Below are 64137 nucleotides of genomic sequence, written 5' to 3'. Positions count from 1 at the left end.
AGATAAGATGAAAGGCATCTCTAAGGCATATCAAAAAGTGTAGGAGGCGAAAAGGAACGCCCGAGCTTCTCAGTTGCAGGAAGGTGGGACATCGGCCACTCCCTCTCCACAGAAGTCGGATGCGGGGGCGACTTCTTCTGGTCTTGCCAAGTCGGTAACCCTTCCTACCTCCTCCTCCTCCTCCTCCTCCTCCTCCTTTTGTCCCTACCCCTCCAGTCCTTTCCTCCTCGTAGCCTATTTCAAAAAAGTGCAAGACCTCAGAGGCTAGTGTTTTTAATGTTGGTGATACTGGCTTCGACGGGGTGAAGTTTAGTGAGAGGCACATTCTTCCCCATAGCTATATTTTTATGGATGATGCCTCCATCCAAACTCACCTTCAGGTTTTGATCCGGGAAAAAATTTGTACTGCTGGGGTTTGTACCTTTCTCCTCAAGGAACTAGAGAAGACTCCTTTGGGTACTACTCAGCACTCTTTGGAGGCTCTTCAAGGCCAGTTGGCTATGTTTCGAGAGGATGATAAAAGGTTGACAGAGGAAAGAGACCGGCTGAAAGATGAGCTCTCCAAATCCCATGAGAGGGAGATGCAGCTGATAGCCTCTTGTGCTATGGTTGAGGTCTTGAAGGAGAAGGCCGAGCAGAATTACGTCCATTTATTTTCAGATAAAATAGAGCTGAGGGAGGAACTAGAGCAGCTCAGGGAGGGGTACTAGGACTTGGAGGAGTCCATTGCTGAGGGGACCGAGTAGGGATGGCAGTGGGGCGGGTAGGGGCGGGTTTTTGCTCTACCCGACCCCGCCCCGCCCTCTTTGTACCCCACTACTACCCGCCCCACGGGTACCCTTTCCGCCCATACCCGCCCCTATAAAAAGTAAATGACATTTTAAATTTTACACATTCATATATAAATCAAGATACAAACTTAAAATTCATAACTGAATTAAAATACAAACATAAGATTCATACAATGTCAAATAACTTAAAATTAAAAAAGAGTTCATAGAATGTCAAATAACTAAATTAAAATACAAACATAAAAAAATTACATCATTAAAATATAAAAAAGTCTTCAATCCTTATTCTTGATCACTTTTCACATCTTCATCACCATTAAAGTTTTGAAGATCAAGATTCAAACCTAAAAATTAAAGAGATAGTAATTAATATATTAATTACTATGATGTAAAAAATTAACATAAATGAATATTAATGAAATATGGATCCTCCTGAAAAAAAAATAATTAAAAAAACACAAAACAAAATTTAAGAATTGGCAAACTGAATCATGTTCACATCACCTAGTACAACACAAGTCTCTCTTTTTCAACAATTCTAACAAGATCTTTTAGTCTTTTGAGATCCATTTGACCATTGTTGAACACATACTATAAAGAGAGAAATCAATTAAACACAACATGGCTAAATTATTTCCATTGAAAAATAACACATAAGTGGCATTCTTGAATAACATAATTGGTTGAGAGAGCTAATACAAATGCTTTCTCAATGGATGAAAGTTAATGGCAATTAAAAGGTGGAAAAATTCAAAGAAGAACTTACGGATGTGACAATGACATGGCTTGCTCCTTCCTCGATGTAACTCAAACAATTGTCCGAATTTATTCCCCCTCCAACTTGCAAACCGCCTAAATTTTACCAGTCCTCCACATTTAAGTTCAGCAGAGGAAAAATCTGTGTAAGTTTTAAACATTTCATCAACCATAAAGGACAATAAAAATACTAACATAACTTGTTTATTGCTAAGACTCATGTTTCAACTTTCAACAACATCATTCTCAATAACAATTAAGAACACAACATTTTAGTAAATATGTTCCTTTAGACAACACAAATGCCACTAATCAGTGGCAGCATTTAGAAAATCATACCGGGATAAGCATGCAATGCTTCAAGTGCAGCAGCTTTGCTCAAAGGATCCGCACCAAGCATGATCGCATGGTCACCGGTAAGCCCATCTTGTTTGTAAAGAATAGCATACTCAGCTAAAACATTAAAAATCAAGGATGAATATGTTTGTTATCAAATTGAAAGTTCAATTAATATCAATAATACAAGAAGAATATATGACTTCAAAGTATTCTGCACAGGTTGAATATATGACTTCAAAGGAATGAAAAAGAAGAATAATACTCTAATTCACTCAATAAAACCACACACTAACCCATCATGAATTAATGGTTATAATGCAGTGTGAATCAAGGATGAATTCATCAAGGCTGTGTTTGGTAACTAAAATAGGAACAAATATAAAGATTCAGAGATAGAAAAAATGTCTTCCCTTCGTATTCAATTTTTAGTACAGAAAATAAAGGAAGTTTAAGATCTCAATTTTCTCCAAACAGTGTTTATTCTTTTGAACAGTTAATCCTGTGACAAAATCGGCCCCATAAACTAAAATTGTTCCTGCAAATGAACATACATGTGATGCTAGACCTGAACAGAAACATAGTTATATAACCTCACTAAGATATGACAATATTAATGCACTCAAGCTTTAGATATGACAGCATAGAGAGCATGAGATAGAGAAAGGGGCAACTTACCAGTTACTAGAGGAGGAAGACGGCGACAAAGAGGGCAGCGCAGAGGTTCGGTAGCGCAGGACGGCAGCGCAGTGACACAGCGAGGGGTTCACTGTTCAGCAGATGAAGACTCGGCGAGGGGCTCGGAGGATGGTAGCGTCGTGGCGGTGAGAGGCTCGGCGGGAGAGGAAGAGGGTTGCGGCTGAAGAGGAAGAGGAAGTGGGCGAGGGGCTCGGAGGAAGGTGTCGTCGCGGCGGTGATTGGCTCGGCGGGAGAGGAAGAGGGTTGCGGCTGAAGAGGAAGAGGAAGTGGGCGAGGGGCTCGGAGGAAGGTAGCGTCGCGGCGGTGATTGGCTCGGCGGGAGAGGAAGAGGGTTGCGACTGAAGAGGAAGAGGTGACGGGTGACCTTTCTCTGTTAGGGTTGGGGGAATGGGGGCACAAAGCCTCAAACCTGAAGGAGACAAGGAGTGAAACTGTTAGGGTTTCGGCTGTGAGAACTGAGAAAGAGAAACCCTAAAATTGAAATTGTGTATATATACTATGCACTCCGGGGCGGGTATGGGCGGGTTTACCCTGACCCCGACCCCGCCCCGCCCCGCTTAACCACCTGCCCCGACCAAAATCCGCCCCGCTCCGGGTCGGGTTTTAACCCGCCCCAACCGGGTTGGGGCGGGTCGGGTACCGCGGGTTCGGGTACTCCTGCCACCCCTAGGACCGAGCCAGTGCTTGAGGTTTTGAAGGAACAAGTCCGAGTTTTGGCCACCGACTTGGATTTGTCACCCCTTCACCCGAACAAGGTGGTTATTGATGGGGAGATTGTTTTTCCACCTCACCCCTTACTGATTCCGAGTTGAAAACTGCGGGGCAGCGCATCATTGAGTCTCCTCCTCGTGAGGTTATTGCATCCGAAGAGTTATGGCCGAGCTCTTCTGTCCAAGCTGATGTTGTTCCGACCTCTGCTGCCGAAGAGGTTCCTCCGACTCCTCCGACTCCCGTGGTTGACCTGACCCCTTCTCCTGTTGATGATCCCAACCCTCTCTCAGGCCCCAAGTAATATTTATGTTAAGGCCCGATCTGTGGGACCTTCTTTTATGAACAATTTTTATGTATGTTCTGGATATTTTTTGCTTTCGCTTTCTAAGTTTGGATCCTTTAAAAGGGTCTTTAACAACCGCTTTTTCTGGATGTTTAGTCCCTTTCGTGGGATACTTAACAAAGTAGTTGTTTCTTATATTCGTAAATGCTGGTATGATAGATATTTTATTGTTTTACAAGGTTTTTTTGGTGGGGACAATATTTCTGTTTGATGTCCCTTAGCTTTGTAAAATTTTATGAAGGCCTCTTGCAATGCTTTTTATGGGGACCTCTAGCCAAATGGTTTCTAAAGGCCTTTTATTTCCCAAAGTTTTTTATAAAAACTTTTATGTAGCAACCTTCCAAAGACTTTTCCATTTTCTATTAATTGGGCGTAAATGTTCAATTTGTTTCTACCCTTTTGAATCGTTTTCATGACTTAGGTTTGCTATGCATTTTGTTCTACTCGGGCGCTTTTCAACATGTAAGTCGTTTGCCTTTTCATCACCGAGTTATTATGATTGTCGTTTTATAACCTCTTTACACCGACTTGTACCTCGTCGCTTTATCTTGCCGACCACTTAGGTCGGGCAACAGATTTTTGCGCTTTTTAGAGCTTAAATCGGTGAGTATCGTAGTAATAATAATGAAAAGTTTAAAAAAGGAGTATATCATTAATAAAGTCTGACTTTACAAAGGTGCTTTGGCTACTAAGGGAATAATTTTCATGCCCCTAACCCCCGCTTTGATGCCTCGTTAAAACCCCCTTCAGAAAAACCCTCTTCGGGAAAAAAACCATGAAGTCGGGAAAAAGAGTACATCAGGAAACGGGGTACGCTTCTAGCTATAATATATTTTCAAGTTGCAAGCATGACATGACCTCGGGAACTCGGTTCTGTTTAAGTCGGACACTTTGTAGTAACCCTTTCCCAAGACTTCAGTTATCTTGAATGGTCCTTTCCAGTTTGCAGTGAGCTTCCCTTCTCCCGACTTGTTTACTCCGATGTCATTTCGAATGAGGACTAAGTCGTTAGTAGCGAAACTTCTTCGAATGACTTTTAGGTAATACCTTATTTCCATCCTTTTCTTTAGCGCTACTTGTCTTATTTGTGCTTGTTCTTGGACTTCGGGGAGTAGCTCGAGCTCTTCTTTTTGGGCTTGGATATTGTCAACCTCATCATAGAATCTCACCGTTGGACTTTGCTCATTGATCTCTACTGGGATCATGGCTTTTATCCCATAGGCAAGTCTGAATGGCGTTTCCCCAGTTGTGGAGTGAGGTGTTGTTCTATAAGCCCATAACACTTGAGGGAACTCTTCAGCCCATGCTTTCTTTGCATCCTGCAGCCTCTTTTTTAATCCGGCCAAGATAACTTTATTGGCAGCTTCAGCTTGTCCGTTGGCCTGAGGATGCTCCACCAAGGTGAACTGATACTTAATCTTCATGCTAGATACCAGGCTTTTAAATATAGAATATGTGAATTGGGTGCCATTATTTGTGGTGATAGAGTGAGGAATCCCGAACTGGGTGATTATGTTCCTGTAGAGGAATTTTTGACTTCTTTGTGTCGTGATAGTGGCCAGTAGTTCTACTTCTATCCACTTGGTGAAGTAATCCACTCCCACAATCAAGTACTTAACCTGTCCTAGAGCTTGGGAAAAAGGTCCAAGTAGGTCTAGACCCCATTTCGCAAAGGGCCAGGAAGATGTTATGCTGATGAGCTCTTCGAGAGGAGTGACGTGAAAATTAGCGTGCATCTGACAAGGTTGGCACTTTTTAACAAAGTCGGTAGCATCCTTTTGCAAAGTCGGCCAAAAAAACCCAGCTCGTATCACCTTTTTGGCTAGAGATCTTGCTCGAAGGTGATTCCTGCAAATGCCATGGTGTACTTCTTCCAGGATTTCTTTTGTCTTGGAGGTCGGGACGCACTTCAGCAATGGTGTAGATATTCCCCTTCTATAAATGACATTTCACACCAAAGTATAGTTCTGTACTTCCCTTCTGAGTTTCTGAGCCTCCTTTTGCTCCTCGGGAAGGATGCCGAATTTCAGATATTCGACTAAAGGAGTCATCCATTCCAAGTTTAAGCCTGAGACAGGTAGGATGTCCACTTTGCTGTCTATCCTTATGGATGTGGGCTCCTGGAGGATTTTTTGTATCAAGCTTCTATTATTTCCTCCTGGCTTGGTACTTGCTTGCTTGGAGAGGGCATCAACTCAGCTATTGAATTCCCGAGTTATGTGCCTAACCTCAATTTTTGAGAATTTTCTGAGATGCTCAAGCATTTTTTCTAAGTACTTTTTCATTTTGGGATCTTTTGCTTGGTACTCTCCATTAATTTGAGGAGTTACTACTTGAGAGTCGCTGAAGATTATTACCTTATTAGCACCGACTTCCTTAGCAAGTTTTAGCCCTGCGATCAGAGCTTCGTATTTGGCCTGGTTGTTGGAGGCGTGGAACTCAAATTTCAAGGACACCTTTATTTGAGTATCTTCTTCATTGACCAGTATTATGCCAGCTCCACTTCCGTCCTTATTAGAGAATCCGTCTACATAGACCTCCCAGGTCGTGGAGGTTTCACTCTGATCGCCTGTGTATTCTGCGACAAAGTCGGTGAGACATTGGGCTTTGATTGCTGTCCGAGTTTCGTATTACAGGTTGAACTCGGATAGCTCTATAGTCCATTGAACCATTCTGCCCGCAATATCTATTTTTTGAAAGATTTGCTTCATGGGCTGGTTTATTCGAACTCTGATGGTGTGGGCTTGAAAGTAAGGCCGGAGCCTTCTTGATGTTACGATTAAGGCATATGCAAACTTTTCAGGTTTTTGGTACCTGAATTTGGGGTCTTGTAATACCTTGCTAGTGAAGTAGATAGGGTGCTGTCCGACCTCATCCTCTCGTATTAATACTGATGCCACAGCCTTCTCAGCGACAGCTAAATACAATACGAGTTCTTCTTCTGCTTTTGGCCTAGTAAGGACAGGAGGTTGACTCAAAAACCTTTTGAAATCCTAAAAAGCCTCTTTGCATTCAGGGGTCCATTCAAATTGACATCCTTTTCTAAGTAGCAAGAAAAGCGGTAAGGATCTTAATGTTGATCCCGCCAAAAATCTAGATAAGGCTGCAAGCCAGCCATTCAGTTGCTGGACTTTCTTTAAACAGGTCGGACTTTTCATTTCTAGGATTGCTCAGCACTTATCGGGGTTGGCTTCAATTCCCCTTTGTGTTAGCATGAATCCTAGAAATTTTCTAACTTCCACTGTAAAAGTGCACTTGGTGAGATTTAACCTCATCCCGTGCCCTCATATGGTGTCGAAGACTTGTGAGAGGTCGGTCAGAAGGGCAGCCTCATCCTTGGTCTTTACCAACATGTCATCCACATATACTTCCATTAAGTTTCCAATGTGAGGTGCGAACACCTTGTTCATCAACCTTTGATATGTGGCCCCTGTGTTTTTTAATCCGAAGGGCATGACCACATAGCAATAGTTAGCTCTGGGGGTGATGAAGGATGTCTTCTCCTGATCCGGCTTGTACATCGGAATTTAGTTATATCCTGAGTAGGCATCCATGAATGACAAATATTGATATCCCGAGCTGGAATCTACTAGGGCATCAATATTGGGTAGAGGATATGGGTCTTTTGGATATGCTTTATTGATGTCGGTATAGTCGACGCACATCCTCCACTTCCTATTTTGCTTCTTAACCAGCACCACATTTGCTAACTAGGCCTGGTACTTGACTTCTCGGATAAACCCTGCCTCTGACAAGGCTTGTACTTGTTTTTCGACCACTTGGGCTCGTTCTGGTCCGAGCTTTCGTCTCCTCTGTTGGACAGATTGAGATCCCGGGTAAATAGCTAACCTGTGTGATATAAGCTCGGGGTCTATCCTAGGCATGTCGGAGGCTTTCCAGGCAAAGAGGTCGGAGTTTTCTTGTAAGAGCTTTACGAGTTTCTACTTCAGGTCCTCTGCTAGATTAGCTCCTATATTGGTAGTTTTTCTGACCTCCTGCCCAATCTGGACTTCTTCCGTTTTTCCTTCGGGCTGTGGTCGTAGTTCTTCTCTTACTCGGACTCCGCCGAGTTCAATTGTATTGACTTCCTTGCCTTTACTCCTTAGGTTTAGGCTCTCATTGTAGCACTTTCTCGCCAGCTTCTGGTCTTCCCTGATCGTAGCAATCCCTTCCTGTGTTGGGAACTTCATGCAGAGGTGAGGGGTGGAAACAACCGCTCCCAACTGATTTAGCGTCGTCCGGCCTATCAAGGCATTATAAGCGGAGGCTACATCAACAACAATGAAGTCGATGCTTAAAGTTTTAGACTTCAGCCCCCTTCCAAAAGTTGTGTGTAGGGAGATGAAGCCTAGTGGTGTGATAGGAGCGTCTCCTAACCCGAAGAGTGTATCCGAGTAGGCTTTGAGCTCTTCTTCGTCTAGCCCCAATTTATCAAATGCCGGCTTGAATAATATGTCAGCTGAACTCCCTTGATCTACCAGGATTCTGTGTAGATGAGCATTGGCGAGGATCATTGTAATTACCACCGGGTTGTCATGCCCGGGTATGACTCCCTGTCCATCTTCTTTGGTGAAAGAGATGGTTGGGAGGTCGGGTCCATCACTCCCGACTTGATAGACCTCTTTCAGATGTCTTTTTCAAGACAATTTGGTTAGCCCCCCTCCAGCAAATCCTCCTGATATCATATGAATATGTCGTTCTGGAGTCTGCAGGGGCGGACCTCTCCGATCATGGTCTTCCTCATCTCTCTTCTTTTTCCCATGATTGTCCGACCTTTCCATGAGATATCTATCTAGCCGACCTTCCCTGGCCAGCTTTTCTATCACATTTTTTAGGTTGTAGCAATCATTTGTGGAGTGCTTATATAGTTTGTGATACTCGCAGTATCATTACAGCTTCCACCCTTTTTGTTTTTAATGGGACGTGGGGAGAAAGCTTTTCAGTATAGCAGATTTTCTTGTAGACATCCACTAGAAAAACTCGTAGAGGAGTATAAGTGTGATATCTTCTGGGCTTCTCAGGTCCGACTTCATCCTTTCTCTTGGTCTCCTTCTCCTTTTCCTTTGGCTGGTGGGGGTTCCCAAGTCACCAGTTTGGTTCTCGTAACCTGACATTTTCTTCCATATTGATGTACTTTTTAGCTCGTTCTTGTACATCACTTAAGGAAGTTGGGTGTCTCTTTGATATGGACTGGAAGAAGGGTCCTTCTCGGATACCATTAACAAGTCCCATTATCACCGCCTCAGTGGGCAAGTCTTAAATTTCCAAGCACGCTTTGTTAAATCTTTCCATGTATTTTCTCAGGGTTCTCCAACCTCCTGTTTCACACCGAGTAGACTGGGTGTGTGCTTGATCTTGTCTTTTTGGATGGAAAATCTGGTAAGGAATTTGTGTGAAAGATCATCAAAGTTGGATACCGACCTAGGGGGCAAGCTGTCGAACCACTTCATGGCTACTTTGGTTAACGTTGTCAGAAAGGCCTTGCAGCGAGTAGCGTCTGAAGCGTCTGCTAAATACATCCGACTCTTAAAGTTGCTCAGATGATGTTTTGAGTCAGTTGTTCCATCATATAGGTTTATGTCAGGGCTTTTAAAGTTTCTGGAGATTTTAGCCCGCATGATATCCTCCGTGAATGGATCCTCTCCCCCCAGAGGGCTGTCTTCCCGAGTCATGCGGGAATCCTTGTTCCGGAGATTGGATTCTAGCTTCGAGAGCTTATCCTCTAGCTCCCTTCGCCTCTTGATCTCTCTCTTCAAGCTTCTCTCTGCTTCACGCTGTCGTTCTAACTCCTGTTCCATCTGCTCAAGTCGGTCTTGATGCCCTTTTAACCACCCCATGAGGTCGTTACCGTGAGGCTGTCTCTCTCCTTCGGGGAGGCGAATTTCAGATGGGATTCTCCTTTGATTATCGGAGGGGCCCCTCCCCATGCGGCTCCTCCATTCTTGGCTGGGGTATCATTAAGGCTTGGTCGTTGTTGACTACATCCTGATCTTCTTGATCTGATTCAGACGCAGTATGTCCATCTTCACGTTGGTCGTCCACCATTGAGCGTCGATCTCCAGGTCCCCGGCAACGGCGCCAATGTTCCGTGGATTACCTGAAACCAAATTATGGTTGGGCTTGTGTGTGAGGCCCAGACGTTGGAAGATGGGGGTCTCCAACTTGTTCACGTCTGGGAGCCGCCGTCCGAGTTGTACTAATGCGTTTGAGTAGGGGTGGTACCTGCAAGACACTCCGATGCCTAAGTCAGCAAGGGGTTAAGCAAGTTTATAGTATTGAAACTTAAGTTTACTTGAGTATGTCAGTGTATTTATAAGTGACGAACCAATAACCACCGCTGAAATAGTTCCACTTCTGATGGTGGATAACCATCCATTTATCTTAAGGTTGTTGAGATCTCCCTTTTAGAAGTGGGTGAGAGATTTTAGAAGGCAGTTACTCACTTAGTTACATACGAGCTGCCTGTGTTAATCTATTTCGACCTTTTAGAAGAGGTCGGATATGTAGACGAGACCGTCCTACTGGATTGGGCCTTTTAACCGCATCGGACTTGACTTATATTTTGGGGTTGGGTATGAATAATCTGTATTATAATATTTATCCATGAATCAAAATTAATAACTCTATCTATTTTTATTTGTGAGAATTATAAATTTTAAAATGCTTATGATATGAATATTTGTGCATCATTTTTTGGTGTTGGCCGCACAAATCCGACCCGCACCTTCGTAATTGCCGGCGTTTTTGGTAAATTTAGAATTGACATCAATTCTTTGGAACACCCAACTTTTAGTTAAGGGCTAGGCCCATCCAAATTGGAGAATAAATTAAAATGTATGAGATCAAATGTCTAAAATTGGGACTGTCTAATCCGCTGGACCAAAATAAAAAAAAAAAATGTATGAGATCATGCTCCCGTTCCACTCCCATAGTCCTATACGCTACATTGCTACTATGCTAGAAAGAATACGGCTTCATTCAATAGAAAAATTTATATTTACACAATTATGTATAAAAAAAAAAATTTTAAATTTTATTTTTTATCAATAATTTCTAGTACCAGAAGTAAAAAATATATAACATAAATGAAAAAATCGTGCATATAATATTTTTCTTATTATAATTATTAATTAATTATTATATGTTACAACGTATAAAAATGTTAGAAGTTAATATTTTTAGTATAAACAAATAAATAATTAGTTAAAATTGATTTAAATATACAAAAATAAAAAACATTAGTTAGTTATCATTTTTGTTTAGGTATTTTTTTTTACTAAAGATAGGAGACTCGAACCCGCAACCTCTTAAATGAATATGAAGAGACTATGTCATTTGAACTATAACTCATTGGCTATTTTTGTTTAGGTATTGAATTTATTAAAAGATGTTTGTTTATAAAAAAATAACTAATTTATACATATCAATACGATAAAAAAATAAACAAATAAAATATTACCATGTAGATTGTATTTTTTTAAAGTATTATATCAATAAATATACCAAAATATTCTTATAAATAATCATATGATCAATTTTCTTATAAAATTAAATAACCTTTTTATTATCATGATCAAAATATTTTTTACATTAAACAAAATTAAAATAAAATCTTAACCTACTCAGAAAAAGAAAAAGAAACACGCGACTTTACTCTTTCATGACGGCGACTGGCATGGATGAGTATATCAATGAACAATGATTCATAAATATTAGATAAATTCAAAGAAACTAAGATTGAATTGAATTGCCAATGTCAAGGTACAATCCTCATCGGAGTTCCATGAAGCCAGCACGTAGGAGTTGTTGATGTCATTTTTTATTTGAAGGAGTTTTTTTTTGTCCTGTGGGGTTGCACTGCTTCTTTGCATTGGATGCAGGGAGAGCAGAACAGAGTCAGAAGAAGAAAACACTGTTGGAGGAAAAGGGTGTTCTTTGATGTCATTTTCTTTTGATTTTATTTTGGATGAGGATCATCAAATGCTTATTTGTAGATTACAGTCTTGCCATTTAGATCATGAAAATGAATCTAAAGTTTCATTAAGTTTTGGCTAATTACATTAACGTTGATCTTTTAAGCTGCTTATTTTGACTAACAAAATTATAATATTCACACGCACGCAAGCGACAGATTATAATATTGCTGGAAGTGAGGGATTTTAATCTTAGGTAGTGTTAAGAGATGAAAATTTTTTCAGAAAATTATGATATTCTCAATTGTATTTGTATTGGAATCATGATCTCCTCCTAAAAATAACAGATCAGAAGAGAAGATAAACAAATTTCTAATTTGTATTCTGAAAATTTAATTTTGATTTTTTTATTGAAATTATTAAGTTAAGATTTGATTTTAATTTTATATATTGGAAAAGAGTTATTCTCCACTTACAAGTGTTTTTCGTACAAGTCATTTATATTCATGCGCTTTCACTTTTTTGTCCGTGCCTCTTCTTTTTCCGTGCTTCTTCTTCTTGGTAATTTTTTTCTCTTGTTATCGTCGTCATCAACACCACCTCTTCCTCCTTCTTTTTTCATTGGAATTTCTTTTTTTCTTTTCTTTTTCTCTTTTTCCTCCATCATCAGTTATCTTGTTGTTGAAGATAATAAATAATTGAGGTTCAGATTGTTAATTGAACCAGAACGAAATTGATTATTGTTTTGAATCCAATCAAGTGGCTAAGATGTGGTTCAATTCAGAAGAAAAAATATAGCATTAGAGAAAACATTTTTCTGCAGTAAATTTGGGTGTAGCACAAAGATATTTGGGTGTAATACGAAGATATTTGGGTGTATTTTAAGAATTTTTAGATGTATTTTTATTCTGATAAGTTCTGCATAATTCAATACTCTTCATCTTCCTCTTCCTCATCTTCTACTGGTTTTCTTTTTTTTTTTTTAATCATCATCACCATCTTCTTCTTTTTTTTTTCTTATTCATTTTTTCCTTTTTATTTTACTTTCTCAAGTTTCTTCTTATTTTACTTTTTTAATAAGAATAAAAACAAAAAAATAAACAAAGAAGAAGAAAAAACACATAATGCTGCAAAATTACTTGAAAGAAGATGAACTTACATTCATTTAACTAAAAGAAAGAAAGAAATAAGAAAAAAAAAAGAAGAAAAAAATGCAATACTAGAAAAAATATTTTTCTGTATTTGCAGCAAATTTGGGTGTAACACGAAGATATTTGGATGTAACACGAAGATATTTGAGTGTATTATAAGAATTTTTTGGTGTATTTTTATTCTGATAAGTTCTGCATAATTCAAAACTCTTCATCTTCCTCCTCCTCATCTTTTTCAACTTCATCTTCTTCATCTTCTTATTTCGTTTTCTTATAATTCTTCTTAGGAGAAAAAATAAAATAAAGAAGAAAAAAATATATAATGTTGCAAAATCAATAGAAAGAGAAGAAGACAAAAATGCAGCAGCAACAACAGTAACGATGAAGATGAAACACGCAAAGGAAAAGGAGGAAAAACGCAAAGAAAAAGAAAAAAAAGAAGGAAGAGGAGGAGAAGAATGAGGCACGTGAAGAAGAAAGGTCTTCTATAATGGTGAGTGAGAGCGCGCTTTGGAAATGGTTGAGTGTTATCACGCTCCAGTGGGTGAATGTAGTTTTTGTTAGACTTAGGGCCCGTTTGGAAACTCTAGAAGTAGCTTTTTTTAACTTTTGACTTATGAAAAATAGTAGTATTAATGTCGGGTGCAATTTTCAAAACCAAATTGCAACTTTCTAAGAAGCTATTTTGGAGCTTATAGAGAAGTTAAAAAAAATGACTTCTCTCATAATACTTCTACTTTTCATTACATTTCTTTAAAATAAGCACTTTTAGAGTTAAAAATCCAAACACAAAATAACTTATTTATAAATTACTTTTAACAGAGTCATTTATTGTTTAAGTTATTTTATCAAAAGGAGCTTAATTAAGTTAGTTACCCAAAATTGGCCTTAGTCCAACTTGTAAAACTTGTAAAACAAAATGGCTTGTATTTATAGCATAACTCATTGTAAAAAGATATTTTGATCATAAAAATATATATCTATTTATAATTATTTATAAGGGTATTTTGGTATATATAATATTTTTTAAATAAATAAATAAAAACTAACTGATAAGTAAGAAAATACAATTTATTATATGGCAATTATTTATTCGTTTATTTATTTATGGTAAGTATAAATTAGTTATTATACTAAAGTAAACACCTTATTAAAATGACGTAGATTAAATGATAATTTAAAAATAGTAAAATACAAAATCACGGGGTCACAGTACTCCATCTAATCATATATCATTTAGTTTTGAAGCTAGCTAGGGAGAGTTCAATACCGCGATTAACGGCCAAGAAACCTCCGTCAACGGTCAAATCATGTCCACTAATGTAAGCAGATTCATCAGAAGCAAGAAACAAAGCTGCTTCCGCAACATGTATTGGCTTCAACACAATCCCCCGCAAACTGGTACCAACACCACCAGCACTTTCAACTTCACTTGCCTCCACATTCAGCGCTCTACACACAAGAGGCGTGGCCACAACATATGGTGAAACCGAATTCACTCTGATCCCGTAACGGCCAAGCTCACCACACGCCGAACGCACAAGTCCTATAAGGCCGTGTTTGGATGCAGTATAACTAACACCAGCAGCTGCGCCAATACCAACCGAAGCAACCACACTCCCTGTGCATATTATGGATCCACGTGTCCTTCTTGCCACCATGACACGTGCAGCATGCTTGATGCACGCTGCTGCTCCGCGAAGATTCACAGCCATGGCGTTGTCAAAATCGTTCAGATCTAAATCAAGTATGTTAGAGATAGAGCCTGCAATTCCAGCGTTGCTGAACATGATGTCTAGGCTTCCGTATTTCTCCACCGCGAAAGCCACGGTTTCTTCAACTTGTTTCTCGTCTCTGATGTCGCAGTGGCGGTAACTCACCTTCTCTAACAAGCCAATGGAACTTGCAAGGTGGTGACCGAGCTCGTCTTGAACATCTGCTACAACTACAAACGCACCGTTTTCCACAAATACCCTCACTGCTTCTGCTCCTATTCCACTTGCTCCTCCGGTCACTATTGCCACCTTGCCTTCCAACCTATAAATCATATATATATGAAAAACTTATAGGAGATAGATCAGAAGATATGATAATATATAGAGAGGATATTAAGTAGTAATAGCTACCTTTGTTTAGACATTGTCAGAGAGTGCTCAGCGATGACGAAGGAACTTGATGATCTGGAGAAGTGGAAACAGAGAGAGTGAATAATCACACTTTGAAAAAGAGTGAGGTGGAACCTTATACAAACCTTGTCTAACTAACGTTGGTTAACCCAGCTATTGAGTTAAATTAACCAAACAGATGTTAGGTAACAGAATAATATATTTATATCCAACTTGTGTATATGTCCTTGCTTCAATGAAGAGATGATGTTTCATTAGAGATGAAATTAGAAAGGACTTATTTAGATAAAGATATCTAAAATATTTTTTTTTTAAATATTTTTTAGTAATTAAAATTTAACATATATAATTGATTAAATTATGTTATTTTTGTTAAAATTAGATTAGACAAATTAATTTAATCGAAAAAATAGTGAATTAAATCTTGAACTAGTCTAAATTAATATTATTTTTTTATAAAAAATAATTATAATATTTTTATTATAAAAAATGATTAAAATACTCTTATTATATATATATATATTAATTTTAAAAATTTTAAATCCTAATCATACGATAGAAAAATAAAGGACTAAAATTTAAGATTCTCAAAATTAATATATATAATAGAAGTATTTTAATCATTTTCTATAATAGGGTATTATAGATATTTTTTATAAAAAATAATATTAATTTAGATCAGTTCAAGATTTGATTCGCTATTTTTCGGTCAGATTAATTTGTCTAGCCTAATTTTGATAAAAATAACACGATTTAATCAATTATATATATTAAATTTTAATTATTAAAAAATATCTTTATAAAAAAATATTTTCAGCATCTTTATTTGAGTGACTCCCAATTATAAATTGTTAAATAATTTAGTTCAGTTCAAAATATATCTAACTACCTTTAGGTTCAATAGGAAAGAACAAAAACGATCATCCGACCAAATTAGTTCTTGCATGAGTATGATCATCATATCTTTACATATTTATAATAAAAAGGACAATGATAATTTAAATTGGCAATTAATTATTTAATTTGTACATCTATTCAATCTGAGAATGACAAATAAATAAAGGGCCTTATTAGCGTGTAGAAAGAAAAATCCTTCTACATATATAGAAGATAGGTGTCGTCTTCATATAGCTACAAATTTTATCAATGTAAGTACAATAATCATGCAACAGTCACTTTTAATATTTAGTTTAGAGGATAATTTTTGCAGCAATTCAGTTGTACAGAAATTGACATAAAATAATGTTAAAATAATGATTAATAAATCTCTTATTAGTCTTTAATATAAATAGGGCAAATTTAATATATATATATATATATATATATATACACGGTGAGTTCTACCCAACTTTCTCTAAAACAATATGTAAATTACTCTCTATGACGTGGTATATTTTAATTGGATTTTAGTTTTAATTTGAGTTAATTTAACCTAATAAAAGTTAACATCTTAATTAAAATAAAATTATTTTTTAATTAAGATGTTAACTCTATCCTTTAACCTATATTAATATTCCAATAGATCAAAATTTTAACGAATATTAACTAGCAAAAATTGATAATTATTGAGAGATTAACAGTGACGATAATCAATATGATTGAAACGACATAATGATGGAACAAAGTTAACCAAACTATGTTTATCATTTACTTAGAAACATAGATAATGGTTTTGAGAGAAGGAAAGATTGTGAGTTGCAACCTTAACAATAATTGAATTATATTAAACTATTTTTGGTGTATAATGTAAATTAAAAATTAGTTATTAAATTAATCATTTGTGTAAATATATGTTAATTCTAAAATATGTATTAAAAATATATGAAATAATGTATGTAGTTATATATAAAGATGTGAGTGACTGATATTTTGTGTATGTATAATTTTTTTGTTACAATTTTGACACTAGAAAAGATAATTATAGCAATTATTATATATATAGAAGGGTCATTTTGTAATTAAGATGTTAACTTTATTCTATTTTAGTTAAGATATTAACTTTTATTGAGTTAAATTAACTCAAACTAAAATTAAACATTCAATTAAAATATATCACGATATAGAAGATAATTTACATGTTACTTTAAAAGAAATTGGGTAGAAATTACCTATCTATATATATATATATATAAAAGTCCGGTTTAATACGAGTAGGTAGATCTTGATTTTTGAGCAATTGAGCTTAATATATATAGAAGTGTTACATGTTATATTTTTTTGTCTATGTTGCAGGTTATGATATTTATATTAATATTGGTGTAACTTGTACCAAAAAAATAACATTGGCCTAATAAAAAAATACTATGATGACTTTAGGATATCAAAAAATTCTAAAGGGCATCGACATCAGTTTTGTAATATTGAACTTGCAATAAATTACAAGTATCGAATAAATGAATAATAGTATAAATAGTTACTTTTGACACCTAAATGTAAATAATTAGTTAATACTGTTAATTCTAATTAAATACAACTAAATAACTTACGAAAATAAATTTTACATTAACTTCTAATTTTTTTATTAAATAAATTCTTATATAAAAAATTATATATTTATGTTGGTGTTACATAACACATGGAGTTAAATCTAGTATAGATAATTGTTTTGGATGGTCTATTAAATTTGGCTAAAAAATAAGCAGTTCAAGAGGTACTAGAAACATATGCAACATTTGATTTAAGAGATATTATGATATGGATTTGACTTTTTTAAAATTATTTAGTCATTTTTTAAAAAAAAAAGAGTTAATTTATACTATTAATTACCTTTAGATTAAGATAGTGAGATTCACAAATAGTAAATGTTATAAATTTAAAAATGATTAAAATATCACTTTACCATTTTACTAATATTATTACTTTAGAGTATTTTTTTATAGAAAAAATAATCCTAATAAATCTTGTTATATATTCGTACATTAACAAAATTTACGTTTAAAAAGATAAATCTAAGTTAATATTAATATATAAAAGCCACACATTTAAGAAGTGCTATAGAAAATAAAAAAATAAAAAATTATCTAAATTAAAAAATAAATTAATTTACTTATTCTAAATTATAATATGAAAAGATTTTAAAAGTTAAATTAATATTGTAACTATTATAGTGCTATTCGAGATCGATCACTATAAAAAACTTTTAATATAAAATTTCAATTTAAATGTTGAAAAAATAGTAAAAAAATTAATCTAATAAAAAGTTAAGTTAATAAATAAGATAAAAATAAAAAACAATAAATTTGAGAAAAATTTATATACTAAAAATTTAGTTAAGACAATTGAACAATTATTAGTTAAGTATTTTTAGTTATTTAATAATATTTTTTATTCATGCAATTTTAAACGTTAATAGGATTAATTTTTATTCTAATATTTTATAAAAAAATTATTAAATTATATTATAATTTTGTCTTAAAGTCATCAGAGTATTCTTTTTTTTAAATAAACATTTATATTGGACCTAATGCATAAAAGACCAACACCCGTCTATCATATTAAACCCGGCCCACATATATATTATATAAATATCAAATTTGTATTGATTATATTAAACACTAAAACCAAACATTAATTAACCATAGCTATAGCACTAATTCATACGGCTAACTTCTGCATCACCTGAACCACTGCAGCAAATGTCTCCTTTAGAGGACTTATCTTTTGCAAAAACTTTAACTAACGAAATTGTTACGTAGGTAATCTGAGATATGTGGATTGGACTTGAAGGATTGGCTCAAATATCAATAGAAGGTGGTCTCCGACTTGTACGCGTTCGAGAGTCGCTGTTCGAGTTGTGTATTTGAAAAATAGGGGGTAGTACCTGCAAAGATACTCCAATACCTAAGTTAATAAGGGGGTAAGCAGATTTAGAGTATTGGAACTTAAAGATACCTGAGGGGTGTCAGTATATTTATAGTGGTGATCTAATAACCACTATTGGGGGTAGTTCCACTTTTGAAAGTGGATAACTATCATTTTATCTTAGGATAGTTGAGATATAGCTCTTGGAAGTAGGTTGAGAGATTTCAGGAACAGTTACTTATTTGAATAAGTGTTATTGTCAGTTATCTATCGAATCCGACTTCTTTGAGAAGGAGTTTGTGTCGAATCCGACTTCTTCTAAAGAGGTCGGTGGGTAGCGAAAACCAATATTTAGATTGGGTCTTTTAGTTTATTTGAACATGAACCATAGTATTAAATCAAGATATGAACAGAAGTAATATCTGTCTTCTACACATGTAGAAGATCTTTTCTTTCTACACACTAGCAATACTAGGGGTGCACATGCGCCGGGTGAAGCCGGGTTTGATGTGACCCAGACCCGGCCCGAAATATACACCGGGTTTATTTATTAGACCTGAACCCGACTCTAAACCCGATGAAACCAATACATTTTCGGTGTAACACCCTACCATACTAAGCTTTACGCTTAAGTCGTAAAACAGAGGTGGTGTGGTATTACGACCTCTAAAATAAAATGAGTACATATAATAGCAGAAGAATTATAATATGCTAGGAGTCTTGAAGAATAGAGGAAATAAAAATTGCAAAATAAAAGCGCAACGCTCAAGGATCGAGTTGACTTGCGTGCTAAGAAAACCATATCTACTAAGCATAAGATGACAGAAGTAGGAATAGAGTGCCAAAGATACAAAATAACAAGCTCCTAACTCAGCCTGCGAAGTCAAGACTGGCCGGAGAATATTTACATATATATATATATATACATACATATCCCAAAACCCAAAAGAACATATACACAATCCTGCCTCTCCATAAACCTCTAGGAGGATCAAAAGAACAAGTTATGCGGAGAGAAAACTAAGTACATATATACACATCATAGCATAACAAAATAACCCTGTAACCACTCCGCTTCAAGGGCCCAAACGCCTAACGAGATGCCTCTCGACCTGCATCTAAAAAACAACAACATATTATGGAATGAGAACCGGAGGTTCTTAGTATGGTAAAGGTGTCACACACATAATATATAAGGTCCTGGGAATGCCAGAGGCAATCCTAGAACGCTGACACTCAGATTATAGAGCTTAAAGTATTAAACAGAAGCCATAAAAGGTGGTTTTTCTAAAAATATTTAATCCTAACTTAACTTAACCTTAAATCTAAGTCCCATACTGCCATTCCTCCATACCTCTAACTCCTTCATGCATTTTCACAGACAAATAGACAGATAAGGCAAACACAAGAAGGTTACAGTTATTACAGGTAACAAATACACATTTAGCATAGCAAGTACATATAGGCACACCCAATTAAAGCACAAGCAAGTAATTCAAGTAATATGCATATGATGCATGCCTGTCCTATGGCTGATGAGGCTCATCTGTCGGTTATCCAGCCAACCCGACAAGTCTGAATTGTCCTTAGACTGTCCCCCGACGTGCATCCCCAAGAGTCTATGCATAGCTTTTTCTCATATAGTTAATATTGCTCAATGGGGGTAACATTCTTGGGAATTTATATAGTGCCCTGTCACACTTACGTCGTAGGGTCAACAGAATATCGAGTTCTCAACCTGGTACATGTGGTGGCAAGCCACGACACTTAATCCAGGGAATCTCATATCTCAGATTATTCAAATTCATAAGCCATTTAAATAATTCAATTATAATTCATCAACATCCACATCATTCTCAATTGCATTTCATTCATCATTATACGTCAATCATATTCAATCCTTATCCTTCATTATCACACCTCCCATTCCAGCCATCAATAGTTCTAATTCAAAACATAATTCATTCTTTTCTAAATAAATCAAACTTAAAACATGCTCATTTTCTTAATAACTCTAAATCAAACCATATAACCATTGAATCTAAATCTTTTTAAATAATCATATAAATAAAATCTCTAATTTTTATAAAATTTTGGCTGTATCTCATCTAAAACTCGGGCTTTGCCACCCTTTTCGGGTCCAACTTGCATTCTTTTCAATTCAACACACCCTTCCTCATCATCATAACAATCACCACAATAAATCTACCTCAGATCAACAATTAAACTCATACAATATTCAAATCCAACAACCAAAATTCAACTAAGAATCATAGTTCACAAATCCTAGGCTTTTAACACAAAATACCTCATTATCACAACAACCTCCACTATAGTTATACCTCAAATCAATAATTCACCAAATCATTAATTAATCAACAAGCACCAAATCAACCATGTTCATCAACAGTAACATTCAACCATAATTCTCTCCAAATTAACATAACAACATTCACCATCCAAAATTAATAACTAATTATCCAATAAACTTCAACCAAATATATATTCATCGACAAATTACTAAACATTAAATATACACCTACATTCCAACTTATCCTATGGTCATCTAGCCTAAGTTTTTATAATTTCAAGCTCCAATTATTTATTCACAACCTAATACACATTCATAACACATATATATCCAATTTAATACTCAAAGCTCAAATTCAATAAAAATAAAATAGAATTATCGTATCCTCACCTTACTCAAGCTTCACATAAGCAAGAGTGAACGTTTACCTCAAGCTAATTGGATCCTAAAACATCAGAAATCAAAGAAATTCAACCTTCCCATTGAAAATTTGAAAATTGGGGGAAAAGAGGGCTGAGAGTGATTAAACAAGTTACCAGTAAAATTGTTCTGGTAGAAATGTAGAGCTCGATGCGGTGAACGCGTGGCCGCAAACGGTGCGGCGATTGGAGCTCGGACGGAGAAGTTACGGGGATCGAAAATTGACCGTAAGGTTACGGAAGCTTTCTCCCCTCCCTGGAAGTGTTTCACGCTGCTGCAGCCAAATGAGGGAGAGAAGGGCTTGGGTTCACTTAAAAGGGCTGGTCCGGTTGGACCGATAGCCCGGTTCGGTCCGGTTCAATCGGTTCGGTCTTTTTGGTCCAATTTTGGACCATTTTTTCGAAATTAGTGTCAAAATTCTCGTTTCGATGAGTTCTACCCTAATTTAATATAATATTCACATTTCTAATCCTTCTTATTAAAAACTAATTTATTGACTAATTATCTACTAATTTAACCAGGGTTTACATCCTACCCACCTAATAAAGAATTTTGCCCTTAAAATTCAAATCTAGTTACCTGAAAAGAGATGTGGGTAGTCCTTTCGCATATATGATTCGAGTTTCCAAGTATGTTCCTCGATACCAGTTTGACTCCAAGCTACTTTTACCAATGATACTTCCTTTCCGCATAATCGTTTAATATTAGTATCATCAATTCTCACTGGAATTACTGGAAGTGTTAGATCTTCTCTTACTTGGATTGGTTCTGGTTCCAGAACATGACTTGCGTTAGGAGTATACTTCTGAAGCTGTGACACATGGAACACATCGTGCAAATTCGAAAGATATGGCGGTAAGGCAATTCTATAAACCACTGGTCCAATTCTCTTCAGAATCTCAAACGGTCCAATATAACAGGGATTCAATTTCTTAGTCTTAATAGCTCTTCCCACTCCAGTGGTTGGTGTAACTTTTAGAAAAACATGCTCCCCTTCCTCAAATTCCAAAGGCTTTCGCTTCTGATCAGCATAACTTTTCTGGCGGCTTTGGGCTATAAGCATTCGACTACGAATCTTCTTTATCTGCTCAGTCGTTTCAGCTATCATCTCAGGCCCTAATAAACTCCTTTCTCCAGTTTCATACCAACACAACGGAGATTGACATTTTCTGCCATACAGAGCCTCATATGGAGCCATTCCGATGCTCACATGATAGCTATTATTATAAGCAAACTCTACTAATGGCATATACCGATCCCAACTCGCCGGATGGTCCAAAACACAAGCCCTTAGCATATCCTCCAAGGTCTGAATAGTTCTTTTTGACTGACCATCTGTCTGAGGGTGATACGCAATACTTAAGCTTAACTGAGTCCCAAATGCACGCTGGAAAGCTCCCCAGAATCTTGATGTAAAGCGAGGATCCCTGTCAGATATAATGGTAGAAGGCACGCCATGCAACCTGACAATCTCTTAATATACATTCGAGCTAATTCTTCCATTGTACAACTTATTCGGATAGGAAGAAAGTGAGCTGATTTTGTCAGTCGATCCACAACCACCCAAATAGCGTCATAACCAGATCGGGTTCTAGGCAAACCTATCACAAAATCCATTGCAATACTCTTCCATTTCCATTGTGGAATCTCCAAAGGCTAAAGGGTCCTTGATGGTCTCTGATGCTCAATCTTAACCTTCTGACACGTTAAACATTTAGATATATGCAATGCCACATCATTTTTCATGCATGGCCCCCAGAACATCGCTTTCAGATCCTGATACATTTTAGTACTCCCCGGGTGAATTGAGAATCCACTCTTATGAGCTTCCTTCAAAAAACTCTGTCGTATGTCTCTGATATCTGGCACAATAATCCGGTTCTTGAACCTCCACAACCCATCCTGTCCTTCTGACACTCTCCACTGTTTTCCCTGTTCAACTGCTGGTAATACCTTACGTGACGCTTCACTATCTTGATGAGCCTTCAGAAGTTCTGATTTAAAATCACTTGAAATCTGCAACTGACTCAAACACAAAATTTCAGATTCTTCTCTAACTCCCAAATTCAAACCTTGAAATGCCTTCAGTAACTCTTCCTCCTGTAGCATCATCCAAGCTGCATATAAAGACTTTCGACTCAAGGCATCCGCCACAACGTTCGCTTTTCCTGGATGATAATTCAATTCAAAATCATAATCTTTCAGAAGCTCCATCCACCTCCTCTGACGCATATTCAACTCTTTTTGCTCAAAAAGATACTTCAAACTCTTTTGGTATGAGAAAACATGAAACTTAACGCCATAGAGGTAGTGCCTCCAAATCTTTAAAGCAAATACAACAGCAGCAAGTTCTAAATCATGTGTCGGGTAGTTCATCTCATGCGGTCTTAATTGCCGTGAGGCGTATGCTACAACATTCTGGTGCTGCATCAGAACGCACCCCAACCCTTTCAAAGATGCATCACAGTACACTTCAAACGGTTCACTTGGTTTAGGTAAGACCAATACAGGTGCAGTAGTCAACCTGTGCTTCAATGCTTGGAAACTCTCTTCACATTCCGGAGTCCAGACAAAAGGCGTATCCTTCCTAGTCAATTTAGTTAAAGGTAAGGCGAGCTGTGAAAATCCCTTAATGAATCTGCGATAATACCCTGCCAAACCTAGGAAACTCCCGATCTCTGTCACTGAAGTTGGTCGCTCCCAATTCATCACTGCTTCCACCTTAGCAGGATCCACAGCTATCCCCTGCTTACTCACCACGTGGCCGAGAAACTTTACTTCACTCTTCCAGAACTCACATTTAGATAACTTAGCATATAACTTCCTGTCTCTCAGAATTTGCAGCACAGTTCACAAGTGATCAGCATGCTCCTCTTCAGTCTTAGAATAAACAAGAATGTCATCAATGAAGACAATAACAAACTTGTCCAGATACGGTCGGAAAATCCTGTTCATATAATCCATAAATACTGTCGGGGCATTAGTTAACCCAAAAGACATCACTGTATACTCATAATGACCATAATGCGTCCTGAAAGCAGTTTTTGGAATATCCTCGTCTCTAACCCTTATCTGATGATACCCGAATCGCAAATCAATCTTAGAAAACACACCGGCACCCTGTAACTGATCCATTAGGTCATCAATTCTAGGCAACGGATATTTGTTCTTCACAGTGATCTTGTTCAACTGCCGATAGTCGACACACAACCGCATACTCCCATCCTTCTTCTTTACCAGTAACACTGGCGCTCCCCACGGAGAAACACTTAGTCGGATAAAATGCTTACCCAACAGATCTTCCAACTGAGCTTTCAGTTCAGCCATTTCTAAAGGTGACATCCTGTAAGGAGTAATTGAAATCGGATCGGCTCCAGGTACCAACTCAATTGCAAACTCAACCTCCCGATTAGGTGAAAATTCATTAATATCATCTGAAAACACATCTGAAAATTCACATACAACGGGAATCTGCTCTAAACTCTTATCATCACCTGATACTCTCGCACTTAATAACATAATACCCTGACATTCAGTTCCAGAAGAGTTTACTATCATAGAATTCAAATAGTAACTATTCACCACAACCGGTGCTTCTGACCCTTCCGGCATAAACTGTACTGACTTCTCAGAACAATCAAGCAAAACATGATTCTTAGATAACCAATCCAATCCCAAGATGAGATCAAGACCAGTCATAGGCAAACAAATCAAATCATGCACAAATTCACGCTGTTGTACTCGAAAGGGAACTTGTGGACATCCTATCCTAGTCACTATAGCTTCATGAGTAGCATTGTATACTTTCAAATCATAACCTAAAACCATCATTCTCAATCCTAATTCATGGGCCTTTTCAAATGCAATAAATGAATGACTTGCTCCTGAATCAAATAAAGCATTTAAGATTTTACCAGCCATTTCACAATTATCTCAAATCAGTGTCTCAGATCCCTCAGCACCAATGGTAGAAGTGGTGTATACTCTCCCCGGCTGCTGCACTCTACCAGTCTCATATTTCTTCTTCTTCGGGCAATTACTGGCTATATGCCCGGGCTGTCCACAGGAATAGCACACTCCAAGTCCTAATCTGCACGGAACTCCAGGATGATACTTTTCACACTTCTGACAATTCAGATCCTACTGTGGCTGCTTCCCAAACCTTTTTCCTTGACTAGCATTAGTATTCAGCCTTCTGTAATTACCTTGACCCTGAGTCTGCTGCGGAACAAAGCCTCCACGCTTAAAATTTCTACCTCTCGGAGCAAAGTTTCTCCCTGAAGGCCTCTAAAAAGGCACCATCAAACTTCCTTTCTCTGTTGCTGCCTTCCTCACACAATCCTCAGCCACCCTACTCTTATTCACCAATTCAGAAAATACCCTGATCTCCATTGGGGCAACGAAGCTCAGAATATCGCTCTGAAGACCTCCTTCATACTTAATACATTTCCATTCAGCAAAATCTTCAGGCACACCTTGACAGATGCGAGAAAAACGACTTAACTCCTCAAATTTGCTAGTATACTCAGCAACAGTCATCTGTCCCTGCTTTAACTGCATTAATTCAAGTTCCTTGGCATTTCTAGCCGAATTAGGAAAGATTTCTTATAGAATTCTGTTCGGAAATCCTCCCAAGGAATTGCAGCACCATCAGGCTGTAGGATACGTCGTGTTCCCTGCCACCAATACTGAGCTTCACCTTGCAACTAATAAGTTCCAAATTCAACCCATTGCTCTTCAGGAACCTGCTATGCCTGTAACGCCCTTTCCATAGCCTGAATCCAATTATCTGCATCAGTGGGATTTGAGGTTCCCCTAAAAGTTAGAGGGCGAACTTTCAGAAATGTAGCAAGTGTCATAGGACCGTCCTCATCATTATTGTTCCCATGATTACCCTGATTTATCTAATTACCCAGTGCCTCAGCTGTTGCCTGCATAGCTGCAGGCATATTTCCTAGGGCAACCATAAAGTCTACTGGATCAGCCCCTATGGGAGCAGAAGTAACGGTGCCTATCCTACCTCTACTTCGCCCGCGACCACGTCCGCGAGTCGACATCTGGTCCCTATACATACCAAACAAGTGATATTAAGTTGATCAGTCTCAATATCGCAGGTCTAATGCTTTAAGTTCCAAATGCATGCTCACGAACGTTTATGCCATATATATCAATCAAATATCCTAATAGCACATAAACACATATACAGAGAATGCACAGAAGTACAATCAGTCCGTCTTTCAGGCTCTATAGGAATGAACTGCTCTGATACCATAATGTAACACCCTACCACACTAAGCTTTACGCTTAAGTCATAAAACAGAGGTGGTGTGGTATTACAACCTCTAAAATAAAATGAGTACATATAATAGCAGAAGAATTATAATATGCTAGGAGCCTTGAAGAATAGAGGAAATAAAAATCGCAAAATAAAAGCGCAACGCTCAAGGAACGAGTTGACTTGAGTGCTAAGAAAACCATATCTACTAAACATAAGATGACAGAAGTAGGAATAGAGTGCCAAAGATACAAAATAACAAGCTCCTGACTCAGCCTGCGAAGTCAAGACTGGCCGGAGAATATTTACATATATATATATACATACATATCCCAAAACCCAAAAGAACATATACACAATCCTACCTCTCCATAAACCTCTAGGAGGATCAAAAGAACAAGTTATGCGGAGAGAAAACTAAGTACATATATACACATCATAGCATAACAAAATAACTCTGTAACCACTCCGCTTCAAGGGCCTAGACGCCTAACGAGATGCCTCTCGACCTGCATCTGAAAAACAACAACATAGTATAGAATGAGAATCGGAGGTTCTCAGTATGGTAAAGGTGTCACACACATAATATATAAGGTTCTGGGAATGCCAGAGGCAATCCTAGAATGCCGACACTCAGATTATAGAGCTTAAAGTATTAAACAGAAGCCATAAAAGGTGGTTTTTATAAAAATATTTAATCCTAACTTAACTTAACCTTAAATCTAAGTCCCATACTGTCATTCTTCCATACCTCCAACTCCTTTATGCGTTTTCACAGACAAATAGACAGATAAGGCAAACACAAGAAGGTTACAGTTATTACAGGTAACAAATACACATTTAGCATGGCAAGTACATATAGGCATACCCAATTAAAGCACAAGCAAGTAATTCAAGTAATATGCATATGATGCATGCCTGTCCTATGGCTGATGAGGCTCATCTGTCGGTTATTCAGCCAACCCGACAAGTCTGAATTGTCCTTAGACTGTCCCCCGACGTGCATTCCCAAGAGTCTATGCATAGCTTTTTCTCATATAGTCAATATTGCTCAATGGGGGTAACATTCCCGGGAATTTATATAGTTCCCGGTCACACTTACGTCGTAGGATCAACAGAGTATCGAGTTCTCAACTTGGTACACGTGGTGGCAAGCCACGGCACTTAATCCAGGGAATCTCGTATCTGAGATTATTCAAATTCATAAGCCATTTAAATAATTCAATTATAATTCATCAACATCCACATCATTCTCAATCGTATTTCATTCATCATTATACGTCAATCATATTCAATCCTTATCCTTCATTATCACACCTCCCATTCCAGCCATCAATAGTTCTAATTCAAAACATAATTCATTCTTTTCTAAATAAATCAAACTTAAAACATGCTCATTTTCTTAATAACTCTAAATCAAACCATATAACCTTTGAATCTAAATCTTTTTAAATAATCATATAAATAAAATCTCTAATTTTTATAAAATTTCGGCAGTATCTCCTCTAAAACTCGGACTTTGCCACCCTTTTCGGGTCCAAACCTGCATTCTTTTCAATTCAACACACCCTTCCTCATCATCATAACAATCACCACAATAAATCTACCTCAGATCAACAATTAAACTCATATAATATTCAAATCCAACAACCAAAATTCAACTAAGAATCATAGTTCACAAATCCTAGGCTTTTAACACAAAATACCTCATTATCACAACAACCTCCACAATAGTTATACCTCAAATCAATAATTCACCAAATCATTAATTAATCAACAAGCACCAAATCAACCATGTTCATCAACAGTAACATTCAACCATAATTCTCTCCAAATTAACATAACAACATTCACCATCCAAAATTAATAACTAATTATCCAATAAACTTCAACCAAATATATATTCATCGACAAATTACTAAACATTAAACATACACCTACATTCCAACTTATCATATGGTCATCTAGCCTAAGTTTTCACAATTTCAAGCTCCAATTATTTATTCACAACCTAGTACACATTCATAACACATATATATCCAATTTAATACTCAAAGCTCAAATTCAATAAAAATAAAATAGAATTATCGTATCCTCACCTTACCCAAGCTTCACATAAGCAAGAATGAATGTTTTCCTCAAACTAATTGGATCCTAAAACATCAGAAATCAAAGAAATTCAACCTTCCCATTAAAAATTCGAAAATTGGGTGAAAAGAGGGCTGAGAGTGATTAAACAAGTTACCAGTAAAATTGTTCCGGTAGAAATGCAGAGCTCAAGACGGTGAACGCGTGGCCGCAAATGGTACGGCGATTGGAGCTTGGACGGAGAAGTTACGGGGATCGGAAATTTACCGTAAGGTTACAGAAGCTTTCTCCCCTCCCTGGAAGCGTTTCACGCTGCTGCAGCCAAATGAGGGAGAGAAGGGCTTGGGTTCACTTAAAAGGGCTGGTCCGGTTGGACCGATAGCCCGGTTCGGATCCGATTCAATCAGTTCGGTCTTTTTGGTCCAATTTTAGACCGTTTTTTCGAAATTAGTATCAAAATTCTCGTTTCGATGAGCTCTACCCTAATTTAATATAATATTCACATTTCTAATCCTTCTTATTAAAAACTAATTTATTGACTAATTATCTACTAATTTAACCGGGGTTTACATTCGGGCCACAATTATACCGGGTGAAAACCGGGCCGTTAACATTACATTACGTTGATACCTTCTTGTAAGCTAGCATGTAAAAATATCCAAATTTCCAAGACTCCAACCATTATTTAACATGGTAAAATTCACTTAGAAAAACATAACAAGAACCAACCCTTCTTCAAAATTAAAGCATAACCACAATCAATATTAAAACATAATTACAATCAATACTAATATTGTCTAATAATATCAAATATTTAAATCAATACAAATAACATAATATTATGCATTAGTCTAAAGTCTTATGCATTCTAAACATAAAACATTAACTTATAGTCTTATAATGACTAATAACACAAAATATTAAAGTTTACAATACTTAAATTCCACATAAGAATAGTCATGATACATCACTAATAACACAAAATATTAATTGTGTATGATGACCAGGCCACCGGGCCGACTTTGAGTGACCCGAGCTATGGCCCGGACCCGATCCGAAATAATGACCGGGTCTATTTTTGAGACTCTTATCCAGCCCTAAATCCGATAAAATCATACCAAATTAGCCCCTAAAGTGTTCAGGACCGGGTCGGATCTTCGGAACGAGTTGGGTAATGTGCACCCCTAAGCAATACCCATAAATAAAAGAAATAGAATACGTGGAAGCTTTTTTCTTTTCCGTCTCAATGGTAGTAGGTTGGATATATAAAAGCGAAAAAAAAACACTGATTTGTTATATGTACAAATATCAATTTCTTTCAACAAAATATTGAAGACTATGCTGCCATAGAATAATTGCAATTGAAACAGCGAAAAAAAAAAAAGTTCGGTTTGTTGACTCTAGGCTCTTTTATTTATTTACTAATGAGTATGCAAGATCAGTATCCAAAGCGAGAAATAAATCTTCTCAATTTTTTTCTTAGTTACTAATGTAAAATGTGGTTTTTTATTATACGTTTTTTTAAGTCAAATTTAAAGAAATATAAAAAATGTTAAATAATAAAAAACACATTTGATAAAATAATTTTAAAAAAAAATTCTATTCCCTCCAAAATCCACTAAGCATATATAATAATAATAATTCAATTCGAGGATTAGATATTAACTAACTCCACTAACAACATTTGAAATAAATTAGTTTAACTTTTTCTGCGACATAAAATAAAAAATCCATTCATAATTACGTGTAATAGCACAAATAACAAAAAGCTACTGATATTATATGTTTAAGGTTTAATTAATATATCTCCCACATGTTAAAATTATTAATTAAATTATTATTTATAAACTATTAAAAAAATTTAACTTTAATTTTTAATGTATTTACTCTTAAAATAAAAATTTAATTTATGTAAATTATTTTTATTAATAATAATTTTAACATGTTATTTAAGAGTATATATTAGCTATACTCTTGTATTTATTACATTAATATATTAACATTAAAGAAAAATATGGTAGAAAATACTTTACGGAATTATCGTATTTAGGCTGTTTTTTTTATGGAAATAGAAATAGGTGATGTATCTAAACATGATAATTTTTTATATTTTATAAAATTGTGAAAGGTATACAAATCGGACGGTCCGATTTATATGTCTCAAATTTTTTAATTTTTTTAACATAAATCAGACGGTCCGATTTCTGTATCCCTCTCAAATTGGACGATTTGATTTCTGTACTCTCACAAATTGAACGGTCCGATTTTTATACCTTTACAAATTGGACGATCCAATTTTTGTACTTCTAACAAATTAGACGATCCGATTTTTACTTCTCTAATTAAACGATTTCACATTTGAGAATAACACTCTATCAATCCATATTTTTAAAAAACACCATTGTGACTCCAATATCAAAAACAACAAGTTCTGGTATTTACATAGATGTCAGACAAATTTTAGATTCAATATTCATCTATTGTTAAAAAAAAATTTATAGTACATGCCACTTTTTTTTTTTTTTATAAAGTTCTCACTCCTTTTTTTTTTTTAGAGGATTATGGTGCATCCGAAGAAGAACCCAATGAAAAAGAGTCTGGAAGAGAAAATTACTTTTTTAATAAATCCAAAGGTTGAGCATCACTTCAAACTCTATTACATCCTAGCCAATAGAACAGAGAAAGCGTTATAAGAAATATTATAAGACAAGCAGAGGAAGTATGAATCTATTTGGAGAGACATATAAGAGTCGATAAATCATTTATTTTTATGTTGTCAATTTGTCTCTAAATTATAGTAGATGGCATTGGATAGTAAAAAAGTATTTTGGGAACCTTGTGATGGTAGAATATAGTCTGAATGTTGGGAAATACAAACTCTTAGATATATAAGGAAGAAAAAGTGGATTATGTTCTCTTTTCTAATATGGGCGATATGAAATTGTAGAAATATTAGAATCTTTGAAAAAAAAAATTATTCCACGGATGAATGTGTGGGAACAAGTGAAAGCTCTCGTTAATATGTGGTGTGAGGTAAATAAAGTGGAGAAAAAAGATATTGAGAAGGTGAAGTGCGCAGAGAAAAAGTATAGGTGGGTTTGGTGGCACTGCTTCCTGCATAGACCTATTATTAACAAGTATGTAGTAGGGAATTTTCTATCAAGCTTTGACAGGTCTGGAAAGTTTGATGGGAGATATAGGCCTGGTATGATAAATTTTTTTGAAAAGGTGAATATTTTATTTTATAAATTATTTTTGCAAAATAAAAACTTTACTAAGAAGGCTCCACGGTGATGCTCTGCTAGAAGGACTTTAAAATGCAATACAGTTTTAAGTTTTTGTTGGAGGAAGTTGGTGTTGTGTAAGGAGACTTGAAGGTGGTTATTGATAATAAGAGAATAGTTGAATAGATAAAAAGGAAAGAAAAAGCCAATTGGAAGCAGAAATTTGTGAGGATAATAAAACCATGAGCATGAGGCACACATTACAGAACATTTGTACTGTGATCAAAGGTGAAAGGGATGTTAAAATAATGAAAGAATGGGAACAAAGGGCGGAAAGGGAAGATAAGAAGTGGACATGGTGGGAATGATGAGAAGAAATTTGACCAAGAAGGAATGCAGATTTCATGCAAGAAAAGGGGTTACATTAGATAACATCAATATGATTAAATGATGGTATCATTGGAGTAATGCTCTTCCACGGGAGTTGCAAGGTATGTTGGCTACATCATTCAGGCATGGTGGTGGAAGATAGATGCAGTACATGCATATTGTATGGAGAGATTCTATTAGCTTTTTTTTGTTGTTGTTAAGTGCTATGTTTTATTTATCTGATCTTTGTATTTTGACGATCCTTGATGGTTATGTCGAAGAAGATTATTTAATTATCTAGAAGAAAAATTAAAGTGGAATTGTTCATTAAGCATTGCATCATTAGAACTGAAAAGAAAATGATTAACGCCACTCAAGCCACTACTAGATCATTACATCACATAAAATGATGAAAATCCATATCCAAATCCAGATAAGAATTGAAAGAGTAAAAGCTACTATCATTAGCAAGGATCGAATTACGGTCATATACTACTCTAATCAAACCATGCATGCATTACCTCATTACTAATCTCAGAAATCAAAGGCGCCTCACGAGTTCTTCTTTTTGTTAACCTTCTTCTTGGACTTGCAACCGGCTTCATCTCCATGGATCATACCATGCAGCTCCAAACCAATGAGGTAGCAAAGATAAGTATCAATGGTGATGAACATCGTCTTCTCATCCGTATACACTTTGTACAAATACCACCAGGTTTCTTCATCGAACCAGTCCAGCTTCTTTTCCGGTCTCACCACGTCAAAGTGCTTCCCTAGTACTGTCTTCGCCAACTTGTCAAGATCGTACCGCCATAGATCCACCTTCTCCCCTACCTCTTTTAGCCCTTCTACCGCCATCGCCCTAAGGTCGAACGCCTTCTTCAGCTCGATCCCGTGGTGCTTCTCCAGCTTTGCCTTCACCTTTTCGATCTCCATTCCGACCGCGATAACCCTAGGGTTGGCGAAGAAGTCGCAGAGGGGCTTAGGGTTTTGCTTCGCGTTGTAATAGTCAGCTTGTTCGGGAAGAGGGTAGAGGAGGCAGTGAAAGCCAACACAGAGGGAAATGTAGTCGTAGCGGTGGTCTTTGACACCGCGCTTGGTGCACCTGGTAAATTGGTGCTCGGCGGTTAGGCCGACGATGACCGGGGTGTTTTTGGGAGTGAACTTGAGAAGGTCGGTGAGCCACTTGGAGAGCGTTTGGGAAGAGGTGGTGTGAATGCAGAGGATGCGTTGGTCGTCGACATAAACGGTGTAAGGGTAATGGCGGTAAGTGAAGTTGTAAGTCTCGACCTCGGTGATCATGCTGGGTTCAATGCTGATCTCGAGAACCATTGTTGTTACAGCTTGTTAGTGGTTGCTGCTACTCTTTGTGAGAGGGATAGAGAAAGTGTGGAAAGAAGAACGAAAACGGTTACGAAGTGGTTTGGAATGCGTGTGGTTCGTTATTAAGGAGAGGGACGCAAATATGATTCTGTTATAACAAATGCGTGTGGTTGTTGGGAGTCACGCGCGTCTCGTTGCCTTCTTTTTCACTTTTATTTTTTGGCCAACAGATCCAAATATCTGTTTGAGTGTAGACTGTAGTGTACCGGAGAAGTGTGTCTGTGTGAGTTAATCACGGGTTCATGCTATCAAGATGAATGACTAAATATGAGTATATGACGCATAATTTTGCTGAGTTAAGTAGAAGTGCATTATTTAGGGAGACGGTGAAGGTTCAAGCTAAGGTCACTGGTTTTAAATGAAAGATCAATGAGTGTTTATAACACGGAATTAATTAAGTATTTGATAATAATTTATTTTATATTTAAAATGTTATTAAATAATATTAAATAATTAATTTTTACAGTTATCAGCTAATTTTTATAAATTATTTTATTTACCTTAAATTTTATGTCATAAATCATAAATATTTAATTTTAAATTTTAAATTATAAATTTAAATATTAAAATTGATTAATAATTTAATATTGACTAACAAAAAGTTATTTTTTTATTTTTTCTCTAGATATAAATATATGAAGAGTTAGTAATATTTTTTTCATATATTTGTATATATAAGAGAAGAAAATGATAATCCCACTCTCGTATTCATAATATCACTCCTTTTTAATTGTAACTTTTTATTTTTTTTAAATTATCCATAATCTTTTTAGACATGACAAAAAATATTAAAAAATAATGATATGGCAAATAAGGATTGAGCATAATTTTGGAAGATAAAAATAAAACAAAAAAGGAGTGACATTATATTTTTTTAAGAAAAAATAATTTATTATTATACATCTATAAAGTATGATGTTATTATTGATTTTAAATTTAAATATTATCTTATTTTAAATTGAACTTTTATGAATTAAATCACAAAATAATTTAACATAAATTTAGTTAGAATCATGTCCAAGTTCAAATATCCTATTAAATTTAAGTATTTTTTTCATTCGAATTTACTTAAGCTTGTTTAAAATTTTTTGTTAATTTAGGTTGTATTTGTTTATAGGAACAGAATACTGAAATAGAGACACAAAAATACAAAATCGTATTTAGCAGATAAGACATTGTATTCAGAGGCACTGAATTAGTATATTTTGTGTCTATCTGATTTTCATTATTCTTCTTAATTTTTTATAATTATTTTTTATTATTATATTTTTCTCAAATTTTTTGAATAAAAATATGAGAATAAATTAGATTTTCATAATCTATTTTATTTTATTACCAAATAGAATATAAGAACACTAAATTCTGTATCTCTATTTTTTATGTGTTGTTCTTAACGTCTTATTTTAATCCTATTCTCATAAACAGACACAGCCTTAGATAAAGGAGTCCTTGTAGGTACCCTATCCAAATAAAGATGTTGGATAATCTATCGTTTCGGACAAATAAATCAGAATTTTCACTCAAAAGAATCTGAATATCTCACTACCACCTTCAAACATTGGATTTGTCTATGGTGAAATAAGTATAAAATGGTTCTTTAAGGATTAGAGAAAATATGCTATTTTTGCGGCTGTGAATATTTTTTATACTATTTTTTTTATATTGCATGAATGACCTCTAAATTAGTAAAATTATAATGAATAAATTAAAAGATGGTCCAATTATACTAATAATTTTAAGGCATAAATTTAATAAAAAAAATATAGATTTTTTGAGATAACACATGTATTTAATAAAATTAATTTATTAAAAACAATATATATATATATATATATATCAAAATAATCAGTTATTCCTTTATTTTTTATATTGATAAAAATAAAATAAAATTGGTATTAATTTCATTTGCTTTGCTTTATTTTATTGGTACCAAAAAAATATATAATTAATTTGAATCTTTCAACAAAATTTTCAACGAAAGTAAATATTCAATTTGAAATCCTTATTTACAAACTATGTAATTTATATATATTCAAACAGATTAATAGATAAATTTTTGTAATTATATATATCATGGGTAATATAAATAATTAAAAATACAATAATATTATTTAATTACTCTAATTATTATTTATATAATACTATTAGTTAAGTAAATATAATCAAGTTTTTAATTGTTTTTAATATATTTAAAATGAAAAAAATTCAACATTTCTTTGATTTAAAATTAGTATAGTAATTACTTATTAAGGACAAATAGGTTATATATATGTCGATGATAATTTAATTTTAGTCCTTCCAAAATTAATAAAAAAATATATTAGCCAAATATGCATTCTTCATATAAAACTAATTTCATTTTCCGTGTTTTACACAAGAATTTAAATTATAATTGTAAACAAATATTATTTAGTATGAATATAAATTAATTTATTTTAAAATGATTAATAATATATATATATATATATATATATATATATATATTTTTAGTATGTAATAGTAATATTTGACGTGTAATTTACTAAAAGTTGAGTTATTATCCTTTTTTTTTTGTAAAATTATAGCATGAAAAAATAGTAACTTTATTTTTTATTAGTTAAAAAATTATCCATATTTTTTTATTATGCAATTAACTTAGTTAATAACTTTTATTATTGTTTTCTTACCAAAAAAATATCAGCTTATATTATTCATACATGTTTTTAAGACTAATAAAAAAAAAGATATTGGTATTATTATGTTTATTATCCTAGATAATTGGATAATTCACATGAATAAATAATTTGGGATTGAAAATTTAAATTTGATTTTAATAAGACCAAAATACTTTTTTAGTTTATTTTAATTGACTAAGGTTTTCTTTTTAAAACTCAAACAAAAAGAAACTTTTAGTATTAATTTAAAAAAAAGACTAAAATACCCTTATACTTGATGTTCAAGAAAACAAAACAATCTCTGAAGGTTAATTCAAAAAAAAAAAAAAAACATCATAGGACTAATTCATATTATTGATTGTTTTAAAATTAAAAAGTTTGAATATGATCTAAAAATAAAAATGAAAAAAACTCTTGTAATTCATATTTAGAATACTAAAATATCCTTTTAATAATTAGCATGAAAAAGACTAATTTTTTCTTATAAAATTAATTAAAATTGTTTGATTATATTAAAATAAAAAAACTTAATATGATAGTAAAAAGATAAAAATATTTTTATACTTAACTTTTAAAATACTAAAATAATTTTTTGTAATTAATTTTAAGAGACTAAAATATCTTTTATGATAAATTATGTGTTATTATTATATGAAAGATACTATTTAAATTATAAAGTTGTGTGTCACTAATACATGAAAGGTTATTTTAATTATAATTCACTTATGTAATGTAATTTTAATTTATAATTGGCTTTGTCGAAAAAATAAAAAAAATTAGAGAATAAATTAAATATAATAGAGATTTATTTGTGTGGAGGATAAAATAGTTATTTTTGGCTGTCAAAGGAATGAAATGTGTTGTGGCACATATGCAAATGAGTAGAAAAATGTACTTTAATTTTAAATTAATTTAATATCAAATGAACCCTAAAATAAAAAAAAAATTGCATAAAAACCCTGGTCCTTTAAGGACCTTGATATTCTTTCACCATGGTAGAAGTCTCCTCAAACATTACCTCAGAACAATAATAAATCTATAAATTTTATCAAATATATTGTTGTATTAATCTTTTAATTAGATAATACATACAAATAATAACAAATTATTTAAACATGTTAAATTAGATTATTATGATACTTTTTCCCAACACTAAAGGAATTACAATGTCACAAATGACTACTATGCGTGCTAGCTATCAATTTAGCTCATATACTTAAAATTATATTAATTAAAAGATTAAATATGTATTTGGATTAATATTTGTAAATAGAAATTTGTATAAAATTGATTTTACAAAATTGATTTTGATTAAAAGTGAGTTAGTATTAACGTGATTTATGTTTAGTAATTTTTATTCAAAATGGATTATAGTAAACTAAACATTGTTTGGATTACATTATTTAAAATCATTTTTAGATAAAAAAAATGATAGAAAAAAACATGAATTTAAATAATTATTTTATGTTATCTTATAATTTTATTTTAATTATTTAAATATATTTTAATATTTTTTTAGTACTCTTTAGCACTCTAATAAAATTAATGGAATCATAATACAAAGCAAAAAAAATATTTCATACAAACATAAAGAACAATAATAATAAAAAAACTCATATATATATATATAAAGAATTTCATAAAAAATAATAATATGTATGAGAGAGTATTAAAAAAAATATATTATAAAAAAATTACAAATATATGAATAATAAAAGATATAATTAATACATAAAAAATAAATTTTACTCTAACTTACAAAAATAAATGCAAAAACTAGAATTTGTAGTTCTTAATAAACATGGGTTTAATGGTAGAAATCACTTTTACATTCAGATGATAAAAAAATTAACAAATATAAAAATAAAACGTTTAAGAGACTCGAGCGTATTTTTCTCTTCTACAATGCAAAATCAAACACACCCTAAGTCAAAATTAATGTCCTCCATTTACTACTAACAAGTAACAACTTTATCATGTAGTCAACAAAAAACCTGTTTGATGGTGTCTTTTTGTCAAAAGTAATAACGAAACGGTTCCGCTACGTTACCAACATGCCAACTCTTATTTATAATTGTGTTTTATAGAAGTGTGTTCGTGGATGTCTCTAATAAAAATGTTTTTTTTATAGTTGTGTTTAATAAAAGTGTCTTTATAGATATATTTTCTGGATGTGTCTCTTTTATATGTATTTAAAATATATTAATTATTAGACACATCCACGAACACACTTCCATGAAATACAATTATAAATAAGAGTTGGCAGAAGTTGACAGATAATATGTTAGTATCCTATATTTTTCCATAACGAAATATTGAAATCCATGAGCCTAAAACTCATCTCGTGATATTATATTGTTGAGTTTGGACAAGTGAAGTCTATAGATTTGGTTGAGCCATCCAAGCCCTCACACAAAACCAATCAAAGGCCCTAACTCCTGGCCCAAGAAAACTAGAAAAGGTCCTAATCAGCATCTTAATAGGTTGACCCAAAACTTTTTAATAAGAATGTAGATTCGTAGTACTAGACTACTAGCATAGTACTATCACCAAAAAATATGTAATGTCACCATAAGACTACTAGCATAGTACCTATGGATAGGAAAAAAAAAACACTGCTTAGGATGGGGCAAGGAATAAATTTGCCAGCTCTGTCCTTAGTTGCGTGTCAGGGAATTGATGGATGATGGTAAATCGAGTATTAAATTAATGTTGTGGGATGCTTATCCAACCTGATCAAGTAATATAGTAGCAATTACTGGATTAAATAATTTGTTTTGTCCCCTGATTGAAGAGATGGCATGGGACAATGGCATCTTCCTCCCTGCAACCTCTCTTGTGATGACAATTATTAAAATATAAGTATAATGACTACAATCTGACCATAAAATACTAATTTGACATGCATTATTTGTGACTAAACTGTTTTTATCTTGTCTAAACCCACCAAATAATTGGGTCAATTAGTCACAGGATGAAGAAGGAAAGAAGAAAAAAACAAACAAATATATGCTGCTCCATAAACAATGTGCAACCAACTTGGAGCATCGAGTAATGATTAGCATTCAAACTTAAAAAGCTTTCAATCTGAGGGGCAGCCCGGGGACAAACTTAGCTGTGTTGGAGCACCGAAAATCGAGATATAAACAAGGTGCAGCATCTGGGTCAAACCGCAGGAACCTTTTGATTTTCTAATGAAAAAAGAAAGGCATCAATTTTAATTATACCATTAGCATTTCTTTAATTCTTCAGATAATATTCATTTAATCATTATCTTTATGTTTTTTCACAATTATAAAGTCGATTTAAGTAATATATAGTTTGATTTTGCCCGAGTATTTGAGCGATATGATATAAAGTTTTTTCAAAAATAATAAATAAACCATAAATTATATATTCATCATGCATTAATGATGGAAGGTCACATGTCATTGAAAAGAATCTTTTGTTATTACTCAAGTAGGTGATAGTTTATTAATGCCACAAAATATCATACCTACGCCTTTATATTCAGAGTCCTCTCCTCCCCATAAAAGAAAAAATAAATAAATAATAATTAGGTTTGGCTCATATACATTTTAATTTAGTTAATAAATGAACTCATCATTGAGTTTATTTCAAGTTTTGTATATTTTATCCTAATTTTATTCTTCAAAAATGTTAAGACATTCTACCTAAACTATAAGTCATAACTAATAACTATGCAGCTTGTTAAGTGTAACCAGTCACCCAATAGCTAGTGTATATTTCAGAGTTAATACTCATAATGACCCCCAAAATTTGACCATCGATTCAATTTAATCATCTAATTTTTAATTGACTCAATTTATATCCTAAAATTTTAAGATGTGGTTTAGATTGGCCCTTTCGTCCAACTCCGTTACCGGAGTGATGACGTGGCACCAAAATTTTATCACATGCCTTTCTTTTTTCCTCTTAGCATAGCCATCACCACCTCCCCTCTAAGAACATCCTCCCTCTCCCAATAAACAACAACATTCACAATTCACCAACACTCACACATTTTCACTGCAACTTATGAAGGGACTTTCTATTATCTGATTCTTTCCTTTCTCACCGTCACCATTACTATCTTTCCTCTCCAACAAACAACATTAACAATTACTAATATTAACAAATTGACGAGAAATAGAAAAAGAAAAAGAAACACATCATCACACTTTAAATTCCTTTTAATAGGAACACGAAGATGGTTGCAATCAGTGACGGATCCAGAAAATTTTAGAAGTGAGGGCAAAATAATATAGCAAAATAATATAAAAATATTAATATTAATATATTTAGATATTTAAATCTTAGAGTATATCAGTTAGTCAAGTTTTTAATAAATAAATATAATTAATATATCTACAAGTATAGTAATTTGAAACTATTTTTTTCATTTCAATATTTCGATAATATTGCATGAGTAATACATTTATTATTAATACTAACGCCTAGTCAAGCATCTAATATCCGTCAAATCATATTTATATTGATTATATAATCATATGATACAAAAAAAATTATAACTCAATAGCTAAAAAAATTTATAAAAAATATAATTCGAATGAATTAATTTAAATTTTTTATTATTTTTTATTTTAGTGTTTGAATTTTTTTTTAAAATTATGCAAGAGGGACAAAAATTTGTGAAAAAAAAAATAAAAATTTAAAGCAAACAACTACAATTATTTTTATATGTAGGTATAGATAAGATAATATATTTTTTATATTAAACAAATATTCAAATAATTTTTCGATATTTAATAGCGAAATTGACATTTTATAATATCATAGTAAAAGCTTTATTTAACGAGAACAATATTATATGTATGTATAAACAAAACAATAAAAAGTAAATAAATGATATATATTATAAAAAATATTAAATATTAATAATCTCATTTATATTTAAAAAGTTAAGTTTGATTTTAGGTAATTAAATAATTATATTATTATTAATTATTATTAATATTTGTTTTGAATTTATATAATACAATAATTTTTATTATTGTATTAATATTTAATAATATAAATGTTTCTTACACATAATTTTTTTTTAAGTATGGGGCAAATAAATTATTATAATGGGGGCAATTATTTACACATATATATTTGTTATTGGTTTTTTAAAAGTTCAATGGGGGCAATTGCCCACACACAGTTACATATAGATCCGTCCCTGGTTGCAATGGGTGAGAGTGCTTCGAATTTGGGACAATGGGTGGTGTGACCTTGTGATTGATGTTAACATTGGGAATGTATTGCTCAACCTCTATACTAAGTGTGGTTACATGAAAATGAGGTTTAAGATTTTCAACATTATTGTACATAAAGATGTTATTTCTTGGGGTGCTTGTGGCATAGCGATGAATGGTTACGGTAAGCAAGCATTGTAGCTTTTTTCACAAATGGTGGTTCATGGTGTTACCCCTAACAATGTCACATTCATTGGTTTGTTGTCTGCCTGCAGTCATGAAGAAATGGTGAGTGTAGGCGTTATGCTCTTTAAAGCTATAGCGGTGAAAATGTGTGGGTGTTGGTGGATTGTGAATGTTGTTGTTTATTGAGGGAGAGAGTGTTGATAGATGGGAGGTGGTGATGACTATGGTAAGAGAAAAAAGAAGAGATATATGGTGAGGTTTGAGTGCCACGTCATTACTCCGGTGATGGAGTTGAATGAAAGGGCCAATCTGAGTTACGTCTTAAAATTTCAAGTATAAATTAAGTCAAATGAAAATTAAAGAATCAAATTGAGTTAGTAGTCAAATTTTAGGATTATTTTAGGTATTAACTCATATATTCCATGATTTTCTGCTATCAATATAGATTTTATAAAAAATATTATATTTCTATACTTGAAATGTATAAAATAATATAAATAATTAAGTCAAATTACTGTACTAGTATAATAAAACGTAATTGAAAATTGATATAAGTTTTTTTTTTAAATAAACAGTATATTAAAACTAAATTAGATATTTATAATGGTTTGATCATAATAAAAATGAGTCAGTTATAAAATGCAATAATGTGAAAGTAGGTTATATATTTTTACATAGTGGCTAAATCTTTTTTACAATGGACAAGAATAGTGTGCAATTTAATTATGTTGACGATGTTAGTATTTTTTTTCTGTGGTATGGAGATGTGTAATCGGTTGATCTGATTACTTTACAACGAAGTTTTTAAAAATATTTTTATATTAAATTAGAGAGTATGTTATTTTATAGTGATTATTTTTTTTTGAAGTTTACAAATTAAATGATCTAATTTTTATTTTTAAAAATCAGATATTTTGATTTTTACATTCAAAATTTACATCTAAAATTAACATATTTACTGTTTATAATCTCAAAAAAAAATACTCTTTTTATTTCAATATAAAAATAATTTGCAACAAAAAATTAAAGAAATAAAGAAAAAATACATTAATAATAAGAATAATAATTAAGTTGTTAGAGTTCAGTTCTTTTTTTTGGGTATATAAATAAAAATGGTGATATATTTTAAGATTGTAATTTTTAATATTTTTTAAAATTATAAAAAATATATAAATTAAAAGATCTGATTTTTATATCTTACATTTTTTAATTTTTTTAACATAATTAAATAATTTAATTTTTATATTTTTTATAAATTAAATAGTTTAATTTTTATATTTTTATAAATCAAACCATTTAATTTTTATTTCTCTAATTAAATAATTTTATATTTAAAAATAACACTCCAAAAATTTACATTTTTAAAAATGTCATTACCACTCTAATATCAAAAACAAAAAGGATCAGGGTCAGGAGTGTGAACACAATTACTCCATGAAAGAAAGTGAGAAATATTGGGAGAATAAAAAAAGATAAAGGTTTGATAAGGGTTGAATGGTCAAAAAGGTTAAAGAAAGAGAGTAAAGAAGGAAGAGAGTGAGTGAAATGATTGATTGATTGGAAAAGCAGAAGGGAAAGAAAAGAAAGGAAAGAGAAACATAGTTGTTTGAGAGCTTTGTAAATAGTAGTTTTATTTGTTGACTCTCTCTCTCTCTCTCTCACACACACACACACTCTCTCTCCACCAAACAAATACAACCATCCATCCATCCATCCTCCATTATTAATTTTCCCATTTGTCCTTATCCTCTTCTCTCTTGTTCTCTCATTCTCTGCATCACTTCTTCCTTTCACTTCCATTTGTCTCTTCCTCCACAGGCCTCCCACTTCCCCTTCTTTCTCCCTTAGATCCATCTTCCACTACACACCATCACGCAGGTCAGTTGCTTTCTCTTCACACTTTCTCAATTCCTGGATCTTGTTTTTTCTCATCATACTATCTGTTAGTTTGCATAATTAATTATTAATTATTGTTGTTGCTCTTTGATTGCACTGCTATTTAATTCTACTTTGGTGCTAGTTTACCTGTGCTAACTTACACGATTTGTTTATGCTTTTTCGGTACTCTGAGTTCAGAAACTAAGGAAATCTATGCTTTTCTTTTTTATGTGTATAATTTAGGGTTTGGTTTTAGTTGTAGACATTTGATTTGATCCTTTTTTTGTTGTTTTGTGTTTGACAGGTTTTAGGGCTCAAATCTTTTTACCTGTTGTTCTTTGAAGTTGTTGAACTAGCAAAAAGTATAATTAAGGAATTTTAAAAAATATATATCTATTTTGATCACCGTTTTCTGAGTTGTTGATGGCATCAGCGGGTGTAGTACCTGCTTCTGGAGTAAAAGATATGAACGGAAGTTCAGTTGCTGTTGAAAGATTACCTGATGAGATGAATGACATGAAGATCAGGGATGACAGGGTAAAGAAAATAGATATATAAACTTTCATCTTTACCTTTACCTGCAAACTAGAACAAGTATTGGTTGAATATGCAATTAATTTGTGTCAAAATTTTGCAGGAAATGGAAACTGCTGTGGTAGATGGAAATGGCACTGAAACGGGACACATAATTGTCACTACCATTGGTGGTAAAAATGGTCAGCCCAAGCAGGTCTGTGCCTGATTTTATTTCATTTGTGTGTTAATTTCAATTTCCACAGATATATGCTCATTGGATTTTGTACTAAAATTTCATGGTTGCTTTTGTGATTGTAGACAATAAGCTATATGGCTGAGCGTGTTGTTGGACATGGGTCTTTTGGTGTGGTTTTCCAGGTTCGTTCGGTTACCATATTTTGATTGGGGGGAATAGGTTATTTTGAAGCTTTGTTATAGGGTGATGCTTATTTTCTGTGTTTTGTTTCAGGCGAAGTGCTTGGAGACTGGTGAAACTGTGGCTATAAAGAAGGTTCTTCAGGACAAGAGATACAAGAACCGGGAATTGCAAACAATGCGCCTTCTTGACCACCCTAATGTCGTCTCTTTGAAGCATTGCTTCTTCTCAACGACTGAGAAAGATGAGCTCTATCTTAACTTGGTACTGGAGTATGTTCCCGAGACTGTCAATAGGGTGATCAGACACTACAACAAAATGAATCAAAGGATGCCATTGATATATGTCAAACTATATTCTTATCAGGTTTTATTTTGTTGATATTATTTATATGTATTATTTTTTGCCCCTTCCTGTGATTGTGATCTTAAACCCACCCTATTTGTCACTTTGTTGGTGTGCATTAATCTCTACTCTTTCTTATGTTGTAGATATTTAGAGCACTTGCTTATCTTCACAACAGCATTGGAGTATGTCACAGGGACATAAAACCTCAAAATTTACTGGTATATTCTTATAGAAACTTGTTTATTTGATTTCTCATCATATAATCTGTCTTATACATGCTGGATTAATTTATTGTGTGTTGCTTGTCTCATAATAGGTCAATCCTCACACCCACCAGCTGAAGATATGTGACTTTGGAAGTGCTAAAATTTTGGTTAGTTTATTCTCTAACCCGTAGTTCCTAATGTTTGTTTTGAATGATAATGTTCTATTATAACTAGATTGTGCATACGTCTTGCAGGTAAAAGGTGAACCAAACATATCTTACATCTGTTCTAGGTACTACAGAGCTCCTGAGCTCATATTTGGGGCAACTGAATACACCACTGCCATTGACATCTGGTCAGGTGGTTGTGTACTTGGCGAACTATTACTTGGCCAGGTAGCTTCATTTAAGTATGCTTAATTCTTTCAAGTTTAGAATTCAGATGTGTAGAGACTAAGAATGAATTTCTACCCCTTTCAGCCTCTCTTTCCGGGTGAGAGTGGAGTAGACCAACTTGTGGAAATTATCAAGGTAAGATATTTTCCAAATAATAGTGATTTAAACAGGAAATCTGGGCATTCTGATTAGTGCTGTTTTTGTCTTTGCTTGGTGATCCTTAATCTGCACAATCATTCACTGAATACAGTAGCTAAGCTTACTTTGTAACTAGCTTGTATATATTAATAAACGTGACTTTTCATATTTATTTTTATTTTGGTCTTGCGTGATGCCATTTTTCTTCATTATTTCTGAACATCCATGGCATTCATTTGTTTTCAGGTTTTAGGTACGCCAACAAGGGAAGAAATCAAGTGTATGAATCCTAATTACACAGAATTTAAATTCCCTCAAATCAAAGCTCATCCATGGCACAAGGTATTTTAATCATATTTTCCTCTCTGCTTATACAAAATGTTGGGATAGTAATATTTATTCATATATGTTCCTTGTTCAACAGATCTTTCACAAGCGGATGCCGCCTGAAGCTGTGGATCTTGTTGCAAGACTACTGCAGTACTCTCCAAATCTTCGAAGCACAGCTGTGAGTATATAGTTTTATTGAAATATGCCAACAGCTTATATCAAATCCGTGGAAAGCCAATTATCATGGATGTGTTCATATTGTACTTAGTTTCGAATAATTTTGTTGGTACATTTTTAACATGCAAAACTTCTGATGATGCTGTTGGCCATTCCCTGATTTATAATCAAACATGATCTTAAATTATTCTTTTTCTTTATACAATATAGTTGGAGGCTCTTGTCCATCCATTCTTTGATGAACTGCGCGATCCGAATACCCGCCTACCAAATGGACGCTTTCTTCCTCCATTGTTCAACTTCAAACCAAGTGGTAAAGAGCTAATTTCTATTTATATATTATGTTATGATTCTCTGTCATGAACCTCTTGTATAATGACTATACCGGTTATCTGATACAGAGCTGAAGGGAGTGCCTGTGGAGATGCTGGTGAAGCTGATTCCTCCTCATGCAAGAAAGCAGTGTGCCTCCTTTAGTTCTTAGTGCAGTTTTATGTGTAGTTAATGGTATATCGCCCTCTTCCTTCCTGAAGTGTATCTAAGTCTGTTTCAGGTGGTTATTATATGTTTTCTTTCTGTTAATTTTTAGCCCCCTCTTCCTCAACCCTCCCGACCAGAAACCCCTCCACATTCCAAATTTGTTATTTTTGTCCCTGCCTGTAGAAAGCTGTTGTAGAAGAGATTCAGCTTGATTCCTTTGTAGGATTTGATGGGTTCCTTTACCAAAAAGTTAACAGATTGTATTAGTAACTAATACCATTATTTAATGAAGTGATATATACTTGATCACTACTAAACTGGTCCAGCAAGGGGGATTCTTCTCATATCTTAAAGGTGATTTTTCGATTATCATTATGGGGAATTTTTGTGGCGTGTAGGATTCCCTTACTTGCAAGAAACTGTTACTGTCATATTCCCTTTCAATGCTGTTGCCAAGTCCTGAATGCTCAACATTAGTAGTTGCTGGGAGGAATGGGAATAGGAGTACCTATTCAGAAGACTGGCTTGCATGGTAAGGGGTAAAAAGTAAAACAGCAATTTTGGTTTACCTGTCCTGGGTCAGTAAAAAGCATTTTTGGTTTCATTAAATTGCTGCAGCTAGTTAGTTGCAAGTATTATTTTTGACCGTTGAATGGAATAAAAGCTCAAGGGTCAATGAGAACACGATGTAAAGGGCTAAGGCCTCCCTAATAGGATGTCTAAATTGTAGCGGTTGGAGGGTGTAGTACTTTCGGCAAGGGGCCATAAGAAAAAGAAAAAGAAAAAGTACTTAAAAGGATACTAAACTGTTGAAGAAATTAGTGAGCTTTACGACCTTTCCACCGAGGTGAAAAGCCCTCTTAATTAGGAAGGGTATTGTATTTGCTTTACTTTATGGATTTCTTGGTATAGATGGTAAGGGTTTTCGGCGATTAATATTTGTAAAAGAAAAAGAATAATTGGAAAGAAATGATACCGTGAATAAAAGAACTACTAATATGATGTTATTAAGAGTCCTTCCATGCAAGCACTATGTTGAAATCTTACGTTTCTGTTTATCACGTATCAAGCCCAGTACCAGGTCAGGGCTTTGAATTGTGGCTTTAAAAGATAAGATCCACTAAAAGGTCACATGTCTTAAAACTAAATTCTAATAAAATCTTCAAGTAGTTACACGCAGCACGCAGTGTGTTTCGTACATTAATTAATATCGCACCGACAAATTCTAACACTGGGAACTAACGAGATCAATAATGCATTTAGGGTTGTTATATATCCGGATAGGACAAAATAGTCACGTTACCTCATCCACTTATCTTTTCTGACTAATCTGGCTCAAATAAAAAGGAGCAGTTGATTCAGTCTTATCATTCGAACTTGAGGCTTTTCATCAAGGAGTTGGTTTTTTGTAATGCAGTTTATACATTAGTTACACTTGTTTTTGAAATTTAGATTCACTGAATGTGGTAGTATCTCAGAACAATGGAGAATTGGCCATTCGGTAGCCGAAATGTGTGGAATAATTGCGATAAAATTAATTTACAAAATGAACCCACCAAGTCAAAAAGGCCTATGCTATAAAGTAGTAACTAGTAACAGTTATAGACAAGGATGCTGAAGCGTCATCATTGGCTTTCAGCATCATTATGAATCTAGAGGCCATGACCATAAATAGTGGCGCCAATTTAGGTGCCCAAAGAAAGCTATAGCAATTTACTTGACAACTCTCAATAAGTGCAAAACAAACATTAGTGAAAGAGAAGATATGCATTGTATGTTTTTTGTTTTTTGTTTTTTTAAAATGAAGTGAAGGAGACATGTTAGGTAAATAAATTATTTTTGTAAATAAATTCAACGAAGTATTTTTTTCATTCTTCTTTTTAGGTGTCTCCTCTCTCTTTAATATTGTACTAAAAAAATATTGAATCAACTTGGTTGTACTGACTTGGTGATGTGACATTATCGTTATTCAAAGGTAGAAGGCACTGAAGCATTATTCATTTTTCAACTTCACAATACCAAATCAATTAGTTGTAGGGAAAAAGGAAAAGTGAGTCGATTTCATATTTGACTTTTCTGAAACCTTTTGTTTGAGCTGTGCACCAATCAATCACTTCTGTAACGTGTTAAAAAAGGGTTTTTGGCCATCATCATAGGAAGCAACATGCCACATTACAGAGATTAGCGCAATATATGCACATTAACTAGATCTCTGGAGTTGTGCTTCTTGTGTCTGATGCATAGAATTCTTGACAAGAGCTCAACATAAATCATAGGTAATGTAATGTATTCTTAAACTAGTTGTATCTTTTACTATATAGTTGTGGTCGTGTATATCAAAATCTAGGACCATAAAAAAGGAAACAAAAGAGTGGCAGTTATGGGAAGAACATGGGAGGCATAACGACTAACCCACTAAGCTGATTTCTCGTTATTCCGATTAGGCTCTCTTTGCAGATAAAGTTATTTGCAGAATGCACATTCTCAATTCTCTTTTTGCCTTATGAGGTTGTTTGTCGTTTCCTCACTCCCACAGCCATTAAAATAATTCATGCCTTGAGATGAAACAACTTTTAGCAGACCTTCCACTATCAATTTTTATTATATATAGTAACAATGTCTCTCTGAATCTGCATGCACTTCAAGGCCCAAACTTGGTTGAAAACTTGTTGCAAACTTTTTGTGTTAGTTTTAGTAGTAGTGCTCAGAAGCTAGAGACACTAGTGCTGCCTAATTAGTCATAATTAGAGTCTCTTTAGTAGTTGGCTGTGAAAATTTCTAGTTCATGTTCTTGTCAATTCCTGGTTGAAAATGTTGAGAATGAAGTACTGTCACATTTCAGCACTAGTGTTGTGCATGTTTTTCCTTTCCTTAATTCTTTCAATCCAAGCTAGACATCATTCCCATAAAAGACAGAGACATTCACATTCTCATAAATCATCTAGAACTTTTGATGTAACAAAATTTGGAGCCATTGGAGATGGAATAACAGATGATACAGAGTCATTCAAGATGGCATGGGACACTGCCTGTGAAAGTGAATCAGAATTTAATGTTATTATTGTTCCCAAAGGTTTCTCCTTCCTCATTCAGCCCACTATTTTCACTGGTCCTTGCCATGGTTACTTAGTATTGAAGGTAATGCATGCTTACTTTACACCTCTTAATGCTTTAGTTTGAGGTAAATCTAGGAATTCATTTGATTGGTCAGTGTAATAGAGTTTGAAAATTGAATTAGAGATTGTATTTGGAATGATTGAAAATGAGATTGATGTACATGGATTAGGTGGATGGAACTATAATGCCACCAGATGGACCTGATTCTTGGCCAAAGAACAATACTAAGCGTCTATGGCTGGTGTTTTATAGAATTAATGGAATGTCACTTGAAGGAGGTGGTTTAATAGATGGAAGAGGAGATAAATGGTGGGAACTTCCTTGTAAGCCTCACAGGGTACTGATGATTTATTCATTTTTTTTGTTTTCCTTTTTATGTTGGAAAATGTGATCAATTTTGCTGCTTCAAATTAAATATCCACTTGACCCCTTAGATAAAAATTCCACAGGGACCAAATGGAACAACTGCTCCTGGACCTTGTGATAGCCCAATGGTAGATTCTCTCTCACTACACTCATCTTGGATTTTGTGTATCTGCATTATTATTAGGCCAATTCTCTCGTGCCTTGGAATTTCATACCAAAATTGCTGAAATTTGTCTGATATATCAGTTTGGGGGATAAACTGTTAATGTTGAGTTTTACATCTTACAATTTGCACAGCTTACCAAGTTTGTTATGGCAATTTGGACAACTTACATTTCGATACTGTAGACAACACCTTATAATATTCTTCATGGTTGATGCAGGCCATAAATTTTTTTATGGGTTCCAACTTGACTGTGCAAGAACTTAGGGTCAGGGACAGCCCCCAGATTCATTTAAGATTTGATGCATGCAGAAGTGTCCACATTGAATCTATCCATATAAAAGCTCCAAGACTAAGCCCCAACACTGATGGAATTCACATAGAAAACAGCACTGATGTCAAAATATATAATACTGTGATTTCTAATGGTTAGTAACAACTAAGAAGAGATCAAATCCCCTGTCTTTTCCTCATCTAAGGGATATACTAATAACATTACATGTTACATTATTACAGGTGATGATTGTGTGTCCATTGGAACCGGTTGCTATGATGTTGATATAAAGAACATTACATGTGGTCCTGGTCATGGAATCAGGTAACTAATAAGAGTTTTAACTTTATGCATATATTCTCTAACTAATACTATTGTTATATTGTTAAATTGTTCAGCATTGGTAGCTTGGGAAAGTACAACTCTAGAGCATGTGTTTCAAACATTAAGGTGAGAGACTCAGTTATTCAGATGACAGACAATGGAGTTAGGATCAAGACATGGCAAGGTGGATCAGGATATGTATCAGGAATAACATTCAGCAACATTCATATGTATAATGTTAGAAACCCCATGATAATAGACCAATTCTATTGCCTCAAAGAGGGTGAAGTGTGCAGAAACAAAACCTCTGCAGTGGTTGTATCAGACATTCTATACAGAAACATAAAGGGAACATATGATATAAGGAGCCCTCCTATGAGATTTGCATGCAGTGACAGTGTTCCATGCACCAACTTAACCCTCTCAGATATTGAGCTTCTTCCTGATCAAGGAGATATGGTTGTTGATCCTTTCTGTTGGAATGCTTATGGTGATCTCAGGACACAAACCATTCCACCAGTTTTTTGCTTGCTTGATGGATTTCCTCAGTCCATCTTGCACAATGACATAGCTCATTGCACGCGGTATTCATGAAAAGTTTGATTATTGTCTCTGTTAACAAGATATGCCTTTTTAGATCAAAACAATTCATTCATGATTTGCTATTTTCTTTAGATGAGCATGTATATATAATTAGTAGCTAGGGAAGTAATTTTGGAATATTGCATGATCTTGAATATTATGTTGTAATTGTTGGAAATTGTGCCAGGGAATGACAAGTGATTTCATACTCATTTGATTTCTCCCACATGATTCCCGAGTATGTTAATGCGATAACTTTGTGTTACATATTTCCATTCCGGCCATTTGTGACAAATTTTTGGATCTATAAATGATTATACATACTTCACCATCATCATATAATAATGTGAAAATGCGATGAGATACATGCTTTCTTTCTAGAGAGGTGAATGTACTTCATGTTTAAGTGAGAGTGATTTATAAATTATAACTTGATATAACAGTTATAAATCGGTTATGAAAAGCTTGGCTTATACGTTATAGATCGGTAATTAAAACCACATTAAGCAAATCAAAGTGTTATGATCCTTATACGTTACCACTATAATTCGGTAACAGACAGATTTTAAGCCTCGGATTACTAGTATTACTAGTATAAAAGAAAAAAAGAGAACTCGTCTGAGTTAAATGAAATACGCATTTTTCCTAAGTAATACACACAAAAAACTGACTTAGGTATCAGAGTGTCTTTTGCAGGTATCTCCTCCATTGTTGTTCGTTCTCACGCCGAGGTGTATCTTCCTTGAGGAACAAGCTCGGAGTGAAAATCTGGAAGCTCGGAATCAGCTTTAAGAACATAACTATTAGTATCTTGGCAAAAATTAGTATGTAATTTTATATAAATTTCACACTTCCTTTAATACTAAATTATATTTATCAATGTCCATAAGCAATGTTCTCATTTTGCATTTACCCTTAGGTCCATTCTTGAAATTTGCTTTCTGTAAAGAAAGAAAAACAGAAGCATGAATATATAATTGTTTATGGTTATAGATGTATGATACCACACTCAGATGTTTTAGCAGTCCAAGTCTAATAGTCAATGAAAGTTGCTGTTTCTTTTCAAGAGAGTAGAATATTCTAATGCTGCTTTCCCTTGGCATTTGTGTATTGAAGCCAAAATTTCAGTGATTTAAAGAGAGAATCACCCTATAAAGCCCCTTCAATTATTATTGTCAAAGTGGAGGGACAAGTTAAACTTTTTTTTCAGTAGCCATGCACGCGCAGTGGCCACTCACAGTTTTGTTTTCTATATATAACAACAAAGAAGGTATAAACTTTTGTTCACCAAGAAAGAGAAGAAAAAGGTCATAGTTTTGGTGCAACCTGCTGAATAATCCAATTGCCACCCACCAAACACACCCTTTTTTCCTTGCTAAAATCTTAATATAGCTTAGTAACTTAATTCTTAGGAGGACTTAGAAGCCAGCACTGAATGCAAGAGATAGATGAAATATTATAGGATTCAATTGGGATTTAAAAAAAAAAAAAAAGAATAACAGAGTATTCTGCATCGATCATAGTGTATACTTCTGCATTTTCTGAAATGCTTGGTTAAACTAATAACATTTCAGCTTTTAGGCCCATATTGCCTTTTTTTTTTCTTTTCTCTAGCCCAGTAATTATTTTTTCAGCACCACTACAATATTGTTCGAGATAAAGGTTCACTCTCAAATTAATTTGAATAGGTCAAGTGGTTAGTTCATTCGTTCATTTAAATAAGTGCCGGGTTTGAATCTTATCTTATGCATATAATAATTTATTGACCAACAATAAACCCTTAAATAAAATTCAGGTTGAGAGATACTGTAAACCAAAAAAAAAAAAGATTCATTTTCAAGATTTATGGATCTTTATACTAAAAAATAGTGTTATCACAGAATCAACATCGAGATTTTTTTATTTTTTATTTTTTATTATTGTTTTATTTCAATTTTTATATATGTGCTTGATTAATTAGGAGCAGGTATAACATAATGTTCACAATTCAATTCAGATTCGCTATAGATTAATTTTTGACTTGTCGAGTTAGAAGATACTATAGATAATAAAAAAAAGTTTCATTTTTTAAATTTACGGATCTTTATACTAAGAAGAAGTGTTATCACATAATCAATATCGAGGTTTTTTATTTTTTATTATTGTTTCATTTCAACTTTTTTATATGTGCTTGATTAATTACCAGCAAGCATAACATAATGCTCAACTCACTGAGACGAAGATATGCATCTATGCTACATTATCACATTGATATTGTATCCTATATCTCTTTCATTAAGAGTTTTATAAACATGAATTTGTGCATCATTATTTACTATAGGTAGAAGAATGTGAATGCTGCATGAATCGAATGTGGGAGTGGAAAAATGACAAAAGTTATTTAAAACATGAAAAATAAATGGAGAAAAGAATATAATCAAATATTAATAGGCCACCCTAAGGAAACCTTTATCGGTGTGACATGCAGTGCGCTGCATATTTCTTTATTATTGTCTTGTAAAGGTGTAAAGAAATACACAAACTTTCTTCATTCATTATGATGCTCCAACAGACTGTTTCTTAGTAGTAGTAGAAAAGTGCAGAGTTAAAGGAGGATGAATTAATGAATATGCCAACTAAATAGTTGCCTAAGAATAATTTAAATTCGATATAATAACTCCTTATGAGTTATTAAATTTCAATAACAATGTATTTGAAGATAAATATATATATTATTTAATTTATTTTTAATATATATTTTATATTTTAATATATACGTAATTTGATTATTAATTAATTAATGGATTTTTTAACAATATTTTTGGGTCACGTTTAATAAAACAAGTGTAAAATCCGCGCTATGTGCACAGCATTTGTGAATCAATTATAAAAAATTTTTGGTTCAATGTCATTAATATTTATAAGGTTATCCATACTAAAAATTTCTGATCTATAAACATATTAAAATCCATTATAAACAGTTTTTTTTTTTTATAAATCCTAAAAAAGTTTTTTTTTTGTTGACTAAATCATTCAAGGGAACTTACTATATTTTCTTTGAATAAACTTTGATTAAGTTCTCATAAGTAACATGTAATTTTTTTATTTGCAGAGTTATTCATTTTTCTTTTCAGATTTTTTTTGTTATTTTGGCCAATTTAAAAGAATCTTTAATGTATTTTTAAAAATTGATACTCACAAAATAAAAAAATAAATTTTGCTCTCAGATTACTAGATAACGAACCAACCCAAATTTGCAAAAAAATTATAAAACACTCTGTTTCTTGGATTTGGATTCTGACCACTAATTATGAAACTAACAAAAAAGATCATAATTTAAATTAACAAATTTTAACATTGATTGTTGCACACAATTGTTATTTTAAAACTATAAATAACAAGAATAGTTATGTTGATGTGCAAATTTTTTTGGCAACTAAGTCTAATTAAATTAGTTTAAATCTAAGAAAAACTAATTTTATTAGTGAAAGCATGAATACACATTTTATCCAAATTTTTTTTGACAACTAAGTCTAATTAAGATGGTCCAAACCCAACAAAAATCAATTTCATTAGTGAGAATGTGGTACATGCTCCAACTAACATGAACGTTCCTCCTCCTTTTTCACATGTTTCCTTCTAATTGTCATGTGTTTCTTTTTATTCTTTGTTTGATTTTTTTTTGTTTTTTATTCTTGTTAAAAGAGTAAAACAAAAAAAATAATGAGAAGGTAAAATAAAAAGGAGAAGATTAATAAGAAAAGATGAAGATGATGATGATAATGAAGAAGGAGGAGGAGTTTTGAGTTATGTAAAATTTATTAGAAAATAATTTCGATATATTCTGGGTTTAAATAAGGTACACTTTTGGTCTGTGTTTGTTTTAAACTGAGTTTATTTGTGTGCCGTTGTTATTAACTAATTTCGGTGCATGCTGGATTTAAATAAGCTGTATTTGGTCTGTCTTTGTTTTGAACTGAGTTTGTTTGTGTATCATCATCTTAAGTAATTTCGATGCATTCTAGATTTAATTTTAGTGCATTTTAGATTTAAATAAAATTTACTTTTGGTCTAAACTTGTTTTAAACTGTTATATGTATAAAAAGAAGAAGATGACAATAATGACAATAACAATAACGATAATGACGATGATAATAATGATAATGGAAGAAGAAGAAGAGAAGAAGGAAATTTTGAGGAGATCGATGAACTTCAAATAAAAAAAAAAAGAGAGGAGGATGAGATGGAAGTGATGGTATGGTAGTGATAACGACCATGAAAATAAAAGAGAAAAATGAGAAAAAAGGAAGAGGAGAGGAAACGAAGAAGAAGAAGCAACAAGACTATAAAAAAAAAAGAGAGAGAAAAAAGATGACGAATACAATAACGTAAAATGTAAGTATAAATATAAAATATAGAAAAAATATAGGGAGCCAAGTGTCCACCAGTCAAGAATTGAACAACTTAATTAATAATGATTAATTTTAAATTATTTTTTCAAATTCAAAATTTGATTAATTGATATTAATGACATTTTTGAATCAAAACTTACCCTAATTTATTTTCACTTCTACTACCATTCACCACACAAAACCACAAATCCTAATCCCTCTTCCCAATGCCCTACGCTGCCGCGGTTTCGTCCTCGCGCCGCGTCGCCACAGCACCGTCCTCGCGCACCATCGCCGGTCGTCCTTGCATCATTTCCGCCACCTCATCTGCCGTTCGCGCAGGAAAGACAGCCACCATCGCGCTTCTACTTCACCCTCCTCGCGTCCCATCGCGACTCCCCATCACTCGCCACTCGCATCCCACGATTCTCCATTCGTCGCGACGCAGTTACCACCAGGTCCCCATTCGCGATGCGCGATCAACTACTCCGATCTATGGCGACTCCTCCACTCGTCGCAACACGCCACCGTGAGTTCCCCCACTGTCCACGCAACGCCGTCCAAGACGTCGTCGCCGGCCACCCTGTGGCTCTTCTTCTTCTCCTCCTATTTGGTTTTGAATGATTTTTAAACTATTTTTTATGTTTCTTTTTTCTACATTTCGGATGATTCTTTTTATTAGTTTTGGAAGATTCTTTTTCCTATGTTTTGTATGTTTTCTTTTTAGGATTTAGATGATTCTTTTTCCTATGTTTTGTATGTTTTTTTTCTTAGAATTTGGACGATTCATTATCTTATGTTTTGGTGCTTTTTGTTTTTTGAAATTTCGAAGTTTTTTTGGAAAGAGGAATTAGTATTTGCATAATAAATGGTAAAAGGTGAATTAGAATAAGAAGAGACAATTAATAATCATTAATTTTGTATTTTTTAAAAAAAAATTTAAATAATCACTAATTAATAACAATTATGTTATTAATTAGTATAGAATATAATTCAAAAATATTTATTGATTTATTGTTGGTTAAACTCTTTTTAATTTTCTAACGAGATTGTAAAATATATTATAACAATTTGATTTTTTTTTGGTGACTATATTATAACAATTTGATTAGATTTAATTAAATATTTTATTTAATTGTAAAATTTTATTGTAACAGGAAGGGGATGAATTAATAGATATATTGCACTAGTCTTTAATAATAAAAAAAATATATGTCGAGCATTAAACATTGGAAAACGGAAAGTGTGGTGGAGGACTAGAGATTCATATTAATTAGTTAGGTCATTTAACTAACATGATCTTTTTAACGACATAGGCGCTGCGTTAGGCAACGCCGAGCGACCCTCCCCCACCATTAGCTATATATATAATTAATGTTTGTTCGTACGTAGTTGATAATATTGATTTAGACCTAAACATTTTAGACACAAATACTTGTAGGTTATTTTGAAGGCAACTACTCAAATAAAGATGGTAAAAATATCTTTTTACGAAGATATTTTATTTAAAAATGTAGTTTATTTATTTAGCTATACTTTAAATAAAAACAACACTTTTATAAATATCAAAATCTAACTATACAATTCATCATTTAAGAGTCAAAAAGAAATATATTTACATGAAGACAATTATAAAATCTTCATTGTAGTATCTATCTATTTTAAAATCGGTTTCGTTATATATTTAACTATTTAAATATTTTTGTCAATTAAATTTAACTAAATTAACCTAAATCATAAAAATTACTTGTTTAACGTTTGGGTGAATTGTATTCTTTCTTTTTTTTGGCAATTTTTTTTATCATTTGTTTATTTTTATACTGTTATTGTTGTCTTTTTTTCTCTTTCTCTTCTTCATTTTTCTTGTAATTATTGTATCATATTTTTTTTATTTTTATTCTTATTAAAAAGATAAAACAAAAAAAAATTATGATAAAGTAAAATAACAAAAAAAAAAAGAAAAAAATTTTAAATTGTGCAAAATTTATCAAAAAAATAATATTAAAAATTTTTAATCGTGACACAATAAGTTTTTTAATTTTAATATTGTTAAAAGGGTGAAAAAAATTATGAGAATGTAAAACAAAGAAGAGTAGAGAATTTTAAATTGTACAGAATTTATCAAAAAATAATATAAAAAATTTTAATGATAATACAAAAAAATTTTAATTTTGACACCAAAATCTTTTAATCCTGATACATGAAATTTTTCAATTAATAAAAAATTGTCAGAAATAAAATTAGCACATAAACCTTTCAATTATGACATAAATTTTTTTTAACAATGACAGAAAAAAAGTTTATTGAAATTTCTCAAAATTTTGGATTTATGATTCTTTAAAAATTTTTGCGTTATTCACAAAAAAATTAAGTACTATTTCTAATTAAATAATGTTATGCTAGAACTGATGCTGTAGTTTTTTTTTCTGCTTCTTTTTATTTTTATTTTTTTGTTGCCGTTATTTTTTTTATTATATATTTTTTTATTTTTTTGTTTTTGTTCTTATATAAAAAAGAAAAAGAAAAAAAAAAAAAAAGAAGAATAAGAAAAGAAGGAGAAAATAGTGATGTTTATGAAGATGAAGGAGGAAGAAGAAGGAAAAAAAAACAAAAATATACATAAATTTAAAAATATGTGTGTACGTAAGTTTAATTTGGTTGAACATAGTTAAAAGAAATTAGTTGTTTAATATTTTTTTTATTTTAAAATTTATTCGATCATCTGATATGTTCTCATCTCATTTATCTGTATTTAACACTCATTATTTAGTCAATATTTTTGTCTCTCTAATATATCTTCTAATATATTTTTATATATATATTTTTTTAAAACAATGATAACTGTATTATAGTTAGTAGTAATACCAGTTACTAATAAAGAGTCATTATTTTATGGTTTAATTACTTTGCTGGTTTTTATAGTTTCACAAAATTTTTAATTAGGTCCCTATACCTTTTTTTTCTTTTAATTGAGTCCTTGCACCAAAATTTTTTTTTAATTGGGTCTTTACACTTTTTTTTATTTTATTTAGGTCCTTGTACCAATTCTTTTTGTTTTTTAGTTGGGTCCTATAAAATTAAGTCAATGAAAAATGCTAGGGAACCCGCAATTTTGATGTTTTGTAACCATCAATTGGCCATCAATAGTGTTTTTAATGGTGTGAGATTACATCTAATGGTGGGAGATCACTCACTTTTGTTTTGATGGTTAAGTGCGGGCAAAAAAACACAAAAGTTGTTGGCCCCTAGACTTTTCCTAAGTGAATTACTACTAAGAGGGACTTAATTAAAAAAAATTTGGTGCAGAGACCTAATTAAAAAAAATGTATAGGGACCTAATTAAAAATTTCACGAAACTATAGAACCAACAGAATAATTAAACCTTATTTTATTTTTAAATTAACATTGCAAGCTAAATGCCTAGTATCACCACTATATACATTAATGAATTTTAGTATTTTATTTTGTTGAAAAGTTAATATTTTATTTTGTTATAGTATATTATTTGATCGTAATTAAAATAACAATAAAAATAATTAATCTTAAAAACTTGAAAAAATAAATATGTCAACAATAAATTTTTTTTTAAAATATTAAAAATAAACTTATAAATTATAATTGATTTTTTATAATTAAAAAAATAAGTTTTTTTTAAAGCAAGTTTTTAGGAAAAAAAAATGGTTTTTATGTGGAGAACCGATATTCTCATTAAAAAAAAGATATTTTTTATAATTTAATTTTTATTTTTAAAATCAATTTATTAATTTTATAACCGGTAATAACCGATTTTATTATTTAAAATCAATTTGATTTGTTAATAACCTAAATCAAACTTTTACTTAATTATAATCGGGTTTTATTTTTTTAGTTAATCTTAATCATGTATAGTCTTACGTATTAAAAAATAAATTTAAAAAATAATTATATTTATAAATTTTATTTTTAATATAAAATACTATTATATATATATATATTTTTTAAATTTTGACCCCTTCCTAATTTTGTTTAAGCTCCGCTACTGAACAACAATAACTTTAAATCTGAACATGATAATTGACAGTTACAAGTTCAAATATCTTTGGTCAGCTTAATAGTAAATTTAGTGCAGAAAAAAAAAGGAGAAGGTGACACAATAAAAAAGAAAATACTGCTACAATAAACATAAAAGAGAAAGATTGAAAGGAGAAAGGAGGAAGAACACAGCGTAAAGGACAGAGAAAAAGGGAGAAGGCACAACGACAAAAAAGAAAAGAGAAGTATGACATGAGAAGAAGGGAAAAAAAAGGAGAGATATGAAGTGAAGAGGGAAAAATTATAGGAAAATTATCCAGTGTTTCCGTGTACGGATTTAGAACTCTAATGTTCTGCGTACGAATAAGTTTTCCACTTAAAGTTTGTCGTTTTCCAAGGTTGGAATAGACGAAAATGACCCATCTTAATAATGTGTTTCTCCAAAATGACCAACTTAAATAGGTAATGAATGAAGCTTGCCATAAGATTTATGCATGAAGTCAGCCGGCTTCGACCTTGGCTGACAGTATTTTAAATTAGAATACACGAATAATAATGAAAGAAGCTACACTGAGGCAGGCATGGATCCGGCAACAAGTACGAGGGAACATTTGTCCCACTGTATATATTTTTTTTAAATAAATAGTTATTTATAATTTTAAATGATTCCACTATAAATAAATTAAATTCAATTGATCAAAATCTGTAATTTATTTTTTTTATTATTTTAATTATTATTTAACCTAATTAAATTTAGTTATTGGGTCATCGTTTTTTTAATTTCTTTAAATTTTTTTTTATTTTTATATTTTCAATCTTCTTTTTCTATTCCTTATTTAATAGTCATTTTTTTTCATCAAAAGATAAATTTAAATTTTTCATATTTTTATATAACTCTCTATGACTCTATGTACCTTCCAATTTTATTGTTTCTTTGATCTTGTTAAAATTTTCAATTACAAATTTTAATTCAAACAATTATAATTTAGGTATATATTAATCTAATGTTTTATTTTTTTCATGATTTTATATATTTTATTTTATTCTCAATTTATTCATCTTTATTATTTGTTTTATATCTTTTGTTCTATTATATGTACTTATATTGCATATAAAATTTTAAAATAAATTAATTAATTTACTAATTTAAAATATATTTTTTATTTTTAGAAATAATAATAAAAAAATATTTAAGTTACAATACATAATTAACAGATACATAAAATCTTTCATCTAATATTATATCAAAATTAAATTATTTAAAAATTAAATAACAAATTTAATTATTTAAAAAAATTGTAAATTATATTTTTATTATATTATATAAACATATTTTTTATATACAAATTTAATTTTTTTAATATTTATATATAATTCTAGTTTCAAATTATAAATACTAATGTATTATTAGCCACTAATATACTAATTGATTCAATCTTTTATCCTTAGCCACTACCTTACTTCCACTCACGTCCTCATCAAACAAAACTACGCTTATCTTTAACTATATACCTTTGAATTTGAATTTGAATTTTAATTTTAATTATATTGCCATCTAAAAAAAATTTAGCTCAGATCTTTAAAATAAATGCAATACCAACAATTATAATTCACATGTATATAATTACAAAATCTCAACTTAATTTTTTTTTTTAATCAAAGATAGAAGACTCGAATCCGCAACCTCTTAATTGAGTATGGGGAGACTATGCCATTTGAGCTATTACCAAAATCTCAACTTAATTTAATCTAATACAAATAACAGTATTTATATTATTCTATTCTTTATATATGATGTTCATGTATTTACACACTCAAAATTCTAGTACAACTTATAATTAAATAGCTTATTTTTATTAAACATTGGATTTTTAATTATCGAATAATCATGAAATGTATGTCTTTGTATTTGAAATTTCTTTAAAACTGAATTAAGTACTTATTATTCGTCCCACTACAATAATACGAGTACGTTACTTTTATTCGATTAAATTATATCGTTAATTTAAATTATATTAATTTACATATTTAATATAAATTTTCGTACCTTTCATGTTTTAAATTATATGCATAAAAAAATTAAAAAAAATAAAAACCAAACTAATACAATATTGTCGTGTTAAACAATTTTTCATATATCTTCAATAATTTTAAAATTTTAAATTGTTAATTTTAAAATTTTAAAAAATTATTTGTTATATTTTTTACCAAATCATATATTCAATTAACCTAACGAGTAAAATAACCGGCCCACTACCATTCGGCTCGGCTTACCCTCGACTACAGCTTCAGGATACTCCCCTTCCACCAATGCAGTTTTCAATAATATTGGACAAATTTGACATTCTCTATTAATATGTACAGCAGAACTTTTGCACCTGTTGCTAGCCCATCCTGCACTTTCTTCCTATGTTTTCCACAAAAGAAAGCAACCCTTCAATCAACGCCAATCGAATATTTTAAATTAAATCTGTAAAACTATAAAGCTTGTAACACTGCTGTTCTGTAAAAATACACTGTCACACCTGAACACCTTCCAAAATTATATCTATGTTAAGTAAGAAGGATAAAAGTTTAAAAATATATATTTTAATAAAAAATAACCAAATTTAATTGATTTTTAATGTTGGTTACTTGTATTTTTTTCATATCCTATAAAATTTGATACTCACTCTTATAAGGAATAAAAGTGTGCAGATAATAGTAAAAAAAAATGATGTGAATTTCACTACTTTAAAATAAATTATTTAGTTTCTATTTTTTTTTAATTTAGATAATTTGTATTTTAATAATTAAAAAATAATAATTTCTTTTTTATTTTTCTTTTCTATTAGATGTATGAATTTTTTGTGAGAATTTTCAGTAAACGATGACAAAAAATGCTTACACTTGACATACATAATTTATATAATTTGACTTTCATCATTTCTACATGAATGATAACTATTTAATTTGGACAGTTTAATTCCTACATAATTATCAAAATGATATCTCAATCAAATGGTTATTATCCTTTTACAATGTATAGGCGATAAACAATCCTAATCAAATAGTTATCATCCATGTAAAACAGGTAGTGAAGGACAGATCATATAAGCTAACGTCACACGCAAATATTTTTTGTCAATTTTTATTAGTTAATATATATGTTGAAAATAATATTTTCAAATGTAAAAGATTTGTTAGTATATTTTTGTTTGTTTGTTAGATTGTTTAGCTGATTAGTTTGTTAGGGTTAGCTAATATATAGTTTGTTATTCCTTTTTGTTTTCACACCTTTTGCACAGCTATATAAACCATATAGTATAGTGTGAAGTTCTTATGATGTATCATTCAATTGGAATCAGAAAATTCATCATCACAACACTCCTCTTTCTCGGTTTCTTCTCAATCATTCTTTTCTTCCTTTTCTTCCTCATTCTGCTGCAGTCATTTCACTTGCTACCAGCAACTCTTTTTGCTTTCTCCATTTATTGTTAATTTGCTGCTTAAGATTGATACCATTTTACATGGTATCAGAGCTAGGTTACATCAATGGTGATAAGTAAAGAAAACAGCTCAAATGCCAACACTCAAGTAGATTCTGCTATAGATTTCGAACGATTCACAGTGTTTATGCGTCAGCTCTCGCAATTTCAAGCTCAGCTCAACAGATCGAACTCTTCTTCTCCAATCTCTGACCCCATCAGCCCGTATTATCTGCATCCGAGTGAAAGCCCAGGTACGGCTTTGATTCCGCTTCAACTTACTTCTCAAAACTACTACCAATGGTTACACGATATGTAGAGAGCACTCAGATCGAAGAACAAGGTGAAGTTCTTGGATGGTTCGATTCCAAAACCAGCAGAGAATCAACCTTTGTTTGAAACTTGGGATCGCTGCAATAACATCTTGCTTTCATGGCTCAACCTCTCGCTTTTCGCAGAAATTACTAAGAGTGTGATGTGGATTAGCAATGCTTCAGATCTGTGGAAGGACTTGAAGAATCGTTACTCACATGGAGATGTCTTCAGAGTTGGAGAATTGAAAGAGGAATTCTACACTATCAGGCAAGGTGATTTAGTTGTTACTTCCTACTTTACCAAATTGAAGTCTGTTTGGGAAGAGTTAGAGAACCTTCATACAATCCCTAGCTGTATAGCTTGTGTTAATGGCTGCAACTGTAGATTAAAAATTATTAGAGATTATGCTTCTGAGGAATACGTTGTGAAATTTTTCAGAGGTCTAAATGAGCAATACTCTGCTGTGAAATCTCAAATTATGTTACTAAAACCTTTGCCTGATATCAATGTTGTTTTGGCAATGCTAACTCAACAAGAGAGGGAACTAAGTTCAGATTTCTTGGATA

General features: G+C 32.6%; 4 protein-coding genes and 1 long non-coding RNA gene across 7 annotated transcripts; 2 read left to right on the top strand and 3 right to left on the bottom strand.

Annotated features, from left to right (window-relative positions):
- Positions 1–13847: 13847 nt before the first annotated feature.
- Positions 13848–14981, bottom strand: LOC112758240 (short-chain dehydrogenase reductase 3b). Its single transcript, XM_025806854.2, has 2 exons — positions 14827–14981; positions 13848–14737 (listed from the first exon to the last, which is right to left on the bottom strand). Exons 1-2 carry the CDS (start codon positions 14838–14840, stop codon positions 13933–13935), a joined length of 819 nt encoding a protein of 272 aa, XP_025662639.1. The 5' UTR covers positions 14841–14981; the 3' UTR covers positions 13848–13932.
- A 4501-nt stretch (positions 14982–19482) lies between these two features.
- Positions 19483–21642, bottom strand: LOC140179704 (uncharacterized). Its single transcript, XR_011873508.1, has 3 exons — positions 21475–21642; positions 21329–21383; positions 19483–19745 (listed from the first exon to the last, which is right to left on the bottom strand). It is a non-coding gene; the product is annotated as an uncharacterized lncRNA (long non-coding RNA).
- Positions 21643–31231: 9589 nt separating this feature from the next.
- LOC140179703 (uncharacterized) lies at positions 31232–33729 on the bottom strand. Its single transcript, XM_072219301.1, has 2 exons — positions 32836–33729; positions 31232–31384 (listed from the first exon to the last, which is right to left on the bottom strand). Exon 1 carries the CDS (start codon positions 33644–33646, stop codon positions 32867–32869), a length of 780 nt encoding a protein of 259 aa, XP_072075402.1. The 5' UTR covers positions 33647–33729; the 3' UTR covers positions 31232–31384; positions 32836–32866.
- Positions 33730–43280: 9551 nt separating this feature from the next.
- On the top strand, positions 43281–46899 carry LOC112756523 (glycogen synthase kinase-3 homolog MsK-3). Of its 2 annotated transcripts, XM_025805144.3 has the most exons (13): positions 43281–43616; positions 43921–44153; positions 44254–44346; positions 44451–44510; positions 44602–44874; positions 45000–45074; positions 45173–45229; positions 45317–45457; positions 45542–45592; positions 45842–45937; positions 46020–46103; positions 46313–46415; positions 46504–46899. In XM_025805144.3, the coding sequence occupies exons 2-13, from the start codon at positions 44040–44042 to the stop codon at positions 46584–46586; spliced, it is 1230 nt and encodes a 409-aa protein (XP_025660929.1). In that variant the 5' UTR covers positions 43281–43616; positions 43921–44039; the 3' UTR covers positions 46587–46899. The 2 variants fall into 2 exon arrangements, with proteins under 2 accessions (XP_025660929.1, XP_072075952.1); XM_072219851.1 differs by lacking the exon at positions 44451–44510 and having other exon boundaries at positions 43464–43616; positions 44254–44371; positions 44571–44874.
- A 1381-nt stretch (positions 46900–48280) lies between these two features.
- On the top strand, positions 48281–51681 carry LOC112756522 (polygalacturonase At1g48100). Of its 2 annotated transcripts, XM_025805143.3 has the most exons (7): positions 48640–48858; positions 49528–49720; positions 49869–50036; positions 50149–50193; positions 50449–50656; positions 50745–50826; positions 50901–51681. In XM_025805143.3, the coding sequence occupies exons 2-7, from the start codon at positions 49595–49597 to the stop codon at positions 51418–51420; spliced, it is 1149 nt and encodes a 382-aa protein (XP_025660928.1). In that variant the 5' UTR covers positions 48640–48858; positions 49528–49594; the 3' UTR covers positions 51421–51681. The 2 variants fall into 2 exon arrangements, with proteins under 2 accessions (XP_025660927.1, XP_025660928.1); XM_025805142.3 differs by having other exon boundaries at positions 48281–49720.
- Positions 51682–64137: the final 12456 nt, after the last annotated feature.

This window comes from Arachis hypogaea, chromosome 16, assembly GCF_003086295.3.
Source record: "Arachis hypogaea cultivar Tifrunner chromosome 16, arahy.Tifrunner.gnm2.J5K5, whole genome shotgun sequence".
Classification (NCBI taxonomy): Eukaryota; Viridiplantae; Streptophyta; class Magnoliopsida; order Fabales; family Fabaceae; genus Arachis; species Arachis hypogaea.
This window is presented reverse-complemented; position numbering and strand designations above follow the sequence as displayed.

Excerpts from the sequence above, each read along its gene's own strand:
- LOC140179703 (XM_072219301.1), bottom strand. The coding sequence starts at position 33,646 with ATGGTTCTCGAGATCAGCATTGAACCCAGCATGATCACCGAGGTCGAG.
- LOC112756523 (XM_025805144.3), top strand. The coding sequence starts at position 44,040 with ATGGCATCAGCGGGTGTAGTACCTGCTTCTGGAGTAAAAGATATGAAC. Across the intron at positions 44,347-44,450 it reads AAAATGGTCAGCCCAAGCAG|ACAATAAGCTATATGGCTGA; the intron begins GTCTGTGCCTGA and ends TTGTGATTGTAG. Across the intron at positions 45,230-45,316 it reads TTGGAAGTGCTAAAATTTTG|GTAAAAGGTGAACCAAACAT; the intron begins GTTAGTTTATTC and ends TACGTCTTGCAG.
- LOC112756522 (XM_025805142.3), top strand. The coding sequence starts at position 49,394 with ATGTTGAGAATGAAGTACTGTCACATTTCAGCACTAGTGTTGTGCATG. Across the intron at positions 50,037-50,148 it reads TTCCTTGTAAGCCTCACAGG|GGACCAAATGGAACAACTGC; the intron begins GTACTGATGATT and ends AAAATTCCACAG. Across the intron at positions 50,194-50,448 it reads GACCTTGTGATAGCCCAATG|GCCATAAATTTTTTTATGGG; the intron begins GTAGATTCTCTC and ends TGGTTGATGCAG.